We start from the raw sequence: 72,089 nt of genomic DNA on the forward strand, positions 1-72,089 counted from the left end.
CACAGACCAATGGAACAGAACGGAGGACCAAGAAACAAATCCACACACCTAAAGTGAACTCATTTCCTACAAAGGCACATATACACAATGAGTACCATTCGGCCATAAAAAAGAACAAGATTCAGTCATTTGCAACAATGTGGATGTAACTGAAGGTCATTATGTTAAGTGAAATAAGCCAGGCACAGAAAGACAATAGTGTGTGTTCTCACTTATTTGTGGGATCTAAAAATCAGACAATTGAAATCATGGAGATGGAGAGTAGAAGGATGGTTACTAGAGGCTGGGAAATGTAGTCAGTGGGTGACGAGGAGGTGGGGATGGGATGGTTAATGGCTACAGAAAATATTTAGAAAGAATGAATAAGACCCACTATTTGATAGCACAATAGGGTGACTATAGTCAATACAAGTTTAATTGTACATTTAAAAATAACTAAAACAGTATAATTGGATTGTTGCTAACACAAAGGATAAATGCCTGAGGGGATGGATATTCCATTCTCCATGATGTGATTATTATTCACTATATGCCTGCATCAAAACATCTCATGTAATCCATAAAAATACACACCTACTGTGTACCCACAAAAATTAAAAACTAAAAAAAAAACAAAAAAACAAAAAAAAAACTGACCCAAAATGGATTAGGAAACCTACTTTGGATCCCTTCTTCTCCATCAAGGGTCTCCATCTAGGTCAGCTCAGGGCTTGATTTGTAACCAGAAAATGCCACAAGAGCCTTGAGATTTTCTCCACAGGAGTCAGCCCTGAGATGCTCATTAATCACTGAAAACAAGTAGTCATTTCATGCCAAGGCTGAGAGCATTCTGTTCCTAAGCAGTCCCCTTGTCTCTCTGATCTTCCAGGAAAGAGCATAGCAATGGTCCATCCTTTGGGGATGCAAGCCCTGTCCCATTCACAGTTTGAGGAAATTGCCGCCTACTTCCATGCCTCCAAGCACAGCTGTCTATTCCTCCCCTTCCAGAATTATGCCACAATGTCTGCCCTCTGTGAGCCCTTAGGGACACATCTGGACTCTTTGTCCAGGGTTTGCACCTGCAGGAATAGGCTGTGTAGCAAATTCTGCCATGTTCCACCCAGATCTGGGTGTTAGTCCCTCAGCTTTGCATCCTTCTGCGAAGGGATTTGATTCCACCTGAAATCACACCATTGCTTGGTTTCCCTTCTTACTTGCTTGCTTCCCCACTTCCTTCCTGGTTTCTTCTTAGAACACTTTATTACTAAATAACTTGTATACTGGGTGTGATTCTAGCAACCCGACCTAAAACAAGTTGTTAGACCTACTCAGCTTTACCACACTGGCTCACCTTCTGACTTTGTGCTATAAAACTAACTGGTCTCTAACCAGTACTCAAAGAGGACAAGAATGCAGGTCTCAGGCATGAATAACTGGAATATAATCTCCGCATAAGGCACCCCCAATCTCAAAATACTGCACCTCTCAAGCAGTGACTTCTTAAGCACTCTTTATAAATATAAAGACATTAGTCACAAACAAACATTTATTCAAATTTGTTTTTACTCTTCCCCTTTGTTTTTCAATCTGTTTTAACTGCCATTCTCCTTTAGTATCTGAAGAGACTGAATAAACAGTCCACTTGAAAGCAGGCATACTGAATATCCATTGAAAGTTAAGAGACCATACAGATAAGAGTCAAAATATGCCTAAAGTGAAACTCTTAGTGAAATTCAATACCTATTTCTTTATATGGAATGGTGTAAAGCTAAGTTGATTGAACCATATAATAAAGCAATAGTCAACAGAAAAATCAATAGAGGTACATTATGCACCCATTTAAAGGACTTTAGCCTATAAAAAAGACCTATGCCACAGAACTTTTAGTTATGAAACAGACGGAGAGACGGCAGCTCCTTAGAAATCTGCAAGTGGAGGCTCTAATTCCTGGAGGGGTTGCACCAATTTGGATGCAACTGCTTCTTCCCCATTTGGAGCACACTGATGAGCCACAAAGAACCCAGTAGGCTCCCTCTTGATCGCCTAGGACAGTCAGCCATGATTGTCTTCTCACTTTGCACAAAGGGCGGTGTGACAACTGGCCGCTTTATAGGGAGAAACATGGTGACAGCCTCTCACAGTTCTCCATTTAGTCTGAGCCTCCTTCTCCCAAGCTGCTCACCACTACAAGCCCACATCAGTAAATACCCACATTTACTTTTATTGGCCCCTTCTCTGCACCATCTGGATTAGAAGTAGGGTTCAGGCAAGTTTTGAGAAAGACTTCAGTTCCAAGAGTTGAAACCATGGGGAAAGGTTTTACATATATTTTCATCTACTGAGAGAAGCATCAGCTGAAGACGATTGAGAGGCAAAACAGCTCAGAAGGTGCTAGAGACAGACTGCCAGTTTAAATCCTACACCTGCAACAGGACATCCTGGGTCAAAGTTCTTTGACTCTACATGCCTCCTTTTCCTCGTTTGTCAAATTAGGATGATAATATTTACCTCAAAGGGTTGTTGGGAGGATTAAGTTAATACTTTTAAAAGTGCTTAGATGAGCACCTAACACATAGTAAACACTCACTAAATATAACCCCTGGCTGTTGTTTCAATCGCTGTTATTTGTGTCTTCCTCTTCTTCTTCACACATCATCATCATTATCACCACCTTTCCCTAAGAAAATTTACAAACTTGAAGCAATGTTTATTTAATTCAAAATAAAGGCCCCATAAGCTTCACACAGGAGCACACTCCATGTCTGCAGGAACTCTCATCACTCCTGTGTTCTCCCTATATATTTGCATCTCTTACTGGCCAGAAGACCTAGCTCTGGTATATATAACTGAATTAGTCACTGGAATGTGACTATGGCTGCCATTTTTTTTTACAAGCCTATTTGTATTTGTCCCATTTCCCAACCTTGAGACCTCAAGATGTCAGGAAAAAAGACTAAACTTGGAGTCAGAGCCTTGGTTCCTAATCTTGGCTCCCACTAGTTGTATGACAAAGAGCAAGTCACTTAACCTCTTTGCACTTCAATTTCCTCACCTGCAAAGGACAGAAATTGGGTAATTAATATCTGCCTTTCATTACCTCCCAGAACTGTAGTAAATCTCAAATAAGATATGGTATGTGAAAGTGAACTCCCCCATGCAGGTTCAGTGCCCCATTCACTCATTCATTCTCGTCTCTCTAAACATACTTTGTGTAGACAAAGATCATTTACTTCCATTTTTAATTCCAGTGTCAAAAGAGTACAACATACCTTCCAAAGGGCATATAAGCATTCCATTCTTAACACAAATGGCTGCCTCCTCTTTTCTTCCCCTGGGTTTCAAAGCTGTAATACGAGTATACAGCCACTTTTAAATTCTTTCCTATTTTCCACTCTCTCTAATTACATGATATCATGGACTAAAAGATAGACCATGAGATCTTCATGTTGCTACAACTTACAAGTGACGCAAATTATCATTAGCAAACTGCATCTGAAACTGAGAGCACTTCACCCGTAAGGATCCCAAGAAGAAACAGCCCACTCTAATAACAGAGTAAAAGCAAAGGCTGAGTGCGGAGCTTAAGGAATACATTGGGACCAACCTGTAGATATTTCAAAAGCACTAATTATTGCTACAGTTGGTCATAGGAAGACTAAACCAACTGCACTTATCTGTAATGATTTTTTTTAAATGCTACCAACGCATTTCACACGTGCTAAAAAACTCCAGGCTAAATTGGTTGCAAGACATAAGGCCATAAGGGCATTCAAAGAAACAGTCTCTGCAATTATCACTAATTAACCAGCCCTAACAGTTGGAAGCCAGTTGGAGAGGTTTACGCTTGAATGTAAATGAGGAAGGAAGGACCTGCTGGAATGAGATGGTGTGGCATATTTGTTTTGTTTTGACTTCTTTCCAGACATATTTCAGTTTACATAAATATTTGAAGGTTGGATCAGACAGGATTTACAGCACAATGGTATCAGGAATGTCTTTATAAAAACTTTGATATGGCCTAAATTAGGTTTCAAGAAGGAAGGGCAGCCGTGGGAGCAGGAGCCTTTTTCAGTATTTAACTTTATGTCCCGACCAGTGCCTCACTCTACTTCATAAATCACAGGTACCTTGGACTTAGAATGCGCAAGCCCTGTTTCCATGGCCTCGATTTCAGCAGGGACAGACACTGCCTGGAGAGAGAGCTTGCCAACCTTCTGGTTTAAGCACTGCATGTGTGACCTTTGGTTGACCTTAGGTTCTGGGATTTGAGGGTTAAAGTTGTCTTTTGGCATTGGAGCCTGATTTTTTTTTTCTCCAAAAGTGTTTAGAGAAATAAGAGAGCGCCCCACCCTCTGCAGCAGGGCAAGCTGTTTCCTGTAGAAGCAAGAATTAGTGGCTATCTCAGTTATTCCTTGTGAAAAATACTTCTTCAGGAGAGAAACTCTTTCTCAAGGGGTCTGTTTCTGTTTCTCTTTCAGTGCCTAACTCTCCAAGGAGTTTACTTAGAATTAGCATGGTCTTTGCATAAAGGCCGATAAAGCAAAGACGATGCTGTTTGTTTTCAAGGTGAGAATTAGACCAAAACAAGAATCTGACAGGTTGAACCAAATGAAAAGCCCTCACTTCTCTGAACATGAATTTTCCTCGCACAAATTGCTTTTTCCTGAAGGCAGATCACTGAGGGGCAGGTGGATTATAGGAACCTAAACTACATAATCATCTCTAATAAATGAACATTTTTACCGCACCAACGGTTGATTAGGGACATACCACGAAACGTACTAGCCTATTTCTGAGTGAAGCAGGAAAGCTTTCATAGAGAGGTTTTATTGTTTACATTCAATGAAAGGAAAAGTCTGACTTGAAGTAGTCAGATATAATCTCTCTCTGAATTAAAAGGGTTCTATTGTACTAAGATGCTGGTGCTGTTAACAAAGGTGAATCCAGGATTTTTGCCCAGCCACAGAATGCCTTTATACAAGCGAGCTATACATGTGGCCACAAACAGACAAACTTGCCTGGTTATTGGCAGACATTCTCAGTGTAAGAAGAGTTTATTTTCCTTTAGGAGCCCACAGTTGAACAATGTTCTGGTGCCCTAGCTGTTTCATAACTTTCCATGTAATTAAGCAGTTGGCATGACCTTCTGTAGCAAGATAATAATAGGAATTAGCAAAGGCGGGGCTTGTACACAAGGACACTTTGGACTACTCAAGCTCACAAATAAAAGCTTTCAAATAAATGCAAAACTGTCTTTCAAATTCAAAGAGCTTTCCCAGTGAAGTGACACTCCCCCAACACACACACACACACACACACACACACACACACACACACACACACACACGGCAAGCAAACATGACAAAATTTCCTGTAACTTGAGAACTGCAAGAGACAATTCAAAAAGGTGGGAGGAAGCAGATCTGGTCATCATTTTTCAAAAGCCACCTTCACTGTCTAGATGACCTTAAGGATGAATGTCAAAGCTAGTCATTTGAAAAAAAAAAAAAAGTCACTACAGATTTCTGGGAGTAAGCTGGTTTTGAAAAAGAAATTATGATTTAAATAAAAATAATAAACCCATGAGCAGAGCAGAGCACAAATTACATGGCCACTGAACACCAAGTGGTTTCAAACAGAGATCCAGTAGAACAGATGTGCACCTTTCCTGGGACAGAAATCTGAGCACTTTTGTCCAGGATAGTTCAATAAGCAGGCAACAGATAGGTGGGTGTGGTAGATAGCCTCCAAAGATGGCTGCCATCAATGCCTGCACTTCCTAGACGCATGGGCTGCTTCTCCCATCAAGGTGGGAATCTAATTCCATCTGGAAATCTGAGCCATCCTTGGTGCCTAGCTGGACAACAAATATGGCGGAAATGGGGCTGCATAACTTCTGAGGCTAGTTACTACGGCTGTGCAGTTTCCCCTGGATCTGTTGGAATACTCACTGGAAGGATGGACCCAGCATCTCACTGTGAGAAGCTCGAACCTCATGAGAAGCCACACATAGGCACTCTGGTCAACAGCCTCATCTGGGCTCTCAACCATCGGCCGTCAGGAGCTGCTGACGATGCCAGTCAGCCATATTGGTTGTGCAGCCCCAGCCAACACCTGCCTGCAACTTCATGAAAGATGCCAAGCAATAATTGTCCAGCTGAGACCCATTAATTCACAGAACCATGAGACATAATAAATGTGTGCATATATATGAAGTGGGTATGAAATTACTTTGCTCATTTTTTCCTTATTGACTTATAAGAGCTTTTTGTAAGCGAGGGATAGTAACTCTTTGCCTAACATTTTAATATTGTTACCAAATGAAAGGTCTTGACTGTAAGTTGTACCGCTTTTTGGCTTGTTGAACAGAGAGTTGAACAAAACACACAAACAAAGCAACAGAAGAAGAGAGTAACAAAAGCACAGATTTATTGAAGCAAAAGTACACTCCACAGAGTGGGAGCGGGCTCGAGCAAGTGGCTCAAGAGCCACCCCCACCCCATTGCAATGTTCTTTGGGGTTTTTATTAAGCTAAAAAAAAACTTGTTAACACCCCTAGGTGCCCTTTAGAGGCCTCCAATTGGTTATACCCTATGAAAGATTGCCCTACGACCAGTCCGAGGCTGAAGTGGAGACTTCTGTCTTGTTGTCACAGGAGTGAAAATGTGGCCTGTTTACTGCCTAATCTTGCCCAGAACTGGCTGCACCTGCTGTTCTCTTGCTTATGCCTTAACCCTTGGTTACCCTAATTCCCTATTCTTCTATCTCAATACCATACATTTTCTCGATTTTGCCATTTGCCTTTTCTCTGGGTATAGAATTATTGTGTTTTTGTGTCTGATGTAGTCAATTATTCAATTATTTGCTGCTATGGCTTTTGCTTTCATAGGCCTGCCCCATATCAAATTGAAATCCATTTCTCTGATTATTTATGTGTGAATGTAACATATGTTTATTGAACACCTACTCTGTGCCAGGCACTCTCCACTTTGCAGTGAATAAGATAAAATAGGGGGCTGGGAGCAATGCTTCCTATGGGTAATCCCAGCGACTCAGGAGGCGTAGGCAGAAGGATTGCTTGAGGCCCAGGAGTTTGAGACCAGCATGGGCTAAATAGTGAGACTTTGTCTCTTCAAAAATGAAAAAAAAAAAAATTAGCTGGCCATGGTGGTATGTACCTATAGCCCTAGCTACTTAAGAGGCTGAGGCATGAGGATTGCTGGAGCCCAGGAGGTGGAGGCTACAGTAAGCTGTGATCACACCACTGCACTCTAGCCTGGGCTACAGGGTAAGACCCCATCTCAAAACACAAAAGCAAGAATAGTACCATACCTTCATTGAGCTCATAGTCTTCTAGGGGGTTAGAATGGGGTGGATTTGAACACAGAACTGCTATGAAGAATGTTACCTGTAGTAATGGGGAACACGTAGGCTGCTATGGAAGCCCATAGCAGGGGCATTTATGGACTTCCAGGGACGTCAAAGAAAACTTCCTGTAGGAAGTGACATCTAAGCTGCATTCTGAGTCATATATTTATGGCTTCATTCTACATTTAAATCAGGAGTTAATTTAAGTTCAAGCAGCAATGTACCTAGTAAATATGATCAAAATAAGAGCTATCATTGCTTTTACATGTTGGATTTCTATATGTGCTTGGGTCTGTTTCTGGGCTTTGCATCCTATTTTTCTTTTTAAAGCTGCCTCTTTTTGGCTCCTAGGTGTTCTTTTTATAATTATTGTCTTAATTTTGTATTCGAGCCAACATATAAAATCATTTGCTTTGCTTTTATTAATACTTTTTACCCTAAATTACTTTTCTTGATATACACCTGTACTTTTGTCAATCTATTACAGTAAAATCACTTTTCACAATATTTATTATAGTTTTCCATTTAACTTCTTTAAATGTTTATTATCTAAACATTGTATGTATTAAAAGTGCATACAGTATATTTTCACCACTTAATGAAGAATAAAAAATGACACCCATGTCCCTCACACTGTGGTGGGATCCATGCAGAGGGCTCATGTGCTGCTTTCTGATCTGTCCATTTCTGCACCCTCAGCAGTATCCTACACTGAAATAGCACTGAGCATTCCCTTGCTTTTCTTCATAGTTTTACCACGTGTGTTCCTCCAAACAATATATCATTTCATTTGCCTTGTTTCAACTTTTTTTTTTTTTTTTTTTTTTTTTTTGAGACAGAGTCTCGCTCTGTCGCCCAGGCTGGAGTGCAGTGGCACGATCTCAGCTCACTGCAAGCTCCGCCTCCCGGGTTCACACCATTCTGCTGCCTCAGCCTCTCCGAGTAGCTGGGACTACAGGCGTCCGCCACCACGCCCGGCTAATTTTTTATATTTTTAGTGGAGACGTGGTTTCATCGTGGTCTCAATCTCCTGGCCTCGTGATCCGCCCGCCTCGGCCTCCCAAAGTGCTGGGATTACAAGCGTGAGCCACCACGCCCGGCCTAACTTTTCTTAATGAAATCATTCTATATTTTTGTAACTTCCTTATATGGTTCAGCATCATATGTGTTTACATATATAGATAGAATACAGCATGTTCATTTATTTTTACTGCTACATAGTAGTACAGTATATGTATATCCTGAAGTTTTTTAATCCAATTCATTGTTGATGGATATTTGTATTACTTTAAGATTTTTGCTAATAGGAATAATGCTTTTCTGAACATGCCCTGGTTCACCTGTAAAAGTTTCTCTAAGATTTATACATAGAAGATAATTCCTGGGTCATAGAGTATGCACATATTCACCTTTGCCAGTTAGTGCTGGATTGTTTAACAAAGCGATTGTAACAAGTTACACTCCCACAAGCAGCCTTTGAAAGCTCCTGTTGCTTTCTTGCCAACACTTGGTATTAACTGACTTTTTAACTTTCATTAATCTGATATGAAAGGATATTATTGTAGTATTTATTTATATTGTCTTGACATATAATAAGAGCAATAATATTTTATATATTTATTGGCTGTTTGTATTTCCTCTAGAAAATGACTGTTCGTGGAAATTGCCCATTTTTCTGTTAGTTTATTCCTCTCTTTCTTAATGATTCAAAGGAATTCTTTTGCATTCTGAGACTAACCCTTTGGTCACATGTGTGGCAAGTGTCTTCTCCCTGTTTATGACTCTTATTTTCTCTCTCTCAGAGAAAATAAGGTTTCTTCTGATAAGCTGAAGTTCTCGATTTTAATATAGTCAAATATAATAATCTTTTCCTTTATGTTTAGATGCTTTTGGTGTCTTGTGTAGGAAGTCTTTCCCTACCTCGAAATCATAAAGATATTTCCTCGAAATCATAAAGATATTTTTTCTAAAAGGTTTAAATTTGGCCTTTCCATTTTTAAGTCATGAATGCATCTGGAAATGACTTTTGTGTAAGTTCTAAAGAGAAAAGCATTTTTAATTTTTTTATCCTTTGCAAGGACAACCAATTTTCCCCCATTACTTCTAATTGAATAGTCCTTTTTTGCCTCATTGATTTTTTACTCACTGAAGATGACATCTTTTAGGAGTTCTAAATTTATGCGAAGGTATTCAATCCACCCTCTCCTGGATTAAGCTCCAGTTTTTGCTCCTGTCCCTTGAGAATATTTGGCCCATCGAAATCTAGACAAAATCCTCCAGGGATTTAAGGGAGTATAAGGGGATATTGCACAAGGCAAACACAGATCAGAGTTCACTTCTACCTGTGGTATCACCCTTTGTTCTGTCTCTGGCCTCCAATTGTTTTCCCACTTTACCACCAGCTCAGTCCTGCCTTTATAAATATTAATTTCAGGTGTCAGTATAAGAAGAAATTTCTCTATACTTTCAATTAAAATTATTGCCCTTAATTTAAAATCTAAATCAATTTGATGCTATTTCCAGTTCTTTTTATTTCACTTATAAAGTTAGGATTCTTTCTTTCTTTTTACATCATTGTTATTACATTTAATCTGGTTAGCTATGTTTCTCAAAAAATTTTCCAGGAAGGGTACATGAATAATTCCATTCCTGTGAATATTTTAGTATTTCCCTTCCATGAGAAAGACATCTTGGCTGAGTGACACTCTTTCCCCTCTGCATTCTTTAGATGTTATTCCATTGTCTTCATCAGAAAATGTTCCTGAAGTGCTTGAGATTGGGCTAAACTGTTGGCCTGTTTTTGTTTTTGTGGGCTGATTTTTATGGAGGTAGGGGTAGAAATAAAGTAATAGTGATCTGCTTCTGTTTCTATTGTTGGATGATTACAGAAATTTCTTTTTTTCATTTCCTTTTCTTTTTTTGATGTTATTTAACATCACCAGAATATACTTTGATATGGGTTGTTATTTATTAAATTTCTCAGGTTACAATAATCCCTTTCAATCTGCAGATTCAGACTGTCCTTTATTCTAGGAAAGTTTTCTTACATTATATCACTGAATGTTTTATTTTTTCTCTTTTCTTGTCCATGAATTGCTATTTTCTGTGTATTAAATCTCCATCGACTATTCTTCATAGCCATAATGTCATTTCTAATCTCTTGCAATTCAGTTCTTTTCCTCAGTTATTTTTGGATTTTTCTCTATTCTATCTTTTATCTCACTAATTTTGGTTCTTCATAGTATCAATGTTGTTTTACTACTTCTAATGTCATTTAAATCGCTTTAACAAAATGGCTAGTCGGGCTGCAGTCGTGAATATTCCATAGTATTTCAGATTTAAACTGGCCTCAATCTCACAAGGTTTTAAAACTTGTATGAAGAGTGAAAACAAAAATGATAATTGACTTCATCATTGAGAAAGTGTAAATATAATATATAACATATATATAAATATACAAATTTGTCATTTGTGATGTTTTTACATGCTTTTGTTTTGTCTCTTTTCTCCAAATGTACATTCCATTTTGAGAAGAAACTTAGGAAAGTAGCCAGACATGAGTAAGTTTGGCCGCACCCAGAGAGTGAGCTGATGAATTCCCTTCCAAATCTACAGTTCTATAATATGTAAACTGTAATTGTTTCTCAGACTGTTAAAAAATTCCATCAACTTCTCTGATACATTAAGTAGATTTGTACATTATTTTTTCTTTTTTAATGAAATAGCAACTGTCTTCTATCAAAATCAAGAGTCCGTAAATAAAATCCTGTCCAAAGTAACAAAAGAAAGGTATAGCAATTCATAGTGTTTTCAATTCTTAAGATCTAAATAAAACATTAAACCCCCAGAAAATAAATGCCGTCTGTGTTGAAAAACTCAGAACAAATAACTTCTCCGATCATGTTGGAATATAGTATTTACTTCAGATATGAAGTGATTTCACAGATCCTAATTTTAATGATCATGTCATTTTTATGAATGGGGAAATCTAAGGTGTAGTGAGGGGAGATATTTAAAAATATCTAAGGAACCAAGAGTTGAACAGACCAGAACCCCTTAGCAGCCAATGTTATTTTTTTAAGCGTATATGAGAATGTCTGTGCAAGGATTCTCCTGCTCTTTAAGAGTAGGTAGAACTATTATTGCAAAGTTGTCATTTTCAAGTGAATAGTGTGTGGGTAGCTTCCTTTATGTCTGGACAAATAAGAGCTGTGCAGGAATTTGCTAATTAGTATGTGTTGATGGCTCAGTTCAGTAGCCCTGCCTCAGGACTCAGATCAGGATACCATAAGTATTTTTAAACTTCTTCAAGCATAATACCTGTAGGAAAAGATGAACAGAATTGGAATTATTCGACTCGGAAGAAAGAATACCAAAAGCTAAACTTGCTATTTTCAAATAGCTCAGAAGAATTACAACTTTGTATGACCCACAAAAAGGAAAATTAGATAATTGCAACAGGAATAGGTTAACATCAAAGAAAGAACTTCCCAGTTATAAAGACTGGGGGGGAAAACACCAGGTAAAATAACAAAATAATAATGACAACACTAATAAGTATGGTTTATTGAATATATCATGTGCCATTTCCATTTTAAGCACTTTATAGACACTAACTCATTTAATCTTCACAATAATGTTGTATGGTCAGTATTGTTGCTTCAATTTCACATTTATTTGTTCATTTAACAATTATTTTTGAAGGCCTACTATGTACCAAGCACTGTTCTAGACAGAAGGATTAGAGATTCATAAGACTGGACAAAGTCTCTGTACCCATGAAGCTTTTATTCAGGTATTGGCAGATGGGGGAGGTTGACAATGAACAAAGAAATAAGAAAAATAACTTAGAGTGAAAACTATTATGCAGAGAATGGAAAATAGAGGGTTATGATAATCATCAATGAACTAGGCAGTCAGAGAAGTATCTCTAAGGAGGTGAATTCTGATTGACAAGAAGGAGACAACATGTGTGGGGAAATGGAAGAATATTGCTGGTAGAGAGCAGGTGGAGGCAAGGCACTAAAGCAGCAACAAACTTAACCACTTCCAGAGGCCAAAAGAAGCCCGCTGTGCCAGGGCATGGTAGACAAGGGGAAATGTCTACCAGGAAGTCACGTAACAGTTAAACACCATCCAAAGGCTTTACCCTAACCCTTGTAAAGCGCCATAACCTGTTCTCTGACCTCTCTTTGGTCTTCACCCTGTGCCATTTCCCCTTGTCTACAGGGAGAGTACAGTGGTGCAATCTCAGCTCACTGCAGCCTCTGCCTCTCAGGTTCAAGCAATTCTCCCACCTCAGCCTCCCAAGTAGCTGAGACTACAGGTGCAGGACACTGTGCCTGGCTACTTTTTGTATTTTTGGTAGAAACGGGTTTCACCATGTTAGCTAGGCTGATCTTGAACCTCTGACCTCAAGTGATCCTCCCGCTTTGGCCTCCCAATGTACTGGGATGACAGGTGTTAGCCACTGTGCCCAGCCTATTTCTTTTAAAAATACCTCTATTGTAATGACTAGAATAATTCTGTATAAAAATTTGCTACAAAATCAATCAATCAATTCATTATATTTCTTAAACATCATTTGGGCTTCTGTGTAGAGAATGGATTGTAGGATGGCAAGCACAGAGGTCATCTGCAGGAAGGTCATGAAGCCTTTCTTCTGGAGCAGGGAGGCCTCCCCTGTGAAGGTGGAAACAGGAGGCTGAGCCACTGACCTGCTCTGTAATTCAGCCACAGCTAGGGCATACTACATTCTTCCACTCTATAGTGGCTGACCAGTGCCAATTAGAGCCCCAATTTGCTATCAGTTGCCCATATGGTTAAGTACTGTCTTTTTGTTTATTTGTTTAAACTCAAAGTTGTGGCAGCAGTTGACCTACCTGCCAACATAACGCAATTCCTACACACACACACACACACACACACACACACACACACACACACGTAATGGGGGAAAATCATTTTACGCTGTCTTTAGTTACATGGAAATGCCTTAGAATGAAATGTGTCTGACTTGGGTCAACTGTTATCTATAAGGATGAGGCTACCCAAAGAATTTCTTTCCTGTCTTTCTAATAGTACGTTCCAGAAGAATCAAGATCCAGATGTGATCGAGGAACTTCTCATGACAGTGGAGAAACTCAGCCTGCCAATATTACTTAAGGGAAAAAAAAAGGTTTTGAGGTAGATATCCTCCAGATTTTGTTGGATAAGGGGGAATTAATAATGTGGCATATGAGATCAGTCCCATAATGAGGGAGAAAATATCAGAGGAATCTTGAAATCCATCACGAAATCATCTGCATGCACCTCTCATTCTCCTTCTATAGTATTCTCAAGTCAAATAAATGATGTTCAATGTCTATGTTCAATATATGAAACAGATATTGGAAAAACAAAAGTACAACCTTGAACTTCAGTGATTAAACAAAGGTAATGTAGGAGCTCTTGATCTGTTTCTTGAAACAAATAGGCTACTCAAATCACATCCACTACAGGACATCATTATGGCCTACAGACACAATGATGCAGTACTAATAAAAAAATTAGCCATATCAATAATATTTATTAAAGATCTCCTCTAGGTCAGATATTGTGTCGAGTGCTGTGAGATCTTTTCCTAAGGATGGAAAATATTTATAGAACTACTGGTGACCTATGTCTCCAAAATTGAGATAAATTTCTGCAACATTCTTTGGGACTCTTTAGAAACATTTCCCATTTGGGAAACTTCTTAAACAAAAATGGTGATTGACTGTTCTGCTCATTTATGCAAGAAAAAATTGAATGGATTTCATCTGGAAGAGTTTCCTAACACTGAAAATACTGAAAACAAACAAACAAACCACATACATTACTTAAGTCACACAGATTTGGCCTCTAACCAAAAAAGAGAGGGGGAAATATTAACATACAAAGCATTGCATTCCTTCCATATATACGTAAATAGTGTACTTGGACCATAACAGCAAGAATCCAGAATCAATGAATCATGGCTAAGATATCCATAAAATACTTGAAGCGAAAATAGTGTGGTTTCTTTTAATACTTACACAAAAATTCAGGGCTTTCACATAAAGATAATCACTAATGAAAAAATGCCACTCGTTCTAGTCCTTCGTAATTGCTAAATATTACATTCACATTGTTACCTATTCACTTTTTCTGATTTTAAAAGTAGTATTTCCTCACTAAAGAAAAGCTGGAAAATCAGGAAGATTATAAAGAATTTGTCCCACTTTTTAAAGGAAAATCTCCCATAATCCCACAACTTAGAATTAATGGCTAATATTTTGGGTAGGTTTCATTCAGCCTTTTTCTTATATGAACCTTATATTTTTACACAGTTAAGAAACAATCATACGTACACTTTTTAAAACTTTTATTTTAGCTTTGGGGGTACATATGAAGGTTTGTTACATAAGTAAACACACGTCACAGGGATTTGTTGTACATATTATTTCATCACCCAGGTGTTAAGCCCAGTACCCAATAGTTATTTTTTCTGCTCCTGTCCCTTCTGCCACCCTCCCCCATCAACAACAGACCAACTGTCTTTTGTTTCCTTCTTTGTGTTCATAAGTTCTTATCATTTAGATCCCACTTATAAGTGAGAACACGTGGTATTTGGTTTTCTGTTCCTGCATTAGTTTGCTAAGGATAATAGCCTCCAGCTCCATTCATGTTCCCACAAAGACATGATATCCTTTTTTATGACTGCATGGTATTCCGTGGTGTATGGAATTTTCTTTATCCAATCTGTCATTGATGTCATTTAGGTTGATTTTGTGTCTTTCCTATTGTGAATAGTGCTGCAATGAACATTCGCATGCATGTGTCTTTATGGTAGAATGACTTATATTCCTCTGGGTATATACCCAGTAATGGGATTGCTGGGTCAAATGGTAGTTCTGCTTTTAGCTCTTTGAGGAATCAACATACTGCTTTCCACAATGATTGAAAAAATTTGGATTCCCACCAACAGTGTATTTTTCTCTGCAACCTTACCAGCATCTGTTATTTTTTGACTTTTTAATAATAGCCATTCTGACTATTATGAGATGGCATCTCACTGTGGTTTTGATTTGCATTTCTCTAATGATCAGTAATACCAAGCTTTTTTTATATGCTTGTTGGCTACATGTATGTCTTCTTTTGAGAACTGTCTGTTCATGTCCTTTGCCCACTTTTTAATGGAGTTGTTTTTCTCTTGCAAATTTGCTTAAGGTCCTTAAAGATGTTGGATATTAGACCTTTGTCAGATACATAGTTTGCAAATACTTTCTACTATACTGTAGGTTGTCTGTTTACTCTGCTGATATGTGCAGAAGCTCTTACATTTAATTAGATCCCATTTTCCAATGTTCGCTTTTGTTAAAATTGCTTTTGATGTCTTCGTCATGAAATCTTTGCCCATTCCTATTAATATGTCCAGGATGCTATTGTGTAGGTTGTCTGTCTTCCAGGGTTTTTACAGTTTTGGGTTTTATATTTAAGTTTTTAATTCATCTTGAATTTTTTGTTTGTTTTTTGTATGGTATAAGGAAGGGGTCCAGTTTCAACCTTCTGCATATGGCTAGCTAGTTATCCCAGCACCATTTATTGAATAGGGAGTCTTTTCCACATTGCTTATTTTTGTCAGCTTTGCAAAAATCATATGTCACAGCTGTGCAGCCTTATTTCTGGGCTCTCTATGCTGTTCCATTAGTCTATGTCCCTGTTTTTGTACTAGTACCATGCTGTTTTGGTTACTGTAGCCTTGTAGTATAGTTTGAAGTCAGGTAACGTGATGCCTCCAGTTTTGTTCTTTTTGCTTAGGATTGCCTTGGCTATTCAGGTTCTTTTTTGCTTCCATTTTAATTTTTAAATAGTTTTTCATTCTGTGAAGAATATCATTGGTAGTTTGATAGGAATAGCACTGAATCTGTAAATTGCTTTGGGCAATATAGCCATTTTAATGATAATGATTCTTACTATCTGATATGGTTTGGCTCTGTGTCCCAACCCAAATCTTATCTTGAATTGAACTCTCGTAATTCCCACATGTTGTGGGAAGGACTTGGTGGGAGATAACTGAGTCATGGGGACAATTTCCTTCATACTGTTCTCCTGGTAGTGAATAAGTCTCACAAAATCTGAGGTTTTATTAGGGATTTCCACTGTTGTGTCTTCGTCATTTCTCTCTTTGCCTGCTGCCATCCATGTAAGATGGGACTTGCTCCTCCTTGCCTTCCGCCATGATTTTGAGGCTTCCCCAGCCATGTGGAACTGTAAGTCCAGTTAAACGTCTTTCTTTTGTAAATTGCCAAATCTAGGGTATGTCTTTATCAGCAGCATGAAAATGAACTAATACAGTAAATTGGTACCAATAGAGTGTGGCGCTGCTGAGAAGATAACCAAAAATGTGGAAGCAACTTTGGAACTGGGTAATAGGCAGAGGTTGGAATAGTTTGGAGGGCTCAGAAGACAGGAAAATATGGGAAAGTTTGGAACTTCCTAGAGACTTGTTGAATGGCTTTGACCAAAATGCTAATAGCAATATGGACAATAAGGTCCAGGCTGAGGTGGTCTCAGATGGAAATGAGGAACTTGTTGGGAACTTGAGCAAAGGTGACTCTTGTTATGTTTTAGCAAAGAAACTGGCAGCATTTTGCCCCTGCCCTAGAAATTTGTGGAACTTTGAACTTAGAGAGATGCTTTAGGGTATCTGGAGGAAGAAATTTCTAAGCAGCAAAGCATTCAACAGGTGACTTGGGTGCTATTTAAAACATTCAGTTTTAAAAGGGAAACAGAGCATAAAACTGTGAAAAGTTTGCAGCTTAACAATGCAATAGAAAAGAAAATCCCATTTTCTGAGGAGAAATTCAAGCAGGCTACAAAAGTTTGCATAAGTACCAAGGAGCTAAATGTTAATCCCCAAGACAATGGGGAAAATGTCTGCAGGGCATGTCAGAGGTCTTCACAGCAGCCCTCCCATCACAAGCCTGGAGGCCTAGGAGGAAAAAGTGGTTTTATGGGCCAGGCCTGGGGTCCCCTTGCTGTGTGCCACCTAGGGACTTGGTGCCCTGCATCCCAGCTGCTCCAGCCATAGCTGAAAGGGGTCAATGTAGAGCTCGGGCCATGTCTTCAGATTGTGCAAGCTCCAAGCCTGGGCAGCTTCCACATAATGTTGAGGCTGTGGGTGCACAGAAATCAAGAATTGAGGTTTGGGAACCTCTGCCTAGATTTCAGAAGATGTATGGAAATGCCTGGATGCCCAGGCAGAAGTTTGCTGCAGGGGTTGGGCTCTCATGGAGAACCTCTGCTAGGGCAGTGTGGAAGGGAGATGTGGGGTCAGAGTCCCCACACAGAGTGTACTGGGGCACTGCCCAGTGGAACTGTGAGAAGAGGGTCACCATCCTTCAGACCCCAAAATGGTAGATCCACCAACAGCTTGCACCGTGAACCTGGAAAAGCTGCAGACACTCATCACCAGCCAGTGGAAGCAGCTGGAAGGAAGACCGTACTCTGCAAAGCCACAGGGGCGGAGCTGCCCAAGACCATGGGAACTCATCTCTTGCATCAGCGTGACCTGGATATGAGACATGGAGTCAAAAGAGATCATTTTGGAGCTTTGAGATTTGACTGTCCCACTGGATTTCAGACTTGCATGGGCCCTGTAGCCCCTTTATTTTGGCCAATTTCTCCCATTTGAAAGGGTTGTATTTACCCAATGGCTGTATCCCCATTGTATCTAGGAAGTAACTAGCTTACTTTTGGTTTTACAGGCTCATAGGTGGAAGGGACTTGCCTTGTCTCAAATGAGACTTTGGACTGTAGACTTTTGAGTTAATGCTCAAATGAATTAAGACTTTGGGACACTGTTGGGAAGGCATGATTGGTTTTGAAATGTGAGGACATGAGATTCGGCAGGGGCCAGGGGCAGAAGGATATGGTTTGGTTCTGTGTCCCCACCCAAATCTCATCTTGAATTGAACTCCCATAATTCCCACATGTTTTGGGAGGGACCTGGTGGGAGATAATTGAATCATGGGGGCAGTTTCCTTCATACTGTTCTCCTGGAAGTAAATATGTCTCACAAGATAGTATTATTTTATTAGGGGTTTCTGCTGTCACGTCTTCCTCGTTTCTCTCTTTGCCTGCTGCCTTCCATGTAAGATGGGACTTGCCCCTCTTTGCCTTCCACCATGATTGTGAGGCTTCCCCAGCCATGTGGAAATATAAGTCCAATTAAACCTCTTCCTTTTGTAAATTGCCCAGTCTTGGATATGTCTTTATCAGCAGCATGAATACAAACTAATACACTATCCATGAGCATGGGATGTTTTTCCATTTGTTTGTGTTTTCTCTGATTTCTTTGAGCATTGTTTTATAATTCTCATTACAGAGATCTTTCACCTTGCTGGTTAGCTGTATTCTTGGGTATTTTATTTTGTTAGTGGCAATAGTGAATGGGATTGCCTTTCTGATTTGACTCTCAGTTTGGCTGTTGTTGGTGTATAGGAATGCTAGTGATTTGTATACATTGATTTTGTATCCTGCAACTTTGCTGAAGTTGTTTATCAGGTGGAGGAGCTTTTGGGCTGAGACTATGGGGTTTTCCAGATATAGAATTACGTTGTCTGCAAACAGAGATAGTTTGATGTCCTCTCTCTCTATTTGGGTTCCCTTTTTTTCTTTCTCTTGTCTGATTGCTCTAGCTAGGACTGCCAATACTATGATTAATAGAAGTGGTGAGAGAGGACATCATTGTCCTGTACCAGTTTTCAAGGAGAGTGCTTCCAGCTTTTGCTTATTCAGTATAATGTTGGCTGTAGGTTTGTCATAGATGGCTCTTATTATTTTAAGGTATGTTCCTTCAATACCTAGTTTCTTGAGAGTTTTCGACATGAAGGGATGTTGAGTTTATTGAAAGCCTTTTTGGGATCTATTGAAATAATCATGTGGTTTTTTTCTTTAGTTATGTTTATGTGATGAATCACATTTATTGATTTGCATATGTTGAACCAATATTTCATCCCAGGGATGAAGCCTACTTAATCATGGTTGATTAGCTTTTTGATGTGCTGTGGGATTCAGTTTGCAAGTATTTTGGTGAGGATTTTTCCACTGATGTTTGTCAAGGATATTGGCTTGAAGTTTTCTTTTTTTATTGTGTCAGCACCAGATTTTGGTATCAAGATGATGCTGGCCTCATTGATTGAGTTGGGGAAGAGTTCCTCCTCCTCAATTTTTTGGAATAGTTTCTGTAAGAATGGTACCAGCTCTTCTTTGTACATCTGGTAGAAATTAACCCATCAGGTCTTGGACTTTTTTTGTTGGTAGGCTATTTATTACTGATTCAATTTCAGCACTTGTTATTGGTCTGTTCAGGGAATCAATTTCTTCTTGGCTCAGTCTTGGGAGGCTGCGTGTGTCCAGGAATTTATTCACCTCTTCTAAGTTTTCTGGTTTGTGTGCATAGAGGTGTTCATAGTAGTTTCTGATGGTTGTTTTTATTTCTGTGGGGTCAGTGGTAACATTCCCTTCATCATTTCTAATTGTGTCTCTTTGGATCTTACCTCTTTTCTTCTTAATTAGTCTAGCTAGTGGCCTATATATTTTATTAATTTTTTCAAAAAACCAACTCCTGGATTTGTTGGTCTCTATATATATGTATATATATACTTTAAGTTCTGGGTACATGTGCAGAACGTGCAGGTTTGTTACATAGGTATACACGTTCTATGGTGGTTTGCTGCACCCATCAACCCATCATCTACATTGGATATTTCTCCTAATGCTAGGGATTAGCTAGGGATTAGCATCCCTAATCCTAGGGATCTCCCCTAGCCCCCCACCTGCCAACAGGCTCCAGTGTGTGATGTTCCCCTCCCTGTGTCCATGCATTGTCATTGTTCAACTCCCACTTATGAGTGAGAACATGCAGTGTTTGGTTTTCTGTTCTTGTGTTAGTTTGCTGAGAATGATGGTTTCTAGCTTCATCCATGTCCTTGCTAAGGACATGAACCCATCCTTTTTATGGCTGCATAGTATTCCATGGTGCATATGTGTCACATTTTCTTTATCCAGTCTATCATTGATGGGCATTTGGGTTGGTTCCAAGTCTTTGCTATTGTGAACAGTGCCACAATAAACACAAATGTGCGTGTGTCTTTATAGTAAATTATTTATAATCCTTTGGGTATATACCCAGTAATGGGATTGCTGGGTCAAATGGTATTTGTCTTTTGAATGATTTTTCATGACTTGACTTCCTTTAGTTCAGCTCTGATTTTTGTTATTTCTCATATTCTGCTAACTTTGGGGTTGATTTGTCCTTGCTTCTCTAATTCTTTCAGTTGTGAAGTTAGGTTGTTAATCTGATATCTTTCTAATGCTTTACGTGGGCATTTAGTGCTATGAATTTCCCTTTTAACACGGCCTTAGATGTGTCTCAGAGATTCTGGTATATCTTTGTTTTCAATATTTTCAAAAAACTTCTTGATTTCTGTCTTAATTTCATTATTTACCCAAAAGTCATTCAGGAGCATGTCATTTAATTTCCATGTAATTGCATGGTTTTGAGTAATTCAATTTTTCTAGTCTTGACTTCTATTTTTATTGTGTTGTGGTCCAAGAGTGCGTTTCGTATGATTTGCATTCTTTTGTATTTGTTGAGTATTGTTTTATGTCCAATTATGTGGTGGATTTGAGAGTATGTGCCATGTGGTGATGAGAAGATACATACACTTTTTAAAACTTGCTTTTTTAATACTACGAGCACTTTCCCATGTCATTAAAACTTCTTCATAAATGTTATTTTGATAGGTACAAAATATTATATTCTCAAGCCTCTATATTTTTAACATTTATGTTGCTTCTAATGCTTTTCTATTATAAAAACTCTACAGTGGTTGTAATGACTAGAATTTTTGCATTACATTTTGAATGACTTTATTGTAATGACTAGAATAATTCTTTATAAAAATTGCTACAAAATTAATCAACCAATCGATTCATTATATTTCTTAAACATCATTCTGGCTTCTGTGTAGAGAACGGATTGTAGGAGGGCAAGCACGGAGGTCATCTGCAGGGAGATCATCAAGCCTTTCCCCAGGAGCAGGGAGAGGTAGGAAAATGGACCCAGGGGATCTAGCTAATCACCTCTTCAAAAATGTAATATTAATGACATCCCAGCAGAGTTTTGAAAAGAGTAAAAGAGTTTCTAGTCCATGAATAGGCAAATGGAAGTGGTATTTTCCCCCTACATTTTCCTTCCTCAATCTGGGTCATAAAGAAATTGATTGAAAAAGAGACTAGAGGGTTCTTCTCTAGGTATGGCATATTGATTGACAGGGTAGCAGACCTCAGCAGAGACATGAAGCTGTCCAGCACTTTTTTTTCCCCATCTCACTATCAGCTACCATGTCCCTCCACTCCAAGAACATTGGAAATCAACTGCTCAGAGGTATTTCAAATACCCAGAAATGTCCTTATACACCACAGTGTTCAATCAACTTCCCCAAAGTCCCAACAGTCGTTTAGAATATGCCTTGACCCAGGACTGCTGGGTTGCACAACTCCAGGTATACCGTTTGTATTATATTCTATATTTTTTTTCCAAAAAATAATATATTAATCCACAGGTCCAAGGAGTTCAGAGAAGCCTAAAGAGATTGAACAATAAGGTAAAGAAAAAGGAGGAGGAGGAGGAGGAGGAGGGAGGAGAAGAATGAAACCCATACAATCCCACACCCTTCCAGATCCATCATAGTCGAGTGACTTAAAACTAAAGATAAAGAGAAAATCTTGAGGAAAGTTGAAAAAGAAAACATTGTATACAAAGGAACAAAGCTAAGAGTGACAGCAGGAGTCTTATCTGAAACTATGCAAGCCAGAAAACAGTAGAATGATCCCTTTTAAATGCTGAAAGAAAAATACTAGTAACCCAGAATGTATGCCCAGTGGAAAAAAATCCCAAAAATTAAAGAGAAATCAAGACTTTTTCAGACAAACAGAAACTGAGAGAACTTATTATCAGCAGACCTACACTACAAAAATTGTTAAAGGAAGTTCTACAGGTAGAAGGAAGATGTTACTGATCAAAACTTGGAATATGGAGCCAGACAGATCTCCAGAAATGGTCAAAATGAAGGTTTTTCTAGCTCTAAGTGAATTGAATTATTATTATTATTATTTTGAGATGGAGTCTCACTCTGTCGCCAGGCTGGAGTGTGGTGGCAAGATCTCAGCTCACTGCAACTTCTGACTCTCTGGTTCAAGCTATTCTCCTGCCTCAGCCTCCCGAGTAGCTGGGATCATAGGCACGCACCACCACGCCCAGCTAATTTTTGTATTTTTAGTAGAGACGGGGTTTCACCATGTTGGCCAGGATGGTCTCGATCTCCTGACCTCATGATTAGCCCTCCACCTCCCAAAGTGCTGAGATTACAGGCGTGAGCCACTGCGCCCGGCCAATTAAATTATTTTTAACATAAAGTGTCAATTAGCAGACACTGTTGTTGCCCACCACATCTCCTCCAACGGGCTGAAATACTCTTTTCCCACTTGCAGAAGAGGTGAAGAGCTGCTATCAGGTCACAGCTATATTCTTCTCCTGAGAACTGCCCTTGACCAATGGCAGCCACTTGGAAACAGGGTATGCAGAAAGCTATGAATGGTTCCTGGGGTGTCCAGTAACCAATGACTAACAGATATGAGGCACCAAAAAGGCCTGCCCTTTTGCCTGAAGGTGGGATAATTCTGTGGTACCATTCCTGTTTCAAGGTTCCCTGTGGGATCAGCAGAAGCTGGCTTCATCTGAATTCATATCTTTGGCCTTTTCCCCTGCCCTATTCTGCTTCCTTCCCTTTGGCACAGGTTTCGCCTGAGAGCTGTCCCTCAACATTCCCTCAATCTCTGCTTCTGGGGAACCTGACCCAAGGCACTCTACATTTCACCACAAAGCATGATGTTTGCCATAGGTTTCTGTGCTATGTATCATGCTGTGTATCCAGTTAAGAAATTCCCTTCTGTTCTCAGTTTCCTAAAGAGTGTATATCAAGAATGGAAGATACTTTTTGTAAAAAAATTTTCCACATTTATTCTTATGATCATATGCTTTTATTCCCCTTTATTTTGGTAACGTGGCAACATACAAAATCAATCTAGAATTCTTGGAATAAATGCAACTTAGTCCATTTTTTTTTAATTTTAATCTTAATACTTTTCAAGGCTAAGCAGGGAGCAGCAGGAGAAATCTCAAATACATTTAAACCTTCCAAAGCTGCCAACCACAAGAACACTAGCCATTTCACATTCAACGAGTTTGTCGTCTATCAGGCTTACAAAAGGAACAGGACTGTCCACAGGTAAGGGTGGAATGAGAGGGTCTGCAAGTACCTATCAATCTTTTGGCTTCTAACACCAGCTTTTGCTTGAAGGAGCAGTAAAACTTCATGCTTCAGCCCTTAGGCAGAGCCCTTCAGAGGATCAAAACACATGGCTAATCAATCCCATAGGATTACGTGAGTAGGCAGTACAAAAGGAATTTGTGAACTGGCACAGGGCCTTTCATAGACTAGATTTTCAAAAAATATTAGCCTATTAACAGATTTTTATCACCTATTTATCATAGACTACTTTCCTCATCTTTACTTTATGCATATTAGAAGTTGGAGGAACTTAAACTCTAAAACCATAGTCCTTTTATCACCAAATCCTTATTTTTATTACTAAGGAAAGAAATAGCTATCAACATTCTAACTAGAAAATACATGAATTTTTGTGTATGGAATAAGTACCCTAAAACACACAAACACACAAGCTCTAGAGTGATGGTGAGTTAATCCCATGAGAAATACCTTTATCCAACTTTATTTGGTCTCTCTTGAGACCCCCATTCTGGAAATGGCTCATCAGGGCTGATAACACATTTTTTTTGTTTTGTTTTGTTTCTGTTTTTGGTTTTGATTTTGAAACAGGGTTCTGCTTTGTTACCCAGGCTGAAGTGCAGTGGCACAATCATAGCTTACTGCAGCCTCAAACCCCTGGGCTCAAGCAATCCTCCCACACAGCTGGGATTACAGGTGTGAGCCCCAACACCTGGCCAGATGACACAGTCTAGCTGCAAGGTTAAAAGTTTTCGAAGTTTGTTACTCATTGTGTGTTTTTGCATTCTCTGCTAAATTCTAAATTCTTTCCAAGGCTGTGAATGTATCTTGCCTTTCTTTTGTCCTGTCTTTCTTGGCAAAGTATTAAGGACAAAAGGGATTTGCTCAATTATTACTGAATTAGAGATGACAGGCCCATGGGAATCATCCCTGGACCCTGGCCCTGCTAACACCCTTCTCTAATCAAATGTGTTACTGAAGAAAGTACCCACAGTGGCATCAAAGACAGAAACACTCTGCCAAAATAGAAATCCTAACAAACTCTGAAATCATCAGCTTCCTCTAAATTTCTTTCTATTGTCCTTCCATTGATTTATGAGGTACAATGCTTACTGGACACCTTTAACCTGAAGATCTGGTGGCTGAGAGTACTTTTTAAATAGCTGATCATTTGTGAAATAAACACTCTGATCGTCTGATGGCTGCTGACTTTCAATTTGTTTCTTTTGTTTTTTTTTTCCTCCCAGGAACTTTCCCATGGCTCAATGTAATCATTTCATCAAATGAGAAACATGCTTTTTGTAAAAAACAAACAAAATCCACTGTCATTGGTAGAAATTGGCGCTTCCCTTAACCCTGTCAGACTCAGCCTGTTCCTTTCCATTCTTTATAAACTTATTTCCCTGAACAACCTTATTGGTGACACAGTTTGTATTGATTTGCCACTCATATCTCTACTTCTTCCCACGACCCCAGAATTGCTACAATCTGGGAGGAAAGAAGCTGTGGAAAATGACCAGTATCCCCTGCATTCCTGGCTCTTACCTTTCACTAGAACCCTGACTCTAAGAATTTTCACTTAAATAACATCCCACAAATTGCACCAATTAATTTTAATTCCTAGATCTCAGAGATCATCGGGATTTTTGAAGCTAGAAGGAACCTCAGTGATTGCCTAGTTGATTCTTTCATTTTACCAAAATTAAGCTTTGGAATAAATGCATTATCCTAGATCTAGAGACAGAACCAAGATGCAACAAGTCTGAACCCTTTCTAGTGAATACGTAGTACCACCCTATATGCATGAACCAAATCTGAGAAAATGAGCTTGCAGGTTTATGCACAGCAACATGAAAATGTTCCCAGCTCCCTCGAAACAACATGCTAATTTAATTTCAGCCAGCAAGACCTCATTCCAAGTTCCCACCCCCATCATCCAAAAAATAGGGTAGCAGGGCTGCCCTGAACATTGAAGCCTCCTGGGGAATTCCCTGACATATCCCAAGGAAAAAGGGTATTGATGCCCAGTTTCAACAGACCTTTCTCACATTCCTGATTCAGAAATCTTCTGACCTAATATGTATTAGTGTTCTACTGAAATCAGTCTCAAACACCTTATTAAGCAACGTTTGAGAAATCTCTGTGCTACTTGTCCTGCCCACCCCAACCTCAAGCCCTGTCCTCCAGAATGGCTCCACAAAGAGGAGAGAACAGAGACGGATCACCACCACAGCCTGAGAAGAGGGCCCGTGAAAACTACCCTCCTTCCAATCAAAAAGGATTTTTTTTTTCCTGACTGCTATGTGAATAGAACGTTAAAAACTTGAACTTTGAGCTGTGATCCAATACCTGAAATTCCTTTCATTCCACAATTAAAGATAAGGCTTTCAGTGAAAACACAGCAGGAATGAGCATTCCCCAGACTCATTAATGCCCAGGAAGAGATAAATGACTGACGTGGGCCATTTTTTAGAGATGGCTTTGGGGGAGGAGGAGGGAAAAGAGAGGTCAAGTGTACTAAAGGAAGAGTGAGCACAGGAAAATGAAAGGCTAGAGGCTTTGAAGAGAATCTCTGCCCACTTCACCATCTACCCTGAACAATGCCAGATCTAACTGCTTCCAGAACTGCTCCTCACTTTAAAAAACAAAAATCTCCTTTGGCCACAAAGCCAACTGCTACAGGTTTTTAAGTGGACAAGGATGTCTTTGGGTGGCATCTACCCAGATGAAGATGAATAGGAAATAGATCCTTATCCAGGTATATTAGAAAGCGACTTCAAAACATGTAATAAATTTGTGCTATCAATCATTATATTACCTCATGAGGTAATATATATGAATATAGCCTTTTCAACTGGAGAGCTCAAAGTGAAAAAGGAACCATAGATTTGCAGAAAACAGCCTTCCCTCCCACAGGGAAGCCAAATCAGCTTCCCAAGCACTCAGCAGAGTATCATAGGTAATAGAAATCACACACACACACACAAAGATAAAATCGATACACGAGTTAAAGGAATCTCCAGATTGGTATGATTGTTTCCGTAAGTGAAAAAGTGGAATTAAGGATGATATTGAGAATGTGGTAGAATGCAGTCCCTTCTTATTTTCTGAGGAGGTGGGGTGGGGAGCCATTGAGAAAGGCAGAGAAAGAGAATGAGGATTGTGCTCCTGTTTACACACAGCCTGGGTTAATGTGTAATTGACAAGATTAATGGCTGCATAATAATTGCCTCTATTGTTTACTGTCTGGATGGTGGCCAGCCACCTTCCTGCTCTGCCCACCAATGGGTTTGGGTTTGTAAGGAATGCAGTCAGTGGCTGATGGGGTCTGTGTGCCAGGTGTAACCTTGCTAAAGAAGACATTCAAGAATCATACAGGGAGACCTGGTGAGGTTTTGCCATGGCAGGGCATGCCTTCTTCTTGTTGTAAATAGTCTAACTTCAAATCTGCTAGGTGAGTTGTGTCAGAACAGAGCCAGGCTCGGCCTGACCTAACTGCTCCACCTGAGAAAGACAAAGAAAATAAAACCTCAGGATGTAGAGAAAGGTCTCATTTCTGTCCTGGCCATCCTGTGAACCAAAAAGCAGAGTGTTCCTCTGGGCCATTCCTTGCACTATCCCGGGCTGTGCTGGGAAGTGCCCACCTTTCCCCCACAGGGATGCACACATACCTTCCTCCCCACTCTTCCCTGATCTGCTTTCTAAGCTCTTGCCTCTTGTGCACTGTGAGACAAGCAAACAGACCAAGACTCTGGGTCATGAACCGCAGACAGGATTTCCATGGAAAGGTACCATGCGTCCAACCCCTCTCCTGCTGATCTTGTCTTGTCTTGCCTCTCACAGGGACCAGCATGGTTTTATGTACAAAAACAAGAGCTACGTAATTCTCACGTGGCCTTGTTCTCATTTGGGTCAGAAGTGTTCTCGATTACCTCAACCTTTGTGGTTTTCCATTTCCTAACAAATCAATTTTAGAGTCTTGACGTCTGACAAGGCCCTCCTAGGGCTGGTACTAATCTACCTTTCCTGTCTTCCCTTCCAGCCCAACTTAGACTGCTTTACTGTGGAGCTCTATTCCTCCTTCCTTCCACCTAGAAGGTCTCCCTCCTACCCACTCTCAGTATATTCAGATCTAATCCCTCTGGTGCAGACTCCATAGTGTCTCCCTATTATACACTCTCACATCCTTTGTGCTTTTCCTTCATAACACTTATCCCTCCTGTCATTAAGTAATGATTTGTGCAGTCATCAGTGGGGTGGCTCTCTCCCTTGCTAGACAGTAAGTTCCTAAAGACAAAAACTGCACATGCTGTGTTCTGTGATACCTCTCTAAAAGGGGGTCTTTAGTATGTGCTTAAATCAGTTGTCAAGTTAATAACTATATGAATACATGTAAAGACAAGTTCAAATTTCCACTTCCTTGGTGAGCTCAACCTTCAGCCTCTCCAGCTGGGTATATTCTTGTTAGTCCATCTGAAGTAACAGGGGAACTTTGTGCTTCCCTGGCACTATCATTTTCCTGTTTTATTATCAGTATCTGGGCTTAGTCTTATCTCTCGTGCTTCTCTAAGCCTCCTTGAGAGCAGGGACTCTCATTCATTCTTTGTGTGGCTCACAACTCCAAACACAAAATTTTATGTAGCTGGGAGTAAAAAACTGTCAGCCAAGTAGTGGGCTATTTATTTATTCAGTCAGTCATTCATTTGATATCTATGGTCCTACATTCTGCACACAGTCCTACATCCTCCACACACTACTTCTTCTATATTAAAATAACATTTTAAATAATTTTCCCCAGTCTACAACTCTTATCATTTCAGAATCTCAGCCATACAGCATATGCTGTTTCCAGGGGCATTCCACTCCAGTCTGCAGCCTTAAGTTTAAAGACATTGACATGGTTTGGCTCTGTGTTCCCATCCAAATCTCATCTCGAATTGTAATCCTCACATGTCAAGGAAGGATCTGGTAGGAGGTGATTGGATCATGGGGGGCAGTTTCCCCCATGCTGTTCTCGTGATACTGAGGGAGTTCTTATTGAGATCTGATGGTTTAAAAGTGGCAGTTTCCCCTGTGTGTGCTCTCTCTCTCTCTCTCTCTCCTGCTGCCATGTAAGATGTGCCTTGCTTCCCCTTCCCCTTCCACCATGATTGTAAGTTTCCTGAGGCCTCCCAGCCATGCAGAACTGTGAGTCAATTAAACCTCCTTCCTTTATAAATTACCCAGTCTCAGGTATTTCTTTATAGCAGTGTGAAAACAGACTAATACAGATATAAAGTCAAGGCATGAATGTGCTCCATGTTTTTGACCATAGACAGCAGAAGAGGCAAGAGGCTGGAACAGTAGAAAAATAGAGGCAGCAAGAGTGAGTCCTTGCAACAGGTGGTTTAGGTGAATTAAATTAAAAGCCCTAAGAAATTCAAAGCAGTAATAGGCTTTGAGCTTAAGTCTTCACCCTGTGTATACAGCATAGCCTTGGGAAAGTCACTTTTCTCCCCAGATCTGTCTTCTGATGGGTAGATTGGCACAGATGATTTCTGTCTTTCAGATTGTGTATGGGATTAGTATAACGTCTGAGAAATTTCTCTGTCAACTCAAAAGGGTTACGCAAATGGGATTACCTAAATAAAAGCCTACAGCTTCTAGTTTAGAAGACAAGGTGTGGGCACACAAGAGGGGAGCTGGGCACTGAGGAGGCTGAAGTGAGAGGACAGGGAGCTTGTTGTTGTCCTGCAATGTATGAGGTACACGAAACAGAGAAGCTTGAAAAGGGGAAGCAGAACCCTGTAGAAGCACCACTCAGGGCTAAGAGCAGGCTGGGTGCCAAGGGGCTCCCACAGAAAATGAGTCTGGAGAAGAAGAGGTGACGAAGGAAGACCAAAGTCTCTCTAAGGAGAGTCTGCTGTACTTGCTACTGGGAGGACATAAGAGGATCAATAAAAGCATCCAATGAAAGGAGGAGGAACCACAGAAGCGAATGCTGGATAAAATGTTCAAGCCAGGCAGTCTGGTCAGATCACAATCCCATTTCTTCTTCCTGGACATGCAGCCAACTATAATTCTCAGACTCCCTTGCAGTTAGGTGTGGCCACCTGACTGAGTTCTAGCCAAAGTAATGTGAACAGAATGATATGGGTCACTTCCAGACCAGGCACATACCGACCTTCTGCCTGTCTTTCTCTGTGCTGTTTTCCATCCTTGTGTGCTCGCTCGCACTCAGGGTGACTTCGGAAGCCAAATGTTGAAGATGGTAGAGCCACAAGACAAAAGGATCAGGTTCCCAGATCACTGCTTGGAGGACAGAGACCTATCAGTCATGACAACCATTTTAGACTCTATATCAGCAAGAAAAAAAAAAAACAATTATATGGTTCAATCCAATGTACAATTAGGGGTGAGTTTATTAGAGCAACTATCATTACCTTAATTAGTATAGCACGACGAGGCTAGAGAGGTGACTGAGGAGACCACTGGCTGCATTTTTAAATAATCAAGGGTAAATTATATGAGAGAGGAAGGGGAAACAGGTGGGAGAAAGAAGAGGCTGGTAGATGGTATCTATGGATGGTTTTTGAAGACAGGACTCCAAAATAAAGAATATTGCAATGTTCTTTTACACAAAGAACGTGCACCTCACGACCTGAACAGTCCACGTCCACTCCTGCTTGGCAGCTCCCATCTACTCTGTGACCTCGGCCCTAGCACTTAACCTTTCCTTGTCTATTTATAGCCAGAGAAGAAAAATACCAATCAAATTTCTGTAAAAGGTTTCCCAAAACTCCAAGTTCCTGCTCATGCTTTTTCTCTCTCTTTTTCCCCCCAAATAATTTTTGATTGTTTAATGTGGGAAAATGTTTTATGAGAATTGCATTCCTTTCTGAGCCACTGCCTGGGTCATTTAAATTAAACAATAGACAAAGGGAAACATTAACTTGAGGGGTTTTATAATAACAATCTTTAAGGCTGAACCAGGATTGGCTAAGAACATGAAAGGAATTGGAAGATTTGTGGCCATCCAGCTACCGGAGAAAAAAGTTCAGCTTTCCCTTCTTCTCCTCCCAACAGGTATGCTCCAAAGATGATGCCTCATTAATTCTGTGGTCCTGTCAGTTTCTAATATTTCTAAAATGTTCTCAGATGCTTAGGCAAGCACAGACCAATGAACGAATGTAGATACTAAAGGCAAAGTTTTACAGGACTCTAAAGCCATTCAGGCAAAGACAAGGTATAAACAGAATTTATTCTAATTACTATTATTATTATTTTAATCAGATAGGTCTATTCAGGACATGCAAGTTTAGCTTTTGAGTCTTGGTCATAAACCTTTGGGCATTTTTTCTAAGTTCTTGTAATAGTGACAATGAGAGATTAAGCTAGAAAATAAATCTACAAATGAGTAGCTATCTTATAATTAGTAAGCACTCTCCTTCATATAATATTCCATGCCAGTCTCTAATAGCCACCCTCTGTACTCACATAGAGCCTTTTATCTGAGATGCCCAAAGTACTTCTTGCTAATACCAGTGCCAATTCTCTCAAAATTTCTGTAAGTCAGGGAACTAGAATTCCCATTCATAAGGCATACTGACTGTTCCTGACATCTAAGCCCTTCTGTCTCCATCTTATGTAGTTGCAGGTGGGCCCCTGCCCTAGGTCACTGTGGTACCCCCAGTGCAATGAAGGGGAGAAAGGATCCTATCAAGGCAGGAAATTCTGGTTGCAGCCACATAGGAGACAACGGGACAGAAAGGAAGCTCCATCATTGGAGTTAGGCCTGACTGCAAACCCTGGCTCCTGTGTTTCAGCAAATTAACTACCCTCTCTGAGCTTCAGTTTTCTCATCTACAATCAAGAATGGGGCCGGGTACAGTGGTTTACACCTGTAATCCCAGCACTTTGGGAGGCTGAGGCACAAGGATTGCTTGAGGCCAGGAGTTTGAGACCAGACCAGGCAACGTGACCCCATCTCTACCAAAAAAAAATTTTTTTAAGTTATCTGGGTGTGGTAGGGCACACCTGTAGTCCCAGCTACTCAGGAGGCTGAGGCAGTAAGATCCCTTGGGCCCAGGAGTTCAAGATTACAGTGCGCTATGATCATGTCACTGCACTCCAGCCTGGGCAATGAGTGAGACTCTGTTGAAAAAACAATAATAATAAAACGAAAAAAGGATGTAATATAATAGTATGGTTCTTGACCCACATTAGGCACTCAATAAATACTTGCTTGGGGTATAAGGCCGTATCAGCCTTCATATCCTCAATTTCATTGTATCTTTGAAAGTAAGCAATGTTGGCCGGGCATGGTGGCTCACACCTGTAATCCCAGCACTTTGGGAGGCCGAGACGGGTGGATCACAAGGTCAGGAGATGGAGACCATCCTGGCTAACACGGTGAAACCCCGTCTCTACTAAAAATACAAAAAATTAGCCAGGCGTGGTGGCGGGCGCCTGTAGTCCCAGCTACCCGGGAGGCTGAGGCAGGAGAATGGCGTGAACCCGGGAGGCGGAGCTTGCAGTGAGCCGAGGTCACGCCACTGCACTCCAGCCTGGGCGACAGAGCGAGACTCCGTCTCAAAAAAAAAAAAAAAAAAAAAAGAAAGTAAGCAATGTTGTGTCTGGTTAATACTTGGTTGAGGGTCTGCATGGGAATAATGCTTATAGTAAGCACTCAATAAATCCTAGTGGAATTGTCTTACATTGGAAGAGTCTATTTCCAATGTCCGTGCCACCCAAGCCAACTTGAGTTTTCCATAAGAACAAATCCAATATTATCTCATGTAAATTCTAATCCCTGGGTTTGAAATTTTTTTTTAGGTGCAATTGTAATCCTCCCTCTTCAGTATACCTGGGTTGATTTTCCAAATCCCTTCCTGTTCTGCATTCATAACCAATGGAGAATACTGTTATGAATTGTATCACTTTGTTAAATACCAATAAAAAAATTATTAGTTACAGCCAGGTGCAGTGGCTCATGCCTATAATCCCAGCACTTCGGGAGGCCGAGGCAGGCGGATCACCTGAGGTCAGGAGTTTGACACCAGCCTAACCAACGTGGGGAAAACCTGTCTCTACTAAAAATACAAAATTAGCTGGGTGTGGTGGAGCACACGTGTAATCCCAGCTACTTGGGGGCTGAGGCAAGAGAATCGCTTGAACCCGGAAAGTGGAGGTTGCAATGAGCCGAGATCGTGCCATTGCACTTCAGCCTGGGCAACAAGAGAGAAACCCTGTCTCAAAAATAATAATAATAATAATAATAATTATTAGTTACAGGGATTTGTTGAAAGGATTGCTTATGTAAAATTGTCTTGTATAAACTTTAATGTATTAATTATACTTTGTGGATTTGTTTGAATTATTTTTAGAATGTGAATGGTTTAGACCTCTCAGATATTTGAAATCAAAATAATATACTTTGGATTATAAGTATCATATTTTCATTAGATTTTTCATAACTCTACCAAAAATCCAGCCATGCCATTCGGCAATCAAAAGCTATAAAGTCATGAGAAGCTCCCATTTTCTTGATCTGAAAATTAAAAAACAATTTATAAACTTATTTGGAAGGCCATGATAATGACACCACATTTACTCAGAACTCACTTTTCTAGCCTCAGCCTGTTCAAAATACTGAAATAACCAAAAAGTAAGAATGAGGTTGGAAAAGGGAAGTTTCTGAGCAGGCAAAAATAGACATTAATATGTTAAACATCTATATTTCATGGTTGCGAATTTCATTGACAAGAGATCTTTTAGAATACCACTCAGAGCTAAGTACTCTTATTTTGTCCACAATGCTAACAAGTTTTTCATTCGATTTTGCCCATTGTTGGTGGATGAAAAGCAGCATATCAGAAGTGTGTAGACATTAGAGAGAAGAGTTCTTCTGGGTGTCAGCCCATAAGCCAAGAAACCAGCTGGTTTTTGCATAACTATTTGTCTGGCACTTCAGCAGATATTAAGGGAGAGAAAAGTAATAGTGATTGTCCTTGCCTTCCCCACCTTACACCTTGGTTGGTAGTAGAAAAGGGATACACACAGGAAACAACTAGAGAACAAATAAATTGTTCAGTACTGGCCATATGCACTAAAATAACTCAGAGAAGGGAGACATCAGCATGGAAGACAGTACAACAGATTTCACTGAGACCAAATCTTCTGAAAAATTATAAATTACGGCAAGCTCTCTGTCTTAAAGACAAAAAAAAATCTGAAAAGTGATATCTTGAAATCATTGTGGTAGACATTTCTCTTTGGCCCTAAGACCAATTTTGAGACAATTACATTTTTATTTTACCAGGTGGTAAGGCAGTTAAGAGTGGGGACCTGCCAGCACCCATTCTTTTGTCCTACAGAGCACATAGCTGTGTTGTGTACAGAAAAGCCACTTGTAAATATTCGCCAAATTGAATTTCCAAGTCAGGGCATATTAATGTACTCTGTTACTTATCACATTAAAACCTAAACAGATGGTAAATTTAGATGAGATGCAGAGAAAAACGCAAAACCGGCTAAGAGCGCAAATCGACTAGGAAATACCTAAAAGATTGGGGAAAAAAGCAAAGGTTTGCTCACAAGAAATGAACAGGAAGTTTTAGGAAACTTCAAATATCTAAAACACAGGGATGATTTCTTTGCACATATCTGGAAAGCCAAATTAGGGGAAATCAACTTAAGGTGTAGAAGGAGCAATTTCGATACCAAGGCGTTTGGAATGCACTCTTGAATAAAATTGTTTTTTAATGTTTTCTTTCATATGCAGCTCTTTAAATGGTTCTGTGAAATAGCATGGAAGCAGACTCATGGGTTTAGTGACACAATCAGTAGCCCTGGGCTGAAAGACCTGTGTAAGGCCCACTCCCCCACCCCACTCCTCCAGCCCTGCCAATCCACAAGAGCACTGATACCTTCCGAGAAGGGGCTCCTTCTCAATGGGGTTCATGCAGATTATACATGGAATCAGGGTTCTGAACAACTCCTTCATGAACCACTCTGCTCATGACCCAGGTTGGGGAAAGAGGCCCATCTGTCTGCTAGAATCAGCGGAAAACAGTGATGGTAAAGGCATGAGCTAAAGGTTCTGAAGGTGGGAAAATGTACACACACAAGACTCACTGCCTGACTCCTTGGACAAAGACAGATGCTGGCTTGGTGTGATTTAAAGGACACCAAGATAATTCCCCAAATCTCTTTCCTATCAACAAGAAAAACAAGCAACGCAGTATAATGAAGAGGGGATTGTGCCAGGCCTGGGGAGGCCCGAGTCCAAATCTTCGTTCCATGTTATCTTGATCTAGCTACTTCACCTTTCTGGGACTCAGTTTCCTCATAACAAGTTATTCTGAGGACTAAAGGAGATCATGTATTAAGTACCTGGTACAATAGGAGCCACACAGTACACGCTCATTCTGTGGTAGCTTCTATTCTGCAACAGCAGGGACCTGCTTTTGACCTAACCATTGTTAGGTTGTCACTATTGCCCTTCTGTAAGTGAAAGTATAGCAAGGAGTTGCTCTGCACACCCATAGATAAATATACAGGTAAGTTAACTTCTGTTGCTTGGAACTCAAAATCTTAATAGGAAAATCCTCAGCTTGCTTTGTCAACCTAGGAAAGGAAGTTGACCAGGAAAGTATAAAAGAGGGTGGTTCCCAGAAAATTAAATCACTTCAGCAGAATTTGAGGTATAAAATGAAGTACTTAAGAAAATGGATGCTTTTATTTCTCCATATAATGGAATTCAGAAGTTCTGCACATACATCGAAGAATATTTTAAGAACAACAATTGTTCACCTGGACACTTCCAGACAAAACCAAAGGTTTGAATCCATGCTGGCATAGAAGACACAAGAAAGGGAAATCACGATTGACACAGTGGGACCACAGGAGTCTCACTCTCAGCAGGCCTGTGGCCAGTGACATTCTTCAGTTTTCCTTGCCATTGTCTGCTGCCCAATCAGCTCTACTTGGTAGAAGGAGCTGGCCACTGGATCCAGATGGAGCTGCTGGGAATGAATGCCACACTGGGCAAGCAGGGCCCTGTGGTTCCATAGGGAGGCGAGAGTACCAGGACTGCTCAGTGGAGAAGATGGGCACAAACTGAAACAAACCAAACCGCTTGACTGAATGCCACTGCCCAGAAATATAAGTAACGGAGGCTAGGATTGGAGTGGGAATCAGTGAATCTGGTTAGAGCTTTCTGGGGTAACTCAGAGGAAAAATTATGCAAAGTGAGTTGGGCAAATTAACTGCAGGAACTATCCTGATTTAGCAAGAGATAAGACAGGGGAGGAGTCCAGAGCAGAGAATGGAAGAAACAGGCAAAGCAAGGCCCAGCGCTCAGGGCCCAGGCTGCCTCACCCAGAGAGCTTCAGGAACTTAGATAGGAATACTAGAGATAAAGCATATTCTAGTCCCCAGGACCTGGGGCCTCAGTTCGAAAGCTTTCTCTGTCTCTTTTTTTGCATGTAAATATAAAACAATGGCTGGACACTAATGGTTGTTTCTCCCCAAAGTAAAACACAGACAACGAAAACAAAGAGTTCCACCAGCCAGACATAAACTAATGATACACGTTCCAGGTAAGTGGTTGTCTGCAAATCTGCCTTAGATCAAAGAATTCTCTCTTTTTTATTTTTGGTCTGTAAACAGGAAGGAAAAACTGGGGTTTCCCAGGCATGCACACTTACTTGCCACGCAAAGAAACACTCAATCTGTTAGAACTTTTTGATGGCATGTGAGGCCTAGCGTGTGATTTCCATTATCTATTAAATGGTAAGTACATAATGAGCATGGTAGATTTACAGTAGAGTCTACCTCAGTGAAGATGTTATTGCTAGAAATATTTATTAACATTTTCTAAAAATATTCACTTATGCTGTGTAAGAAAAATGCTGCGTAGGATGCTAAAAGTGGCATAAAATGTTAGCAAAAAACCTACCCTCTCAGAGTACACATTCTAGGAAAAATGAGGCAACCTCAAATAATGCTACACAACTATAATCTGAGTATTTGCTATATGCAAAATGCTTTGTGCACATTGTTTACTTAATCCTCACAGTAACCTATGAAAGAGATGAAATTATCTCAATTTTACTGAAGTTCAGAAAGATTGAATAACTTGGCTAAATTCACATGGTCACATGGTAAAAAGGACATCTATTGTTTCATCTATCTACATCTCCTCTTTTTTTTTTTCTTTTTTCAATCCCGATCTCTTTCTTCAGAGGATCTGGTCTTCAAGATCCCCCTGTCCCTAATGTGCGAGTGCACGCATGCACACACACGCACACACACACACACACACACACACACACACACACACACACAATGTGCTTCTATCGGGCCAATCATAGACCTCTGCATTCCTGATCGTGTGATACAAATCAAACCAATCAGAGTTCTTCTTTGGTGTCTTCAAATTGGAACTAAGGTGAGAGAGTTCCTTCTTTCTGACCCTCTTGTGAAACGAAGCTTGGGCACATGAACCTTGCGGTTGCCAAAACACATAGTTCTAGCCTGTTGGAAGATGCTGGTCTGAGGAAAGAAAGCCAATACCAAGAAATAACTAGAAATATGAAATAAGAGACATCAAAGACAGCAGTGTGCTGGTCATTAACAACTAGTTCTCCAAATGTAGTTCTGACACAAATGGTGGTTGGTAATTTTCTTTAGGTGAGTAAAATGAAAGTAAATCAACAAAGACACATACTGGAGCTTGACTCACTTTTCAATGATATGACTGACTGCTTTGCCAAGTCAAATAATTGTTCTTAAAATCTGAAAGATCTTAGCAATTTTCGATGCTATTCACAATGTAAGAACTGCAGATACAACATGCTTTCAAGTTCAATTTGCATTGTCAACATTTTCTTCATCACTTTCTTAAGTCTAGAATCTAGACAACCAACAAAACAATAGATTAAGCCCTGGTTTTAAGAATTTGTTCATTTCTATGGTTTAAATGCCTCCACTACGGACATTTTCAAGCTTCCAACATGACATCAACACATATGAAGTTGGAAAGAGATGCATAATAGCATACCACCATACCAATACCACAGATATGAAAAATCTCAAAGGTGTAGATAATAGCAAAATGCAGTAAAATAATTGAGAAGTAATGAGGTTTCAGAATTTATTACTTTTGTATTTAATATAATTTTTACTCATGAGTTTATATCATTTGTTTTTTAATAATGTTATATTTAACAACTGGCTTACAAAATCCCTCAAAATCAAACAGTTGGCTCTCAAGAACTAGTGCAAGCCAGATTCAGCACCCCACAGGCTCCATTTATTCCTGAGAATAAATTTATTCCCACCCTGATTTCAGGAGCCTACAAATGCTCTAATTTGTTCAACCTAGAGATAAAGTGGCTTTTCAGTTGCTAGCAACCAAAAGAATCTTTGCTAATTTAAGAAGTCCCTCTTGGCTAGAGTGGACAGGGAAGGCTTCATCAAAGAGGCAGGGCTAAAGCGCCCACCTCTGAAGGCCAATTTTCCAGACGACTTAGTTTCATTTTTTTGAAAAAATTGAAGGAATAACCATGCCTCCCACTTTGATAAAAGGAATTTTCAACTCTGGAAAACCTGGCCATGCTGTGCCACGATCCCTTTCAATGTCTTCCCAGATGAAGAATGTTTAATCAGCTGAACGGAGCCTCCAACCCCTGCAGAACCCGGGAGGATGTTAGCAGCTCACAGCCTTGCTCCCAGGAGTCACGGCATCATTCTGTGAAACTGCACAGGGTGGAGCCCTGGCTTCTCCCTGGAGAGGAAGTAGCTGCAGGAATGCCAGATGTGGCATTCCCACAGCAGCTGGTGGAGGGGCGGTGTCTCCCAGCATGAGGAGCAGCTGCAGAGACTGAGCCCCAGAAGTTTGCAGTTTCCACAGGCCAAGGAGAACCCAAGCTACCTGGGGCCTGAGGCAACACAGGCTGATAAATAGAGCATAATTTGGGTCTGATTCTCCCACACTGCCTTTGTCTCCTTCCACCGGTGTTTGGTATACCTTTTTAAAGAGTTATTCCAAGTGTTTTTTCAAGCCTCTAATCTGTCTTCAAAAATATCCTGGAGAAGGAAATGAAGATTGTTTGCTGCAGAAGACAAGGGTGGAAATGGCCAGGAAGTCTCTTCAGGACACCTAGATGAAAGCCACAAATGAGGGTGGGGAGAGCTTGGACAGAAGCCAGCCAGGGCTACTGGCCTGCCTGTCCTGCAGTTTTTAAACTAAGGGAGTAACTGAAGTCCTCTGCTCTGTGTGAAGACCAGAGGTGGGGGATGCGGCGGAGGAGAAGTCGGGGCGGAGAGGCTGTAGACAAAAAGGATGAGAGGGCTGGAGGTGGGGGAATGGGGGGAAATCAAGTATGCAGCTCATCTTAGGTCTTGTTTAATGTACGGTTTCAGGGGGGTGGGGTAGGAGGTGGACCTTCAGCCCTGTATCCAAAGTTGATTAAAATCATGAAATTTTTCATAATTGGACCTCATTAATAAATTCCTCAGGGTTCCAGGAGGCTCTGTAGAGGTAAAACAAGGGTTTGGAGAGATGAGAGCAACAGGAGGTTGTAAGATCCCAGACCACGGAGTTAATTCCACTTAATCAGCCTGGAGAAACTCCACATTTACAACACATCCGAGGACTCAATGAGGCCTCCCACCCTCTGCAGCACGGCAGGGATTTTTCTAATTTACTTCTCCCTTATTTTTTAACCCCTATTTCCAACATGAATAATAAGCTGCCCCACAAGTTAGCACTAATGCTCCTCTTCTCTCCGGAGGACGTTTACTGTGTCTGTGGTAGGCATAACTCCAGAGCTTGGGGAAGGCAGGATTCCACCTCCCAGCCTCCTCTCTTCATTTTGCCACCCACCATCTCCCACCAACCCCTGCTCCACCTGCTTCCTCGCCTCTCACTTTTGAGCACATATATTCTCAGTTGTTAGCTTGACCTCCAATTCACACATAATCTCTGTGATGCTTAATTTTATGTGTCAACTTGGTTGGGCTAAAGGATGCCCAGATAGCTGGTAAAACATTATTTCTGGTTGTGTCTGCTAGAGTATTTTTGGAAGAGATTAATATTTTAATTGGTAGACTGAGTAAAGAAGATCATCCTCACCAATATGGCCAGTCATCACCTAATCAATCCATTGAGGGCTGAGTAGAACAAAAAGGCTGAGGAAGGGAGAAGTCAGTCTCTCTGCTTGAGCTGGGACATCCATCTTTGCCCGCAGACATCAGCCTTCCTGGGTCTCTAGCCTTTGAATTTGGACCGGGATTTACATTAGTGCCACACCCTCCCTTGCTTCTGAGACCTTTGGGTTTGGACTGGAACTACTCCCCCAACTTTCCTGACTCTCTAGCTTGCATACAGCAGATTGTGGGACTTCTCAGCCTCCATAATTATGAGAGCCAAGTTCCATAATAAATCTCTTTCCGTATATCCTATGAGTTCTGTTTCTCTGCAGATTCCTGACTAATACAATCCCAAACCTTGAATTGAGACATTAGCATTAGCTTGTTGCCATGCCGAATCTTTAGTGCTTAACAAGTGGCCAGCTTGCTTGGTTTGTAATGTATCTTTTCTCTTTCCTTTAGTAAAAGTGAGCCTGAGCTGCAAAACACCCAACAGTCAGATACTTCAGAAAAAAGGCAAACAAGAAACAAAGAGCCTGAGAGATGCCCAAACTGGGAAGCCAATCTCTGAATAGGAGTGGGCCAGGGTCAAATGTAGGCTTTTGTCAGGGATCCAAATGGCTCATTCTCATAGCATCTATATCTTGCAAATGTCTCCTTCCTTTCTTGAACATTTTAGTGAGGAGAGTTACCCAGCAAGACTCTGGCACGGAAGGGGCATTGCAGTTCAACCTCAAGAACCATCCCCAAGAACCATCACATGAATACCAAGGTGGCTGGTCCTCAGCACAGGACTCACTCCCATGACGAGCAGTGTCTTCTATGAGATGTGACTTTTTTTCACTGTGCAGGCTAGGGTTGAATTACAGAGAAAAGGGAGCAGAGAAGGAGGGAGAAGGGAGAAAGGGTCAATTTAGCAATGGCAGTGGAACCTGAGAAGGTAGTCATCCCAGATGTGCAGCTACCTCCTTACCACACCCTCAACCCATGCCCATCTCCACACCCCAATTTCAAGCTGGGGAGGAAGAGAGCAGGCTGCCTCCTTCACTTCCAACTTTGCCTCTCTTTTCCTATCCCCTTGCTAGAGTGCATTTGGAATGTTCCTTTCTCTTCACTCTTCACCATTCTCTACTTTAACATCCCCTCATCCCATCCCAACACAGAAAAATAAAAGGTTTCTTTTTGTTGCTGTCTTATGATTACAGAGAAATCTCAGGGGACCCAATACTGACATGAACTGGCCCAGCTCTCTCTACCTATCTTGGGAACAAGTCCAGGAAGCTTCAAAATCTTGCCCCCAGGGTTTGATTCCAACTATTTGACATTCTGGAAAAGTCAAAACTATGGCGACAGGAAAACATCAGTTGTTGCCAGTGGGAAGGAGTGAGGGAGTGATGAATAGGTATAGGTGGAGGACAGAGGATTTTGAGGATACTGAAAGCACTTTGTATGATACTATAATGGTGGGTACGTGTCATTATATAGATGGTCCTGGACTTACAATTTTTTGACTTTATAATGGTGTAAAACCATTGCAATTTCGGTGCACTTTGAATTTCTAATTTTGATCTTTTTCGAAGCTAGCGACAGGGTACATGAAATATTCAACACTTTATTATAAAAGAGGCTTTGTGTTAGATGATTTTATGCAAATATAGGATAATGTAAGTGTCCTGAGCATGTTTAAGGTAGGTTAGGTGTATTAGACGCATTTTCAACTTACAATATTTTCAACTTACGGTGAGTTTATCTAGACATAACCCCTTCTGAATTGAGGAGCATTTGTACGTTTGTCCAAGCCCATAAAATGCACAACACCAAGAATGAACCCTAATGTAAACTATGGGTTTTGGGTGTTAATGATGTGTCAGTGTAGGTCCTTCTGTTGTAACAAATGTACCACTCCGGTGGGGATGCTGGTAATGGGAGAAGCTATGCATGTGTGGGGGCAGGAGGTATGCGGGAATTCTCTGTACCTTCCTCTCAAAAAAAAACATTTTATGTGATAATAGATTATGCTTAATGAATGCTTGTTCTATACTAAATTTTCGAAAAACTAATTCCGACCCTCGGCATTGGTATGGCATCCCTCAGGAGGGAGGACAGTGATATGTGCTCACCTCTTACCTGCTACCTACAGCCTGGGTCACTTTTCACCCTGAAATGGGCTTTTCAGGGCTTGGCCAGGTTCCACCTGGAATATCACCCTTAAAAAGTGAAAGGTGGATGAAGAGGGGGTTCACTTTTTATTCCACATATATTTATAACTTGGAATTTTACAAGAATACCTCCATGTATTTCTTCTATAAAAGTAAAATGAAATAAAATAAAATAAAACAAATAGAACTTTGCAATATTACTTAGTTAAGCCTGTGATTTCAATTATAAACCAGATGTCTGCTTGAACCTTTCCACTGTCGTGGATCCCTTATACTTGGTCTGTACCCCGCATCTGATGCCTAAGATGGGTGAATCCCCTCCCTGTGATTTTCCTGCCTTTATTCCTCTTCATCCTCTGCCTTGGCCCTGCTGCCTCAATGGAGCCCTGTACCAGTGTGTCGCAGACTCCATCCCCTTCTCTGTCTCTACAGGAAACCCAGGCTCACTCAGCTTTTCATGAGTTTGGTAACTCCATGGGGAGTTGTGAGAAGGCATCGCAGGACTCCATCCCCAGCTCCTGCTGCCCCTATCTCAGCCCCTTGGGGAGTAAACTCCACACCCTCCCACTGCCTGCCTTCCTTGACACCCCCACCGGAACTCTCATGAGTCCATTCCTTTCTATCTTCTTCCAAAGTAACAGAAGCTGACTCTAGCTAACTTAAACCAAAAGGGGAAATACGTTAGGATGAGAGAGGGTCTCAGGAAATCCAGATGGACCATAAGAAGATCCGTAGAGCCCTGGCATCTCTGGGCCTCTCCTCTCTATGAAATGGAGATGACTGCCATCCACAGGGTGGCTGTGGGTAGGGGATGCTGTCTTTACCTGAAGCATCCAGTTTGCAGTGGGTTCTCAGGAAATATTGATTCTCTTCTTCCCTTACGTAGGCCCTTGACCACATGAGAGTGATCTTTCTACAACACCATGTGGCCATGCCACTTCCTTGCTTAAAACCCTTCTGTGCCTCCTCAGATCTCCAGCATAAAGTCCTAGCTCCTCCATCTGCAGTGTTTTCTCTCTGCAGTTGTCTATCTCTGCTTCTCCATTCATGCAGTGGGCTGTAGCTGTCCCTTAGCACCCAAGTGTCCAGCTACACAGAAAGAAAACTGGCTCTTCAGAACCCTAACCCCGAGGTCCTGGAAAGGAGTATCAGACTGACCCTTGTCTAACAATCTCAACCAGGAGGAAAGGGGTCGTAGAACAATGGGTCACGCAAAAGGGGAATGATCCACAGCTAGACATGCTCAGGCGTGATCACAATCTTGCAGATGGCTAAGTAAAATTCCTCTGAAGATTTGATATTTGGGTATAGTTTCAAAAAGGGGATTTGTTTTGTTTTGTTTTCACTGAAGGAAAACAAAGCATAGACTTTGAAATCAAATCCATTTGGTTTTGAATCTCTGCTTGGTCACTTAATAATTACTGGGCAGTGTTGACAAAGCCACTTAACCCCTCCAGTCCTCAATGTCCTCAGGTATGAAGTAGAGATGGCTGCCATTCACAGGGTGGCCATGGGTGTGGGATGCTCTCCCTCTTACCTGAAGTTTGTGGTGGGTTCTCAGGAAATATTGATCTCTTCTTCCTTTACATAGGTCCTTGATGCCATGAGAGTGATCCTTCTACAACACCATGTGGCCATGCCACTCCCTTGCTTAAAACCCTTCTGGGGCTCCTCATATCCCTCAGCATAAAGTCCTAGCTCCTCAAGATAACATAAAAAGCCCTGAAAGTCCTCTCTGCCCTCCTCTCCACTCATTCCCCACCACTTATGTGCCCCTGCCATGGAAACGACTTACCGTTCCCAGCACCCCTTGTGCCCTCTCTCCTTCCTTGTGCCTCTTTCCCCCACCGACTCCCCAATCTTGTCTGTCTAATGTCTACTTCTTCCTGGGGTCTGTTTACTCAGGAAAATCTTCTTTGGCCATCACTTCCATCCACAATGCTGTACTGAGTCTCTTCCAGATGCTCCTGGTTAGAACCCTCCTCAGTGTTCCTGAAAACCAGCCTAGACAGTGAGAATGGCCTCAGAAACTCTGCTTTGCAAGGCAGTCCAGTCCACTGCTATCTCCTAGAAGGTTCTACCACTCCCATCCTAACTGGCAATAGAGCCAAAAATGCCTCTCCATAATTTTCACCCAGTGATCTTAGATTTTACCCTAGAACAGCCTTCAGATTACTTGGAGCTTGAATCTTACTACCCCTAATCTATCTTTCCATTCCTTTTACTGGACCTCAAGAGACGTGGTCCAGTGAGCATCTATCATCCTGTAATATTCTTTAATTTGTCCATATTGTTCTCAAACCCTGGCGCTCTTAGGTGAGTCCAACCACCACCTCCCTCATTATGAATCCTACAGACCTATGCAGCCTCAGACTGAGGGGCTTTTTTATCCAGGTAAGCCACCCTGCCTAGGTCCTGTGAGCTTCTGGTTAACCATGCTCCCTCCAAGCCCTTAGCATATGACCTGCTGTAGTGCCAGGTCCAATCTCTCCCCACTCCCAGGCTCATGCAAGTGCCTAAAGTTACACAACAAGCCAAGGGCAGAGACTAGGAGATATCTCAAGATTTATAATGTCTAGTCTAGCACGGTTTAGCAATTCACTTGTCCACAATTCTTTGAGCTGATGGCCTTATATATGTTAATAATAATAAGTATGGCTAATGCATATTGAAGGTTTACTCTGTGCCAGGATAGGCTAAGAAATATATGTGAGTTTTCTCATTTAAGCCTCACGACAAGTCCCTAGGAATTTTACAGATGAGAAAGCTAAAGTTTAGGGAGAATAAGAAATGTAATCCACTAGCTTAATAGAACGAAGGCCTAGGTTAGACATCAAAGCAATAAGGTCTCAGAGCATATTAAATATGACAGATGTGAACTCCCATATTTATTTTCTAAAATTAGGAATTTCCTAATTTAAGCCCTCCAAATGACCAGACTTGATTTCAATTAAACACAAAGGAAGATAACTCACATCAATCAAGTGAAGTCTGGGGGTACAGAGTACTAGCACAGCCCCCAGGGCACAGTCCTCTCAAGTGTTCTCCTAGGCATGGACAGGCCCCTCCTTACAAAATGTTCAGAAGTCCTAGAGCTTTTGCCTCATCCACTCACCCCGTTTCTAACCCTGAATGTGGTGTGAGAACAGATCTTGCAGCCTTGCAAAGCTTCTGTATACATCTGCTGTCTCTCTTACATTTACATAACAAGGCTCATCTCTGATTAATTAATTTGATGATCTCCAGTCAATCTGGTGTCTGAACTTCAAACTGTGGTAAAACCTTATTTATCTATTTAACACAATTCCAAGAGTTCCTTATATTCCATTTTTAAAGCCAGTAATAACTTCCTTTTATAGCTAAACCATGAAATGAGAAACTGGCATTGGGTTAGATTGGTTCCCAGGTAAAAGAGTGCTCACAAGGCTAGTGGCTTTCTGGTAACACTGATCCACCTGGGACTGGTGGGTAAAGATGTCCTCAATCCCATCCCATCCCTTGTAATCCCTGTACAATGAAGAGAGCTTTGTCCACCAAACCTTTCACCCACTCCTGGAGCTCAGGAGGATGAGAGGCTGTCAGCCAATGTTCTGGACAAATGCTCCCCATGGAAATTTCTGCTAATTGAACTCAGATCTTGCCTTGCTTGTTCTGAAGCAGGATCAGAGATCTGACTGCTGACTGTGTGGCTTCCCAGAAGATTTGGAAACATGCTTGATGTGGGTATGGGATAGGGACAGGGGAATTCTTGTGGCCTGGGGGCAGAGGAGGGCTCCAAACACAACATTAGGGCTTGGCAAAACCCAAGAACACTATGCCAAGACCTTTTCCCTTCACTTTTAAGCCCATATGCATTTGAAAGGGACCTTAGTCCTCATTTCAGGAGTGAGCACACATTAGTCATCAGTGTACAGTGATAGTGGCACTGGCAACTCATACCTAGAATGCCCCCCGCTTTTTTTCCTATCCAATTTCTTCTTATCCACCAGAATCCAGTTTATTTTTACCAGGACTTCTCCGTCAAGTCTAGCTCACAGTAACTACTAGCCTATGACAACATAACACTTGTTGCTAGAAAGATATCTCTTGACATGTGCGCCTTATGGCATCTTTTGAAATTTTTAAACTATGTGTATTTATACATATATACATACATATGCATATGACAATTTTGCATGTACTTACTCAAAAACTGTTTACTGATAACCTACTGCTGCCAGACACTGAGCTGGGTACTAGGGACATGATGGAGAACAAGGTAAGCAAGGTCTTGACCCTTACAGACCTCACAGTGGGGAACTGTATGGCTTGATGACTGTACCCACAGGATTTTAATTTATGGAGGTGACCAAGTGATGACATGAAGAGTCTGATGCTATTGAAAGAAGATATTTATCACTTACATTTCCCCCAGAGAAGGCACACAACATCATGCAAGGCCACATAGGGAGCACCTGGTTTTGGTTAGGAGGCAGAAGCAGGAGCAAGGAGGGGAACGTCTGGGCTGGAGCTTTCACTGGGGTTTCTGCAGAAGAACTAAAACTGGGCAGCGTCAACAGTTTCAGATTGACTAGTCTGAATCATTCTGGCAGGCTTTGGGCTCTAGGAGTGTTCTCTAGTTGTCTGATACCTGGCCCTGGAATGAATTAGGGCAGATAAATACTGGACTGGTATATGAGAGTTAAAGGGGGTTACTGAAGGTATACACTCCGTTGTTATATTGGTTCGTTTGCCTATGAAAGACGAGCCTTTTGTTATCTGTAAGACAGACCCTAGGAGGGTCTGTCTCTCCCCGAACAGCAAAATTTTAGATGTCAAAACATCATAAAATTCAAAACATTTTTGAAAACATCATTGATACATTGTATCCATCAGGGCTCAGAATGGACAACAGAACATACTCTAGATATTTGAAACAAGGGGGTTTAGTGTAGGAACATAGTGTTTACAAAATTACTGAAAGGGCTGAAGAGGAAGTCAGGGTCCACCAATGGATAATTCATTTTAAGGGCATACGGTTCTAACTTGGATCCGGAAGCAGCAGAGATGCTGCTGCTACCAATACTGCTGTCCCCTCCAGAGTGACATATCCCCACAAAGCTGGTGACTAGACATGGAATGCTGGTCCACCTGCCACAATTGACTCAAACATCTATATAACCTTGCTTAGCAGTAAGAGAACATTACGTGTATTTCTGAGTTTTGCAAGTGCAGGAAGGAGGGGACAACTGTGGCCACAGATTTCTATGTTCTATACAGTATAACACACAAATGTAACGTGATAAACACACAAGACTGAACTGCCTCTCTGTCCTACAATTGATAGGTTTTTATGCCAGAAGGTTGTCCAGCTAACATTTCTATTCTAGGCTGGACTGGTCTGTCTGTCCCACACTTTTTTCAGCTGAAAACTCTCTACTCTTCTTTGAAGACACAGTTCAAGCATTGCCTCCTTTGTGAGGACTTTCTTCTTCCTGCTAAGAACTGGCCCCTCCCTCCTCGATCCTCCCCATGGAAGCAGAAGTAGACTCTCATCGCAGTGCCCACCATACTTCTTTGCTCTTACACCAATGTCTCTCTGCTTGACCGTGAGATGCTTCAAGCCATTCCATGGCATGCAGTAGACACAGAATAAATGACCCTTGGATGAATGGGAAAGGCTGAGGCTCTTACCACAGACCCAAGATGCAGGTAGGGATTCCAATATAGCCTGTTACCCAGTCCAGTCATAGAGGAGCTGAATGGATAAGTCCTGTTTTCATCAAGGCTAAAATCTTGGACAATGTTAAGACATCTTAGCTCTGGTACTGTTTGGGGCAAAACACTGTAGCAAATAATTAAATAAGAGTAGCCTGAGCAGGGATTAGGAAGCAGAAGGAAGTTTAATATCTCTGCATGACTCAGAGATACCAGGTAGTTTCAGTTGCATCTAACAGAAACACAGCTCAAATGAGACAAACGAATAAAAAAAGGATATACTGACCACTATAACTGAAAGGTCAGGGTGCTAGCTTCAGACATACCTGGGTCCAGTCTGCACCCTATGTCATCAGGGGTCTGTCACTTTGGCTCAGTTTTCCTCTATAACCTGTATTCTCACACTGACTCTCCCCATGTGGTAGCAAAAGTGATTATTTTTTCTTTTACTGTTCTCAACTTACACTGTACCCATTCATCAATCTCAATAGAAATGGAGTCTCTCTCTCGATACTTCCAGCAAAATATTTCAGGATTGACTCTGACTTGGACCAGTCTGGTTCCAAGTACCCCTCACCCAAGCCAGAAGAATAAAAGATGCAGGCTTCCATTGGCAGGTGCTGTGTTCACCCCTGAAACGGGGGATCCATGTGTCAGACCAACCCCACCAAAGCCCATGGGCTGACTATGGAAGGAGGTGGTGTTATCAGAAAGAGGCGTATAAATGGTAGACATGAAAAACAACAGCTGTTTCCCGGAGTGGTTAACTAGTATTTTGCTATCTCCAAAGCCTCATTCTTCGTTTTGAAAGAGTCTTTCAACTACTCAAGAGCAACAGCAAAACTGCAGCCATTCTCAGGGTGCTTCTTGGATGGGATGCCCAATGAGATTGGTACAAAACAGAAAAATTTGACATCATTTCTAAGTTTCAGTAGAGACTGGGGAGAGAAAGGAAAAACCCATCAGTTTCGGGTCTTGAGTAGTAAAACCAGAGTGAGAGGGAAGCGGGGAAAACGCTTGGGATGTAAATGGAATGAACAACAGAAAATAATTAAAAAGGAAGTGGCTTCCTCTCGTTTGTCAGTTGGGCCTTGTGAGGAACAAGAGCGGTACCTTTTCTGGAGCCTCAGCTGCTCTGCTGCCTTTCCAGCCGCCTCCTTGGGAAGAATGAGGCCTTAACAACCAGCATGGTGTCAGGGCTGGCCTCCACCCAAGCCTAAACAGTGCCCCCATTGAGGGACCCCAGGGGCAGCCCTGGATGCCTCTCCCTTCTCCTGCTCCCCTCAATGGGCTATTTGTGGGACTAACAAGGACTGGGAGACACACTGCCTATCTCCTCCGAGGCCCCAACAGCTGCAGGATTCTGCAGGAACTCCACAGGGCCCCTGCACATCCCTGCAAAGACACCAACCGGAGGATGCCGGATTCAGAAAGGGTCTCCAGGCGCCTCCTGGATGAGGGAGAAAAATACTCCTCAGTTCTTTCCTTCCTCCCAGCCCTTTCTCCCGTCTCCTGGGATAGCGACTCTTCACCCCAAAAATATTTGGTAGCCTGCCTTCCTGCAGCTTGGATACCCTCCGTGTTCTATCCTTCTTGCTGGCTGGGAGAAAGAAGAAAAAGGAGAAATAATCTTCTTCTAAAGCTGAGAGCTGATGATTGTAGCCATGTCCAAATATTTCATCTTCATTTTCCACTTCCTCTGCTGAGATAAAGTGACCTAGAGTGGAAAGTGGTAGCTAAAAAATTCTCATCACAAACCAAGATCACAGCTACTGTTCCCATTGATCTTTCAACCCCACAACAACACAAAGGAGCAGTAACAGGCCGGGCGCGGTGGCTCACGTATATAATCCCAGCACTCTGGGAGGCCGAGCTGGGCAGATCACCTGAGGCAGGAGTTTGAGGCCAGCCTGGCCAACATAGTGAAACCCCGTCTCTACTAAAAAGACAAAAAATTAGCTGGGCATGGTGGCAAATGCCTGTAATCTCGGCTACTCAGGGAGGCTGAGGCAGAATTGCTTGAACTCAGGAGGCGGAGGTTACAGTGAGCCGAGACCATGCCACTGCACTCCAGCCTGGGCAACAAGAGCAAAACTCCATCTTGAAAAAAAAAAAAAAGGAACAGTAACAGTTCCTTGTATTCTATTTTTCCTGAGCCCATTAGGTAATGATTGCTAATTGCCTTGAGGAAACAGACCAGCATACTGTCTAGAACAGATAGGTGAGGAAGAATCATCCCTGACTTTCTACTTCTATAGGATATAGTCTTGCCTGTGTCTTTTCACTTAAGAGATGCAAGTTGACCCCCTGCCCAAATGTCTCCTTCCAGGAGTTTATTGTTGCACATGAAAATCCTATTCTCGTGATATTCCGTGTTTGCTAGTGGAAGCAAGTGTATTCTGCATGAATAGAAGTATGTCTGTTTTGGTGGAACTTTGCTGAAGTGTAAATACCGATGGGCTCAAGACATCAAGCTTTACATGTGATTAACATTAGGGTGCTATGTAGTTCATCCTGTCCTTCCCAGAGTGATGGCTGTGATAAAGGGGAGAGGGAACAGCCCCAGGAAAAACCTGTACCTACTTTGCAATGAACAGAATCTGTAGGGAGATCTGGTACAACTTAAACTTTGTTCCCCCCACAAATTTTTGCCAGAAGGTTGGGACCTGGCCTCATTCTTCAGGGTCAGGGGACTGTTCCTCATGCCAGTCCATTCTACTTTTGAACAAATGTTACTCATTAGATCACTGGAGAATCCTTTCTTGCATCAATTTCCATTTGATTTCCCTTAAACATGCCGACATTCATTCTGGTCTTGCCCCACTACTACAAGCACTCTAAAATCTATAAAATCTTCTAAAATCCATAAAATCTTCAACCCTTCCACAGAGAAATCACTCATGCTCCTCCTGAGCTTTTCCATTTTGGGCTAAATCATGCTTTCTGCAATTTCTGCAACAGTTCCAGATATGATACAGTTGCCCAACTTTTAACCAGCTGGTTGACTGTCTCCAAACTCTGCTTTTTTTGTTGTTTTTTGTTATTTGTCTTTGACCCTATTAAGTATATGGAACTCAGCTGCAGTTTGACTAGGGTTCAAATGCAGACAGGCCATTGCCATGCTTTATCGGAGGATTCTACTCCCAAACTTCCTGAGTTTGGCTCTTCCTCCCTCCTTCCAATTATCTGCTGGTGCTGGAGGGAACTCCAGCTGGAATCCAGGGTCAAGGGAGCTCTTTCCTCTGGTCCATACAGGGCAGCCTCCAAGGGAAAAAAGTGGACCTGGAGGGACCAACCAAAGATTGGCCACAACAACATACTGTCATGATTGATTCTAAGACTCGATGCTCACCACATGGCAACCAACTCCCACTAGACTTCCTTGGTGATAAAACTCATGAGACTTTTCACATGAACTTCTGTTAAGCCAGTCATCTCCAGTCAATTTGTTTTTTTTTTTTTAACTGAAGATCCGATATTCATTCCTCATTTAACTTTATCCCCTTAGTTTCAGTCCATTGATCTAACGTGTGGAGCTCTTTTAGAAATACTGATTCAGTTAGTAAAACCTCTCAAATTTATGTAATCTACAAACATCCAAATACATCTTCTCTATTTTCATTCAACTTGTTGATGAAAGTGAAGACAAGACCAAAAAGCTCAGATATTCCAGACCAAATGTCAGAGGCATCACCACGTCCTGTTCAGAACCATGCTGATATAACAAAAGTAGACACCAGATGCTGGAGAGTTCAGTCCTGCTTCCCAGTCCAGAGACACTTCACATAAAGGAATGCCACATTTTTGGACATAAGAAAATATTCTAATGTTTTCCTTGAGTTGATATTGGATAGGGGTGTTCAGTATTGCTTTTCATACTGTGCACACATAGGATTCTATGGATGCAGAAAGAACAGCCTTTTATCCTCTACCTTACACATTACATAACAGGCCTCTGACCTTTAAAGAAGATAATTTTTTATTAAAACAGCCTTCTCGCCAAAGTCCTATGTGCTCCTTTCTAAGAGAGATTCCCAGATTACAGCTTATCCAATCAATATGATAATAAAAGACACATCAAAACCTTAGCCCTGTATTTTCCTAGGGTTCTCTAAATCCTGCCCAAAGAGGTGCTGTTTTCATTTCCCAAGAAAAATAGAACCATTCTACGAATTATTTGCAAAAACTAGCTGAAATTCTAAATTGAAGATTTTGCCAAGCAGATTTGAATGCTAAGTTAAGACAGCTTTCAAGGTAGAAGCTCTCACTTTGAATACAGAAACCCGTTTTGGCAAAGTCATGTGAAAAATGCAAACATGTCCCAATCAAATGTTTTCCCAGCCATTTCCCAGCTTCATGTCTAACAGAGGTTGAGTGTGAGGTGAAGAATGGTTTGAATAATAACCTGAGAATAAATAAGTCACTTATTTGGGGATTCTAATGGGGAAAAAAAGTCACTAAGTAAAAAGTCACAACTAAGTTGAGATTTGAATTAGCTTCATCATGGGATGAACAAGAAAAACCCAAGTAATTCTATTTCTTTTGGAGTTCAAGCCCATCAGAGCATGAATTCCTTTCCTATAAGATTCTATTACAAATTAAGTTGGATCATAGCTCACCTTGCCACATTTCAGCCTTATAAAAGAAGCTTCCAGAAGGGATTAGCCTTTCTCTTTCCAAAAACCCTGAACAAATTTTCATGTACCCTTCTCGATCATTTTGCAGGAATGATCTGATAAAATAGTATTTCCCTCCTCCGGGTCTAATGCCCATCACCTTCCGACACAGTAAGTGACCAAATCTTTCCCTCATAATATGTCTCCATTCAACCCTTCCTCTGTTTTCCCTTATTTGCTGTCAGAATGACATAACAACTGAATCCTTCAGGCTCGGGGGCATCTCTTTTCTTCAGTATTCAAATGTAATTATTTGAACTGCAGGAAGTCTGGTATCCATCTCAAGCTTTCAGAGGCTCTGCCATAGGAGGCTCCTGCTGGGTGGGTGCCAGTCACTCATTTCCCAACCCCTGCTCCTGGCTCCTGCTGAGCTTCTCAACCCTCTTGCTCACCCTCACAGCCCCCCTTTCTTTGCAGGTACACTGTTCCCCTTCATTCCACAAGGCACCACTAACATACAGCTGTATTGAATAGGACTTACACTGAAGGTTTGGAAATTTTGGAAAGGCACTATGCAAAATTGGACTCAGCACCACTGTAGCTAATGTCTATCCATAAGGAGTCCCTTCCTGGTTAAGTTACTGGGCAGGCCCTCAGAATGGGGTCTCTGGCACCCTTTCCTCTCTGCCTCACTCACCAAGGGAAAACTCAATCTTCTTTAACAGTAAGAAAGAAGAAGAAGAAAGAAAACAAAATAAACAAATGACCAAAATCTTTAATAACCCAGCAATCCTAAAATGCAGACATGTCTGTAGCCAGGTTTTGTTTTTGTGGGTATTTTTTAGTAGCAATTAAAAAAAAAAAAAAAAAAAAAAAAAAATGCAATTAAAATAAGAATAAAGAAAAAAAAAAATGTTTAGCAAGCAAAAAATTTAACAAGCAAGAAAAATTTTATGACATAAATTTGCAAAGTCATTACAGCATTTTTAAAAATCATAGTACATCTATATGATGTAATAGCATTTGGTTATTTAAGGTTATTTGGCTTTCCTGTATAAGGTGCAGCCTCCAAGCAGTTATTTGCAGCGTCTTTCAATGGTAGAAAAATTACTCATTATATAATGTTTAGGAAAATTAGGATCCAAAATTGTATGAAGTGTGAGTTCAACTCCATAAAAAATCTGGAGGAAAGCATGCCAGATTATCAACAGGAATTAAAGGAGCAGGGGTGATGGCTATTTTATTGTTTGAGTTTCCCTGCGCTATTTATTTTTTTAATTTTTTAAAAATAATTCCAACTTTTATTTTAGATTCAGGGGTTACATACATTTATGGCATGATGCTGATGTTTGGGATAGGAATGATCTTGTCACCCAAGTAGTGAGCATGCTACCCATAAGTAGTTTTTTTCAGCCCTTGCCCTGCTTCCTATATCTCCCCTCTAGTAGTTCCCAGTGTCTGTTGTTCCCATCTTTATGTCCATGAGTACCCGATGTTTAGCTCCCACTTATAAATAAGAACATGCAGTATTTGGCTTTCTGTTCCTATGTTAATTCACTTAGGATAATGGTCTCCAGTTGCATCCGTGTTGCTGCAAAAGACATGATTTCATTCTTTTTCTTGGCTGTGTAGTATTTCATGGTACATATGTACCATATTTTCTTTATCCAATTCACTATTGATGGGCACCTAGGTTGATTCCACATCTTTGGAGTTGTGAGTAGTGCAATGAATATGTGAGTACATGTGCCTTTTTTGTAGTACAGTTTATTTTCCTTTGGGTGTATACCCATAATAGAATTGCTGGGTTGAATGGTAGTTCCGTTTTAAGTTCTTTGAGAAGTCTCCACACTGCTTTCCACAGTGGCTGAACTAATTTACATTTCCACCAACAACATATAAGCATTCCCTTTTCTCTGCAGGCTCACTAGCATCTGTTTTTTGACTTTTCAATAACGGCCATTGTGACTGGTGTGAGATGGTATTTCATTGTGGTTTTGATTTGCATTTCTCTGATGATTCATGATGTGGAGCCTTTTTGCATATGTTTGTTGGCTGATTGTATGTCTTCTTTTGAGAAGTGTCTGTTCATGTCCTTTGCCCACTTTTTAATGGGTCTTTCTTTTGCTTGTTGAGTTAATTTCCTTATAAATTCTGTATATCACACCTTTGTCAGATACATAGTTTACAAACACTTTCTTCCATTCTTTAGGGTGCCTGTTTACTCTTTTGATAGTTCCTTTTGCTGTGCAGAAACTCTTTAGTTTAATTAGGTCTCACTCGTTAATTTTGTTTTTGTCGCAATTGCTTATGACTTGGTCATAAATTCTTTCCCAAGACTGATGTCCAGAATGGTGTTCCTAGGATTTCTTCTGGGATTTGTATAGTTTGAGGTCTTATATTTAAATCTTTAACCCATCATGAATTAATGTTTGCATATAGTTAAAGGTAGGAGTCCAGTTTCAATTTCCTGCATTTGAAGCTATTCCCGTACCATTTGTTGAATAAGGAGTCCTTGTTTATTTTTGTTGACTTCGTCAAAGATCAGAAGGTTATAGGTGTGTATGCCTTTATTTCTGGGTTCTCTATTCTGTTCCATTGGTCTTTGTATCTGTTTTTGTACCCAGTATCATGCCATTTTGATTAATGTAGTCTTATAGTATAGCTGAAAGTCGGGGAATGTGATGCCTCTGGCTTTGTTGTTTTGGGGGTTTAGGATTGCTTTGGCTGTTCGGGCTCTTTTTTGGTTCCATATGAGTTTTAGGATAGTTTTCTCTAGTTTTGTGAAAATGACATTTGTAGTGTGATAGAAATAGCATTGAATCTGTAGATTGCTTTGGATAGTATTTGCCCGTGTCTTTTAAAGCCCACTGGGTAAACCATTGTCTTTTATGACCATGCAAATCATTAAGATTTACTTACACAGACACTGGCCTGGCAGACGCAAGTCTGTTTTCAGGCTGGGGTTTACCCTAATCCCAGGGAAATATCCCCTTGCACATGATTCAGCTCAAACCTCACTCATGTAACCCTCCATGCCCCTACCCCATGTCCCCTTCCCACTGTGCAGTTGATTGCGTTCTCCACCTCCAGCCTATAATGCTTTGTACAAACCTTTTTTAGTCCTTCTCACGTCTGTATGAGTCAGGTCTCAGAAACCTCATACTGAAGAGTGTTTAAAACAGAGACTCTTTACAAAGAAGCAGAGTATAAGGAGACTACAAAAGTTAGTGCATACCACTGGGCAAATTAAGAGGAGCTCTATTACTATCCCTAGGCTGGAAAGGTAAGAGGAAGAAGTAGTTCTCAGAGCCTGGAGGGAGAAGGAGAGGGATGCTTCACAGGAATTGCAACCTTGAGTAGAGGAATGTAGCCAGTCTGGAGCAAACCCTCAGGAAAGGAGCCACTGGAAAAGCCCTGAGTTTGGCTCTTCCTCCCTCCTTCCAATTATCTGCTGGTGCTGGAGGGAACTCCAGCTGGAATCCAGGGTCAAGGGAGCTCTTTCCTGTGGTCCATACAGGGCAGCCTCCAAGGGAAGAAAGTGGACCTGGAGGGACAAACCAAAGATTGGCCACAACAACATACTGTCATGATTGATTCGCAGGCATGCCAAGTGTCTGCTGCCTAAGAGATTCCCTTTAATTTAACAAAACACTAGAGCTCAAGGCTGCACCCTCTGTACTTCAGAATATCCAGAGCCACCCACCCATGCAGTCCTCTCCCTTCTCCTGAGGCGGTCCTTGCTACATCCTTCCTGGTTTCTACATCTTTCCTACTCTCTCATTAGCCCACTTCCTGGACATGCTGGACAACACCCTTCTTCCGTCCTATTTCTCAAATCAGCATAAATTCAAGGGTTATTGTATGTATCAGATTTCTAACTGAAGGATAGTGGGTAAAGGGGGATAAAAGGCAACACAGAGTGAGGAACAACTTCAAAACCCTTATTAGATATCTTTTTCATAAATATTCACAAACCATTCTCCACTATGAAGGATTTCTCAGCTATGTACCACCATCTTCTAGAAACTCAGGCGCCTTCCACAGCCTTCTTTTTTCCCTCTATTGACAGCCTTCTAAAACGCTAAATTCTGTTCCACTCTTTTTTGTCTAAACCTTATTAATATTTATATTTTAGCATAAAATATAAACATTAAAATGTTTTATATTTCAATATAAAATATTAAATTAATATTAATATTAAAATAGTTTGCTATTTTAATGCAATTGTCTTTAAAATCAAATTGGCAAGTTTTTTTAATGTTCTTTTTTAAAAACTTTTATTTCAATAGGTTTTTGGGGAACAGGTGGTGTTTGGTTACATGAATAAGTTCTTTAGTGGTGATTTCTGAGATTTTGGTGCACCCATCACCCGAGCAGTGCACACTATACCCTATGTGTACTCTGTTATACCTCACCGCCCCCCCCATCCTTTGGTGACAATGGCCTTATAGTACAGTTTGAAGTTGAGTAATGCGATGCCTCCAGATTTGTAATAAAATTAATATTAATAGTAATATTAAAATTAATTATACTAATATTATTTTGATATTTTATATTTTAATATAAAATATTCCATTATATTAATATTAAAATATTCTAATATTTTAATGCTATGCTTTTAAAAATCAAATTACAAGTTGTATAAAGTTTTAATAGAACCAGGGCCAAGATTAGGGGGAGGAAAGTGAGGCAAAGGCATATACACATGCAGGATCAGATCCTCTCTTTATTTTAAATTTTCATCCTTTGTTCATCAGGGATTTTGTTTTCATTAATTTTGATTTTTAAAAGACTACTTTATAGTGCAGTTTATCTTAACCACTAAGTTTTTTGACATCCCCCTCAACCCTTTTTTTTTTTTGTATCCCAGCCAAGTGCCTCACTCCGTATCACCTTAGTTATGGCCCTGCCAGTTGAGGGGGCTCAGAGAAAAAGACTTACCTTTCTACATTAAACATGTCAGTTTAGAAGCTCTTCCAAACCAAAAGGTAAGTTCTTTTCCCAAGCAGAATTTTGTCTTCAAACTCCTGCCAATTTTGAGAAGAATTTTTTTCTTGTGACCCCTCCCTCATTAGGCTACGAGATCCTTCAGAATAGAAAATGATGCTGTATCTGCTTCCACAGCCCCAGCACCCAGACTTGGTAGATGAAGTATAAATATTTACTGAATACAAGGATCCAGTGCAGAGCTTTGTAAATTCCATTTGTTATTTGTTGAATATATTCACAGGTTTTCTTTTTATGTTAAAATCAAACATCTTAGAAAACTAGCTGGCAAGGACCTGAAGACATCATTTAATCTAATCTTTTCATTTTGTACATTGGGAAGCTGAGGCCAACGTCCATGGTTATACTTGCAGGCAAGTTGCTTAGAGTTAATCCAAAAAAAATGATATTTCTGATTGTCAGGGTACTAAATAATTTTGGTAGCATCCCAGTAAGCAGAATAGAGTAAAATTCTCCCAGGGGTTCACGAAGCCCCTGCAATAATACAATGCTACTAATTAATACAATGCTGTTATTTCTGCCAACAGAAATCTCAGAATATGAAAAACACACAAGAGAGGCTAAATGGGAAAATTACTGACACCCAAGCCAATGACCTGAATCAGAACAGCTTTTATCAGAATGAAGTGCAGAAATATTAATATCAAGAAGCTGAACTTTTAAATCAAAGCCAGAAAATGTATTTGCCCAAGGTAAAGGCATGAGCAGAAGGTTTACAGAGGGAGGGACAATGGTGATAAGGAAAGCTTGCTTCTTTACAATGAATGCATTGTGACAAACTTGTGAGGCACCAAGCAAGCTGACAAGGGTCCCTTCATCCTTGCACCCAGGACAGTTTGGCCAAAGGAAATCTAGGGCGACATGCCTCAGACAGTCCACATTAATTTCACATCCTGGAATAGCCCAAAGAGCCTGTCCAACCTGACTGTCAGCCTTTCCAAAATCACCTTTGGAATTCTTTGCTCAACCCTGCGGGGTTTACACTGGAGCGTCTCTTCTGGGACTTCTCTGGTGACTTGATCTTTGTCCACAATGACATACCCCAGGAGACCCACCAATACCCAGATTTGCCCAGTGGGTGACACTAATATTAGATCCAATTAGAAGTGTCAATTCAAAACAGATGAAGGACACATTTACACACAAGTCAGAGCTGCCACAAATTCATTTCTCCCTCACAATATCCTCTAGCAGAAAAGAGGGCAAACTGACCTTGAAGAAACCTCCTTTTTTTTTATCGGTTACCACGGCAGCACAAACCGTCTCTCCCCAGGGCACCTGCCCATGGGTTTGCACCTGCCAGCTGGTAGCAAGAGTGCACCAGCAGCCTTGGTTCCCAGTGGCTGTGCTCACATCATCAACAAAGGTACCAGCAGTGCCAATTGGCTTCACGATATGGATACCTGCCCGCTAAGCATTGGCCCGGAGCTCGGGGACTTTCACAAAGGCCAGCCAACAGCTGGCAGGCAGGAACCTCCAGGTCATTGTCATCCTGGGCTGAATTGGAACGTGCACTTGGGAGACAAAGGCTCTGTCTGTAACCACAGCATCCCTTCCTCCCTGGGGTTTTATTTTCAGCTCTGGGTCCCCTGCTATGGGAGGGCCATGTGGCTGAAGGTGTCTTTCTTGTTTTTGTTTTGTTTTGTTGTTTTTTCCCCTCCTTTAGCATTGCCCTGCCTTGTGCACGGTGTAGAAAAGCTTTCTCTGTCCCATGTCTAGTTTTATTGCAAATCAGAAAGCTCACCATAAGTCATCCTGGGCCAGTGGGTTCAGAGGTGGAGCTGGTAACCAGAGGCCATGTCGAACTTCCTCCTCTGGCTCCACACCAAGGCCTCCGAGGATTTTTTGTCACATGAGGTTAGTGTAGTTTCACATCCTCTAAAGCAAAGCTCTGTCGAAACTCTCTATTCTCACATGGCTTCAGCTCAAACAACCACCCCACTCAGCTGCCTTCCTAACCCTTTCAAGCCGGGAATCAGGAGACCTGGGCTCCAGTTTCAGCTCAGTCTGTGTGCCCCAGAGCAATGGCGGGGCCTCAACTTCTTTATCATGAAAATTAAGAGGCCAAAGTACCTTTCACTCGGGTTCCTTTCAACTCTCTCTCCCCTACCTTAAAAAAAAAAAAAAAAAAAAGTTTATTTTTCCTGCTGCTTTTAGAAGAAACTCTTAACCTGAGAATCTCCAAAAATGAATAGAGATTATTTTGGTTTAAAAAATAAATGGCTACACACAACAACCTGACTGTATCTCAAAAATATTATGGTAAATGAAAGAAGCTTTACATACAAAAGAGCTCATACTGTATGGTATTATTAACATGGAATTCAAAAATAGGCAAAACTAATCTACGGTTTTAAAAATTAGAATAGTGGTTGCCTCTGGCAGTGAGGTAGGAGCAGGGATTACCGGGAAGTGGCAAGAAAGAATTTTCTGAGATGAAGGTTATATTTTATATCTGGTTAGGACTGGGTCACACAAGTAAGCCTTCATCAAAACTCATAGACTGCTACTCTTGAGACGATCAATAGAAGTAATAAAGCAATTATAGCAAAATATTAAATGCAGGATCCAAGTTGTGAGTAAATGGGTATACACTGTTTAATTCCTTCAACTGTCCTGTAATTTGGGAATCTTCATACTAAAATGTTAGACAAAAACACGTTCTAATACATTTCAAAATTCCTGTCTCACTCATTCTCTTCTTTCTTCCATCCTCTCCTCTTTCTTGACATACGACCTTCTTTTCCCATTAAATGAGTCAATGGAAATGGGAATATTTATTGATTTGAGCAGTTAAGTCACCAGTGCTCTGTGATGACTACTTTATCATTCATTTCAAGGGAAGAGGACGAGCTCTGTGCATCTTTCTCAAAGAAAGCGTTCCTACCTGTAAAAGTCTGTTAGAAAGAACTGCAGATTTGATAAGCATCTTTCAAGAGCTCTGTCCCCATTCCAACTCACCCCAACCCTCCAACCCCAACACATTTGTTAAAAATTAACATTCAGAGATGCAGGACCCTCAACCTTGGACTTCCCAGACGCCAGAACTGTAAGACATAAACCTCTTGTCTTTATTTTAAAAAATAATAATAACATTCAGTCCCCTTTGTGAAGGTTTTTATCAGGATATCTCAAACTTAACACTGAAAGGAGGTAGCAAAATTTCTGTTTCCTCCATGTCTTTGTACTTGTAGAAATGGAGGCACAAAGGTAAGACACAGGTGCCACCAGGCCCTTCGAGTGGTTCAGCTGACTGAATATACACCTAGAGACCCTAAAACAAGCCACAAGGGTGAGAAATCAGAGAATTAGGAATGCACAATTTAAAAGTACTGCGGTTTCCAATGTGAATTGACTGGAACTGAGGTTAAAGAAGAATTTCAGCATTTTTTGGTCACCAGTTTCTCAATGGACCATTTCCTGTCCTCTCACTGTCAAGTTTAGAGAATAAAACAAACCTCAAGGGTGTATCTCTGCTCCACACCCTGTCTCAAGGCAAAGTTAGTGGTCACCAATAGCAAAATAGCACACACTACATCTACAAATGTATGTGACATATCTTCACATTGTGTGTGTGTGACCACAACTTCAAAGAAACAAACAAAGGAAGCAACCAATAATCCTAATGAAGAGGTTAAATTTTACCAGAGCCAATTGGGCAGAGAAAAAAAATCCAAAAACACAATGAAAACAAAGAATATTAGACCTGTTAAAAAAAAATAAAAACCTTAGAGTTCATTTTAGTCAAACTTTTCATTTTGCAGAAAAAGAAACTGGATCTCAAATTTCCAATTTAATGAAAGTTATGTCTGGGAATCTGAATCTGAGACCTGATCTCACCACCAGAAAATAGGGTTGGAATTGACCTTATAAATGATATATTCTAAGCCCCTCAGTTCACTGGTGAGGAAACTGAGGTTCAAAGACTACTTTGAGTCCACACTGTTACTTAGTAGGACTAACTCCCATGTGTTTACGCTTCTGAGGAAGACAGCTTCGGTACCTTTCTTTCCTGTCCAAATCCTATTGGCAGCCTTTATCACTCTTGCGTTCTTTGAAATGAGCAGTTGATGTTTTTCTCATGTTCTTATACAAATAACCACCTTAATTCAACTTAGAGACCCACATCTCCTTTCCAACCAGATTAGTATCCCTTACGGAAATTCAGGCACCGTGTCTCCCTCTGTCACTCAGGCTGGAGTGCACAATCTCAGCTCACTGCAACCTCTGCCTCCTGGGTTCCAGTGATTCTCCTGCCTCAGCCTCCTGAGTAGCTGGGATTACAGGCATGCACCACCACGCCCGGCTAATTTTTGTATTTTTAGTAGAGACAGGGTTTCACCATGTTGGCCAGGCTGGTCTCGAACTCCTGACCTCAAGTGATCTGCCTGCCTCAGCCTCCCAAAGTGCTGGGATTACAGGCATGAGCCATTGCGTCTGGCTACATCCAGGCAATTTTAAATACCTGTCTGTGTTTTATAACCACTCAAAGCTGGTCAGCCTCAAGGAAATCAACTAGGAGAGTTCAGAGTTTTTCCATGTTAAATTCTGACTCTATTTACCAAAGCAAACAAATTAAGGTACTGAAAGACTTTAGTAAACACAAATATTTTTACTTGTGGTTACAGAGGTTTTGCAACAGCTCTTGTTCTTAGCAGTGATTATGCTGAGCCATTCATTTCATTCACTTAATAGTCTGACAAAATGTGAATGCCTACCACGTGTCCGGTACTTTCTAGGTGATGGAGACGCAGCAGGGAACAAAGTTTCTGCACTCTTGGATCTCATATCTAGTGCAAGAAACAGACAAGCAATAAACAAGTATAGCCGTAATATGTCAGATATTGATATGTGCCATGGGGAAAAAGAAAGTGAGAAAGTAGGTGAGTGGGTACCAAGCTGCAGCAGTAGGGAAGGGTGGTTGCTAATGTCATATATAAGATGGACTCACTGATAAACAGACTTGAAGGAAATGAGGAAGCAAGTGTTGTGTACATCTGGAGGAAGCCGTTTCCAAGCAGAGGGGGAACAAAAGTAAAGGCCTGAAGTAGGAGGGGCATATTCTTGGAACAGCGAGCAGGCCAGGGTGACCGGAGCAGAGTAAGCGAGGAGACAGTGGAAGGAGATGTTGTCTTGAGGCCCAATTGTGTGGGGCTTTGTAGGACATTGCAAGGGCTTCAGCTTTTTCTCAAAGTGAGGTGGAAAGGCATTAAAAACTGTGGAATCCAGGAGTGACATGATCTGATTTCCATTTAAAAGAATCAATTTGCCTGTGTATTGAGAAACAACTGTAGCTATTATTGGCTACTACAAGCATCCAGGGATAATGGTGGCTTGGACCAGTGATGGTAGCAGTGGAGGCAGTGAGAAGTAGTAAGATTCTTGGAGGTAGAGCTGACAGGATTTATTGATGGATTGGAAGTATGAGGAAAAGAGAACCAAGAATGACTTGCAAGGTTTTAGGTTGGAGCAATGATATGGTTTGGATCCCACCCAAATCTCTCGCTGAATTGTAATCCCCAGTGTTGGAGGTAGGGCTGGGTGGGAGGTGACTGGATCATGGGAGCAGAGCTCTCATGAATGGTTTAGTACCATCCCCCCTTTGGTACTGTACAGTGGTAGAGTTATCATGACATCTGGTTGTTTAAAAGTGTGGAGCACCGGCCGGGCGCGGTGGCTCACGCTTGTAATCCCAGCACTTTGGGAGGCTGAGGCGGGCAGATCACCTGAAGTTGGGAGTTTGAGACCAGCCTGACCAACATGGAGAAACACCATCTCTACTAAAAATACAAAATTAGCCAGGCAGGGTGATGGGTGCCTGTAATCCCAGCTACTTGGGAGGCTGAAGTAGGAGAATTGCTTGAACCTGGGAGGTGGAGGTTGAGGTGAGTCGAGATGGCACCATTGCACTCCAGCCTGGGCAACAAGAGCAAAACTCCAACTCAAAAAAAAAAAAGTGTGTAGCACTTCCCACCCTCTCTCCTTCTTGCTCTGGTTCCAGCCATGGAAGATGTGCCGGCTTCCCCTTGCCTTCCACCATGATAGGACGTTTCCTGAGGCCTCCCCAGAAGCAGCAGTCACTATGCTTTCTGTATAGCCTGCAGAACCATAAGCCAATTAAACCTCTTTTCTTCATAAATTAACTAGTCTCAGGTATTTCTTTATAGCAGTCTGAGAACAGAGTAATACGGAGCAACTCTTGGACAGAATTGCCTTTTGCTAGAATGAGGAAGGCTGGAGTAGATTTGGGTTGCCAGAGGGGAGTGGGTTATGAATCAGGACTTCAACACTAAATGTGCTGGGCTGGAGATGCCTGTTAGATATCCAATTAACAGAACTGATTGATGCAAGTAATGACACATTTTATTAGAGATATATCTCAAGAATGCAGTTAGGCGCGGTGGCTCACGCTTGTAATCCCAGCACTTTGGGACGCCGAGGCAGGCGGATCACGAGATCAGGAGATCGAGACCACAGTGAAACCCCGTCTCTACTAAAAATACAAAAAATTAGCCGGGCGTGGTGGCGGGCGCCTGTAGTCCCAGCTACTCGGAGAGGCTGAGGCAGGAGAATGGCGTGAACCCGGGAGGCGGAACTTGCAGTGAGCCGAGATTGCGCCACCGCACTCCAGCCTGGGCGACAGAGCAAGACTCCGTCTCAAAAAAAAAAAAAAAAAAAAAAAAAAAAGAAAGAAACACAATGGAGATTTGTCTCTAGCCTAGAGACATAAATGCTGGTGTCATTAGCATATGGATAATATTGAGACCCCTGAGACCAGATGAGATCACCTAGTGAGGGTGGATAAAAAAAGACAAGGAAGGACCAAGTACACAATTATTTGCAGGTCATTGAGATGAGGAGAAAGCAGCAAAGAAGGCAGAGGAAGGAACCAGAGAGGCAGACAAAGATTAGAGAGCAGTATTCGAGTCAGGTAGGTGGTCAGCTGTGCCTAATTCTGCTGATTCTAGAGGCAAGCTGAATTATAAGGGGAAAAGCAAAAAATAGCCACTTGCATCTCCTGCTATCATATCTACAGTCTCCTGTTACAACAATAACAGCAAGAATAGTAAGAATAGGCCGGGCGCGGTGGCTCACGCCTGTAATCCTAACACTTTGGGAGGCCGAGGTGGGCAGATCACTTGAGGTCAGGAGTTCGAGACAAGCCTGGCCAACATGGTGAAACCTTGTCTCTACTAAAAATACAAAAACAAATTTAGCCAAGCATGGAGGCAGGCACCTGTAATGCCAGATACTTGGGAGGCTAAGCAGGAGAATTGCTTAAACCTGGGAGGCAGAGGTTGCAGTGAGCTGAGATCGTGCCACTGCACTCCAGCCTGGGCAATAAGAGCAAAACTTCATCTCAAAAAAAAGGAATAGTAAGAATAAAGAACTATCATCTATTGAATGTCTATCATGCCCCAAGGATTGTGCTTCAGTAAATATCACATGTCAACAGTGATGGGTTGGTAGTGGCTACCTGGAGCATTGCGCTGAGAGGGATTCTAAGGTGGCCTCTTTGCTCAAAGGAAAAGGATTCAGTTGTGATATTTGCTATGTATACAATAAGGAATTGGCATCACAATTGCTAGGTGTTTGTGGACATTGTACTAAGATTTTACGTATATCATCTGAGGAGCTCACAACACCAGAGTAGTGATATAATTAGCCCCATTTTACTAATGCAGAGACCCAGGTCAGAGAGGTATACTAACCTCTGCCCAGTGACACAGCTAGATGTGCCAAAGGGGAGGCTTGTCCCAGGTCAGCTGACCTTTGTCCCATACTGCACAGTTTCTCTCTCCTTCTTTCTCCATCCAATCAGAAAAGTACATGGAATTTCAGATCCCCAGGGTACCCCTTTTCTGATTTAAACTTATGACACAGAAAGCATATAACAACAGGATCAACATCAAATGTGCTGGTTCCTTTAGGCTCAAAGGAAATGTGGTAAGCTGGATTCATGAACTTATTTAGAGACGCATGTTTGCAAGCTCAAATACCGGAGAAAAAGAAGCAAAACATGAAGTAAGAGTAATAAAATCATTCAAATAGCAAGTTTTTCTGCCTAGAGCAGTTGAAGATGACACAGTAAGAGCAACCATTAAAATATGACTATTATTTTGTCTTCATCATTCCCATAGCAACCTAGTATTATTCCCTGCCAAAAACTAACTCAGTAGGCACCAAGAATTCACAGCTTCTCTTTTAGCACCAAGCCCTTCCCACACTTATTTGTATTAACATTTGCAAAAGATTTATTTCCCTTTGATTCAAATAATTCCACATTCCCAAGAATATCTAGACTGGAGTGTGGCCAACTGCCTGCAGGGCCTGCAGTCATCTCCCTGGTCCAGGGTAGTTCCCTGGGTGCCTGTGAATGGCTCATTGTTCAAGACAAACCCACTGCAGAGAACAGAGAAGACACAGAAGAGGAATTAGTGTCATGTTCTGGAGACTGATCTGGACTTTGAGCAAAGAAACTGCATGAACATGGCCATCACCTAAGGCTACTATGAGTCACAGCTATCAGTGCCTCCCAGCCCAGGGCTCCCCTGAGATACAGCTCAGTTCATAATCAATAATCAACTCACATCTGGAGGTTTCTAACCCAAGTCCTTCCATATAACCAAGCAGAGGGCTATTAAAGCAGGGCCCAAAATGAAAATCTTCATCATCCTCAAGTATTTGTTAAGTACCAACTATGCAGTATTAAACATTGCTATTCAGAGAAAAGTCTGCTGGCACCTTCAGATAGTCTGCATGGCTTTAGCAACTGACCAGAAATCTAAGAAAGGTGTGTTGTCTAGACTCTTAGATGATGGAGGCTAGAAACCTAAATCCTGTTCTGAGTTTTGCTACTGAGTTTCTGAATCTATTCTGTATATTCAAACTAATAGAGTACTTCAGAGAAAGGTCCAACTACCCACTTCAAAGTCCATTGAAATCAAAGATAAAAGGACTATAATTTTAGAATTTCTTGGGATTAATCAACCTGCCACCAAATTCAATTGCAGAGTGCAAAAAATGTTTCCTGGTGTAGACTTTCTACATTTAGACCTTATTTATTATTTCAGCAATATATTAATGAACCACACAATTAATGCTTGATAAGTATAATTTAGTAGCCACCAGCTTATTTTTCAGAATATCGCTATTTTCAAAAAGTTACACTTCTTCGTACTTATTCAGGCCTTTTATTGTCCTTATTTGAGCCTTTTAATAGTCAGAAAAGTACATTTCAAGATAAATTTCCATGCCATATTACTTCTCCCAGCTCTCAGAAACCCATCAAAATACATTAGAGAAAATCGATATGGTAATCCAGAAACAGTAGCTTAATTCAGTTATGGTCCTGACTAACCCATCTGCAAAAAAACAGTAGCTATATCTGCCCAAGTGAATATACATGTGACTTTACGCCATGGAGAAAAATAAATCTAACTTGCCAAGACATGCCTCTACCCTTCAATTTCCCTACTTACTATCTACAAATAAGGCTATATGGGGTCTGAACTTCTAACCAATGTACACATCTCAGTCTTCATTGAGGCCATTAATACATTAAAAACATGGATGAAGGGCTATTTGTTGGGTAAAGTCATTTTTCCCTTGACATTTATTATCAGTAGAAAAGTTTTTCTGTTTTAATACCCACATTCTGGCATATAATTACTGTAATAAAGTCTACTTCTGCACTCTGGGTGACTGCTGCCAGTATTATGAAATCATGGCAATGGTTGTAAAAATAAGGGAGGTCACAACCCTTCCACACACACACACACCCACTCTGCAGCTGATATTAAATAGCTCTGGTGGGAAAATGCAGACCTTTAAACTTTCTCTACCAAACTCAATGCATTCTGTATTTAACTTCTTTAAAACAATTTGTGTTATAAGAATTCAAAAACTGCATATGGCCATGGAAAAAAAAAGAAGGAGCTTGTACTTAATTAGCTACTAAGTCCAACTTGGACGAAGCACAATAACAACCATTTCTTTGTGCTAACTATTTTTAATGATATGCATTACATGCATTGGCCTGTCTACTGCCCAGACTGTTCCAGCATCAATCTTGCTTTAGTCTTATGCTTTTGGCAAACAACAGCATTGAGAAAAGTCTTCATTGTGATGTTTTGCCATTTTGGGAGGGATAACTCCTAAAGCATGAATTCCCTCTGAACTTTAAACTACCAACATGGCTTCATGACCACAAGACAATCAACGTCCAAGCACACTAGAAGCTGTACAAATATTCTCCTTGCACCTCAAACAGTACTCAATATTTTGATTCATCCTCTCTGGGCTTAAGCCGCTTGAATATTTTAATCCAATTGCTTCCAGCTATTCTCTTACATAACTGTTGAATACAATTTTTCTGCTTCCAACCAAGAACCAAGTCAAGCTAATTCAAGATCATGAAAAGGACAGACAGGTCCAAGAGGCAGTAGCTTGTGCATTAAAAAAAAAAAAATCTTCTAGTTCTTTACGTAATAGGAATTTCCTTAGAAAGGGTCTGTTTTTAAAAGTAGAATCTTGGGTTTCCAAATTAAAATAATCCTGAGTAGGGATGCTCCTTGAAGTTCTGAAGGCCAGGATCTCACTCTTGCCCTTAGAATGAGAAATCCATTGTCCTCCAAAGCATCACAGAGAATATAGAATGTGGGAGAGCAAGATGTCTAAGGACCACAAGAAAACATCAACAGAACACAGTACAAAGAAAACCAAGCCCTGAGAATGTCACCTCTGCTTTAAACACAGCAACTCCGCTGTCATCTATTTTATTTCCTAGCCTTATGTATCAAGTTTATGTTTAGGAAGGAAAAGAGCCATTACAACCGTTTTAGAAAGCAGTTTGAGTTGTGCAAACCCCGCAACCAGCAATTCCACTTCTACGTATGTGTCCTGGAGTAACTGGTACATATGTGCCCCAGAATGCATGTATGTGAATGCTCACAGCATTGTTGTTCATGATGGCTGCAAACCAGAATCATCCCATAGCACAATGGATAAATACATTGTAGTGAATTTGCACAATAGAAAACTAAACAGCAAGAAAAGTAATAAACCAGAGGTTTGTGCCACAACATGAATGAATCTTACAAACACAATGTTGAATTAAAAAAGGCAAGACATGAAAGAAAACATAGAATCATTCCACCTGTATAAAGTCGGAAAGGAGGCAATACTAATCTATATTGTGTAGAGATGCATATATGAGTAATAAAGCCAGGAAGAAAAGCAAAGAAATGATTATCACAAAAGTCTGAAGAATATTTTCTTTGGAGGGAAGGCAGGTGAGAGAAAGTTGTGATTCAGACTCAGGATGAGAAGTAGGGGAGGCCTACTTCTGGGGTGCTGGCAACATCTTATTTCTCACCCTTTAAAATCTTTCCATGTGAATATTTTATCATTTACTTCATAATTGCAAAAATTAACAAACACAAAAAGCACCACCTAAAGAAAAGAAGTTTGAAGAGATCACCGTTTCGATTCAATTTCTTCCTGTTAAATAAGGAACTGGAGGTCAGGAAGATTAAGTCAGTTGCCGTTTCTCCTGTTGCCCTGATGTGGGCTCTTGGATGCGGGGCTTGTTATGGAGTCTCTTCTTTTCTCAGAACCTGGGGACCTGGAGAGGCCAGGCCATCTGGAATTGATGTCCTTCCCAATATTTTACTCTGCTGGTTCCCCAAGCACTTTACCCAGCCCAAGCTTCTTTGCCTTTCCTTTCTCTCCCTTCAAGGTAAGGATGTTTCTACTTTGAAAGGAGTTGTTAATGGATAACCTTTCTTCTCCAGTGGGCTTTAGGGGGTCAAGGGCCTGTGATTATTCCACTGGGCTCTTCCATCCAGCACGCAAACCGACCCACTCTTCTTCCTCCTCCACAGCTCCTCTTCCTCACAGGCAGCCCTCAACCTTTCTGAACTCTGTGGATTCAAACTGGACAGACACACATACTATACAAACATCCTTGTATATATGCATACCACCACTCAGACCCTGTCTTGATTCCATGTCTGCCTGATTTACAGTCCTATGTAGACCATATCTAATGCATAATCTATACCCTAAAACCTGCTATACTTTGCATTTCATGGATGTTTAAAACTAAAATGTTAGCCCTACATGTTAAACTCAATGCTTTTTTAGATACTCTTCGATCATCATTCACATAAACAATTGAAAGTGGCAGGGTAAGTTACAGACATGTACTTTGGCCACTGAAGGGGTCTCATTCTAAACTCCTACTGCTTGAGCTGCCCAGTATATATTGCCTTTATAATAAGGTTTTAAATATATTTGATTATCTCCTTCCTCTAAAAAAAAATCAGTTGCTGAGGAAACATCTAGCCAGAACATTGTTTAGAGGTAAAATTGTGTGTTAAGAACTCCACATAAGGCATTTGTAAATAATAACATGATTTTCACAGCTTATACAGGAATCTGTTTACTAGATTTCTCCATGTCAGTGGCATTCTTGGATTTTAAGAATCTAAAAGAAATTTAAGAAAAACAGAAGACAGAACCTGGAGAAGTAAATGAAAGGGTAACAGCAAAAATTCAGAAGTGCTGGTAATTGTGTTTGTTTGTTTGTTTGTTTTAGGCAGTTACACAAGCAAGAAATTGCAGGGCGGAGTTGACCTTCCAACAGAAATCTCTACAGAGGCCACTACAAAGATTACCAAGCCCAGTGTATGTCCTCACTGTCAGAACAATACTCATTACAGTTTGCAAATTTGGACATTAAAGAAACTGTACCATCCCTGAGTGTTCAGAGTAATGGAATTTCTGCTGCCTCTCAGTGTTCATGTCATTGCCCTGAAGCATGGTGGCTTGATGGCAAAAATCTTCAAGGAATCTTCATTCCAGGACCAGAAATTTCAGGCTTGACAAAGTAAAGGTAGAAAAGTGAAGCTATGTCCCATATGTGAGAAACTCTATGATAAGTCTCTGAAAAATGGAATTACAGAGGGAACCAAAAATCCAACGTAGTCCACGCCACCAAGCAGAGCAAAAACACAAAAGAAAATGGCAAATAAAAATGTAGGCAGCAAAAGAAAAATATTATGTATGAAAATCCAAATAAAGCAATAGATTCTTTAGCCCCATGAACAACTCTCTCCAAATAAACTTGCTATCACTCTCAAAGAAGCTCATATGCATGTAGAAGTTTTCCAGCCATGGATAAACAAGAAAGAAGTGTCATTTCAAGAAGAGTTGGCCATGAGAAAAAATGTTTTTGTCAGAAGAACTGCAGTATTTGCAATCTCCCACCTTCTCTGCAGAAGGCCAATGTAACCAAAAACATCTGAAGAAGCCAAAATCTTCTATGTGTCATGTGGGCACAATGCCAATACCAGATAAAGCAAAACAAGAGGGGTGATTATTTTTCTCTTCAAAACAACCCCATGTGCAAAGACTTGATTTGCCTCCTGCTGTGCACCTTCAACGAGATGAACTCATGTAGTTAAAATTCCAGATCACATCACTTCTTTAAAAATCGCTCCTAGGGACTTTGCTCTCTGGTTCTCTTTTCTGTGCCTTGCTGTCCTCTACCCATCCTTCCCAGCACTGCTTGAGCCCAGCAGCCCACACAGAGCCTCCCTTGCCTTTGGATTCCCAAGGCATTAGCTGTGCACATCACTCATTCTGACCCAATGCATGGAGCACTGCTTAGGGACCAAATTGCCCCCCAAGAGTTCGTGGTTTGTTTCCCCAACCAGATTCTAAGATCATGGAAAACAGAGAACTTCATTGTACTTCCTTATCCATCCCCTACCATAGTGCTGAGCTCATAGTAGGTGCTCAGACCCACTGTGCTCCACGCTGCCTTCCCCACCACCGCTCTGGATCATCACCCAGAAATAAGTACCCTTACAGCACGAAGGCACCACCATCAGGGTGGCCATGGTTTCCCTTCTGTTGCTTCAGTGTCTTCTCTTCCTGTGGTTTGCTTTTTAGACGAAGAGTGGACAGAAGCTAAACACACCTGCAGGTCAGTGAGTGTCAATTTAATGCAAAATGATGGCTCTCGACACTAGAATACAGGTCAGGTCACCACTGAACTTTAACATAGTATGATGGTAACAAAGGTCATAACCACCCTGAGCAATAAGCAATGTCAGGATCGCTGAATAGCAAACAATTGCAGGAGACAGATCGAAGTTTTTGCAGTATTTGGAGCTAGGTTCCTAAAACATCCAACAGGACCGTTCGTTCTGCTGTAATGTGATAGTAGATTCTTAAATATTATGTTTTATCAAAAACTGGAATATTAAGATAGTTGTTTCAGTGGAAGGGGAAGATGATTAGGGTTAGGATTGGAGAGTTTCAGACATGATAACTAACAATAGAGGAGTTTCATAGTTATATGTTATTATCATAACCTAAAATGTACATACCCCATTGGTCAAGGTTGACAGAATAAACCCAAGTGTTTCAAACCACACACTCAGTAATATCAGTCTTCTCCATCTCCTTTGGCTTTTATTTTGTGATTCTGCTGATTTGAACACCCAATCTTAAACCAAAGAGAGAAGAATATAAGCAAAAATTCAGAGCAGCTCACCAAGGAAACATGCAACAGTATCTTGCTAGGCTTTGCAGGGACTTAATTTTCTCTTCCCCTTTGGGGTTCCAGTTCCTTAGTCACCCATTATAACCAAGAGAAGTTGTATAATGCAAAAATGCTCCTGAATTAGTAGAATAACTTGTATTATTTTCCATTATGAAAACTCCCCATAGAG

The sequence above is a fragment of the Nomascus leucogenys genome, chromosome 18 (genome assembly GCF_006542625.1).
Source record: "Nomascus leucogenys isolate Asia chromosome 18, Asia_NLE_v1, whole genome shotgun sequence".
NCBI lineage: Eukaryota > Metazoa > Chordata > Mammalia > Primates > Hylobatidae > Nomascus > Nomascus leucogenys.